This window comes from Pseudophryne corroboree, chromosome 8 (assembly GCF_028390025.1).
Source record: "Pseudophryne corroboree isolate aPseCor3 chromosome 8, aPseCor3.hap2, whole genome shotgun sequence".
Taxonomy (NCBI): Eukaryota; Metazoa; Chordata; class Amphibia; order Anura; family Myobatrachidae; genus Pseudophryne; species Pseudophryne corroboree.
The window spans coordinates 162,525,306-162,597,394 of record NC_086451.1 but is presented as its reverse complement, the minus strand read 5'-3'; the positions used below and the strand labels follow the sequence as shown (position 1 = coordinate 162,597,394).

Below are 72,089 nucleotides of genomic sequence, written 5' to 3'. Positions count from 1 at the left end.
TCAGTTATATTAAATATTAATTGTAGGACGTTCGGGGGTGCTACCAGAGACAAGTAATGTTATGCAGGAAAGGAGAAGAGAAAAGAATGTCTCTTTTGCTGGCGCACAAATGATGATTTAAAAATTAACTTTTAATAAATTCGTTAAAATTGTCTAAACACAAAATAAAGTACAATAAGTTTGTATAATGTAATTACCATATATAATAAATGGAAATACATTTATTAATATCAAGGTTCGCTACCTGTGTTGTGTCTTTATTATTGATCCAAATTGACTATATCAATTAGTCTGATACTGAATTACTGGACACTATGTAATATTAGTTGAATGTATATTAGTAATTCACTTGACAAATGTCAGAACCTGGCAATAGTTCTACATATCATACACTTACAGCACTCTTTCCACAATATTTTCCCTTTATTCCAGATCAAATGGTATAATCCCCCACAGTAATTATTCCTGTTGTAGTATAGTACAGTATGGTTGCTGGGGACGTCTTTAATGAAAAGAGAGGGAACATCTAATGTGTCTCCTTATGGGTAAAATACTTGCAAGCTAAGTGCTATGAATAGCATCAGCATGTAGATAAATGCTGAGTGTTAGGTGAGTAATGCAGATAAATAGGGATATCTAATAATTCTATAGAATAGTGGGTGAATTATTAGATATCCCTATTTATCTGCACCTCTAAGCACACTATTTGACTGTCCACACCCTGCTGTGCCTATTACCCATCTCCTCCACCACCCTCAACACTGACCCACACATCATTCACCCACAAAGATACAATAAAGGTAGTTTGGATAAATTAGCTAAATGAAATGGATTTAACCAATTTATCTAAATGACAATTTTTGGATGTTTTCCAGTGTTTGGGAGCAAATGGTCAATTGTCATTTGCTGCCACATATTAGCATAATTTTGTTTCAACAAGAAAAAAAAATTGGACAGATAATCTAAGTGTGGATCCAGTTTAATGCTGATTTCAGAGCCAACTATAGACTTGATTGAGGTACTGTGTCCCCGGTACCAAATACCAATTAAAATAATATTGTGAGGTGTTCAAAAAAGACTGAAAATGAGTGGAAATTATGGTTATTGAGGTTAATAATACTATGGGATCAAAATGACCCCCAAATTCTATGATTTAAGCTGTTTTTTAGGGTTTTTTGAAAAAAACACCCGAATCCAAAACACACCCGAATCCGACAAAAAAATTTCGGTGAGGTTTTGCCAAAACGCGTCCGAACCCAAAACACGGCCGCGGAACCGAACCCAAAACCCGAAAAATTTCCGGTGCACATCACTACTTAATTAGAACTTCGGTCAATGTGAATTCATTATTGGACTCAACCATGGTTATACTTAAAACCCAGGGGTCTATTTAAGATCGATCTTAATCGATGTTGGGCTTCCAGGTTGAAAAAAACACACATTTACTAACATTTTAAAATTTATATAAAAAATCATCTGTTCGTAAATGCAGTGCACATGGTTTTGCCCAACTGCTAACAAAATTCCTGCTGCGATCAACTTGGAATTACCCCCATCGATTGATGTTTTCACACTGCTCGTTCCAACCCCAAAAACTATGAAGAGGATGGGGGCATATACGCAGGGTCCATCCTGTGCATGTGCCTACATTTTCTCCGGGTGCCCCGCAGAAAATGCGAATGCCTCTGCCTGTCAATCAATAGAGGGCGTACCTTCGCAGGTATATCGCGATCATGAGCCATGTCTCCCATTTTTGTCATTATAGGTGCTCTGTGAGCTGCTGACCATGCCCCAGCCCCTCTGTCTCCCGTGAATAGACATTGGGGCTTATTCAGACCAGATCGCTTCAATTTATTTTCACCCAGCGGGCAATCAGGTCTGCACTGCACATGCGTATGCACAACAATGCGTAGGTGCGACGGTCCGGAGATCACAAGAAGATTGACAAGAAGAGGGTGTTTGTGTGGGTGGCAACTGAATGTTTCTAGGGAGTGTCCGGAAAAACATTGGAGGGACCCGGCGTTTTGTGGGAGGATTTGTGACGTCACCTCAATGGCTGAGTAAGTGCTGAGCTGTGCAGCTCTTGTGCACATGTGATCACACACCTGCACAGCAAATTTTCCCTTCCGCTGTAGGCGGCAACCACCTGATCACAGGGATGCAAAAAACACACCCTAGCGATCAGGTCTGAATTACCCACAATGTGCATATTTGCAGAGCAACAAGCTACAGGGAGCCTTCCACCCCCCCCCTTCCCCATGACTATGGGACACTGGGGGGGGGGTTATTTGGGTTAGCTGGACATTCCCAAAAAAGTGACTGTCCTGCAAAAATTGGGTTAGTTGGGAGGTATGTGCAAATACATTTATTGTTTTGCATGCAGGGTAAATACTGGCTTCTTTGACATTTAGCCACAAATGCTGCACAGTTGAATTACAGTATTACACTGCAATTAACAGTTATGCTAGGACATTCCTTCTCCCAAAATCTACCTCTCTCTGCATGTTACATCTGTCCCACAGTGGCGTGCGGTGAGGTCAGTGGCTAGTGAGGCACTACAGCCATAATGTCCGCCGAATCCTGCCGATGACCCTTAGCCAATGCCCGCTACTGCCGCTGAGCCGATACCCACTGCCACCGCCAATGGCTTAATAAACTCTCCCACAATCAACTGACCCAGCCCTCCACCACTAATTTCTATCTCAGTCCGATGCCGCCAATGCCCGCTGCCTGCCTGCTCATTGTTCTTGTGATATATTATAAATTTTTAAAGAAAAAAAATGAGTGTTTGGGACTGGGAAGGGTGAGGGAGGAGGACATGAATGCAATTTTGTTGTCCAGGGCTTCCATTAACTTAAAGGAGAAGGGTCTGAATGGGTTAAAAAAAATGTGTGAGGTCCCCCCTCCTTAGTATAACCAGCCTCTTTGAGCCGGTCCTGGTTATTTAAATACTGGGGGAAAAATTGGACAGAGGTTCCCCGTATTTAGACAACCAGCACCGGGCTCTTAGACGGGTCCTGGTTCCAAAAATACGTGGGACAAAAGATGTAGGGGTCCCCCATATTTTTAAAACCAGCACCGGGCTCCACTAGCCAGAGAGATAATGCCACAGCCAGGGGACACTTTTATGTAGGTCCCTGCGGCCCTGGCATTACCCCTCCAACTAGTCACCCCTGGCCGGGGTTCCCTGGAGAAGTGGGGATCCCTTAAATCAAGAGGTTCCTCCCCTCGAGGCACCCAAGGGCCAGGGGTGAAGCCCGAGGCTATCCCCAGCACCCCTGGGTGGTGGGTGCCGGGCTGATAGCCATATGTGTAAAAAAAGAATATTGTTTTTTTTGTTGTGGAACTAAAAGGCCCAGCAAGCCTCCCCCACTTGCTGGTACTTGGAGAACCTCAAGTACCAGCAGGCGGGGAAATAACGGGCTCGCTGGTACCTGTAGTTCTACAACAACAAAAAATACCCAAATAAAAACACAAACACACACACCGTGACAGTAAAATTATTGAGACAGGCTGTAGCATGTGGATGCATGTAACCCTATAAAAGTGATGGATTGGGTGACTATTACAATACCCACTGTTGCTGTCTGAAAAATGATGGATATATAGATTGCTCTGCCGAGATGTTTTTTTTCTAAAATGCACCACAGGTATGGATGGATAGTATACTTGACGACACAGAGGTAGGTAGAGCAGTGGCCTACTGTACCGTACTGCTATATATTATATTATTTATTATTATTATCCTTTATTTATATGGCGCCACAAGGGTTCAGCAGCACCAAATTACAGAGTACATAAACAAATAATCAAACAGGAAAACAGCAACTTACAGTTGATGACAATATAGGACAAGTACAGGGTAAATAAACATAGCTACATCAGCAGATGACACTGGAATAAGTATCAGGTGGCAGAAGACTGCTGGATTTGGTGCAGCTGAAGATTATTAAAGTAAGAAAAGAGTAAGCACATGAGGGAAGAGGGCCCTGCTCATGAGAGCTTACATTCTAAAGGGGAGGGGTAGACAGACAGGGGTGAGACAGATGGGGTACATAGAGAGCGTGGAACAGAGGTTTAGGATGAGATTTGGCTGGGTTTGGTGAAGAAGTGGGTCTTGAGAGCCCATTTGAAGTTTTGTAGAGAGGTGGAGAGTCTGAGGGGGAGAGGTAGGGAATTCCAGAGAAGTGGTGCAGCACGTGAAAAATCTTGGAGGTAGGAGTGGGAGGAAGTAATCCGTAGGCAGGAGAGACGGCGTGCATTAGCAGAGCGAAGAGGACGGGTGGGAGTGTAAAGCGAGATAAGATCAGAGATGTAGATGGGAGAGGAGTGGGTGAGGGTTTTGTAAGCAAGTGTGAGAAGCTTGAAATGGATTCTGAAAGGGAAGGGGAGCCAGTGAAGGACTAGTAAGAGAGGAGAGGTGGACGTAGTGCATTTGGTGAGGAAAATGAGCCGGGCAGCAGCATTGAGGATAGATTGGAGTGGAGAGAGGTATTTGTCAGGAATTCCAGTCAGGAGGAGATTACAGTAGTCCAGTCTGGAGATGACCAGTGAGTGGATAAGAGTCTTAGTAGCATCCTGGGTCAGAAAGGGTCTGATCCTGGAAATATTTTTTAGATGAAAACGGCAGGTTTGTGAGAGGTGCTAAATGTGTGGTTTGAAGGAGAGGGAGGAGTCAAGGATTACTCCAAGACAGCGCACTTGGGGGGTAGAGGAGATAGTAGTGCCATCAATAGATAATGAGATTGTAGGAGGTGAGGTTATGCGGGAGGGAGGGAAGATGATCAGCTCGGTCTTAGACATGTTAAGTTTAAGAAAGCGCTGGGACATCCAGGAAGAGATAGCAGAGAGACAGTTGGAGATACGAGTGAGGAGAGTAGGGGAGAGGTCTGGAGAGGAAAGATAGATTTGAGTGTCATCAGCATAGAGATGATATTGGAAACCAAAAGAACTAATGAGCTTACCTAGTGAGGACGTATAGAGAGAGAAGAGGACCAAGGACAGAACCTTGGGGTACCCCTACAGTTAGTGGAAGTGAGGGGGAGGTGGAGTCATGAGAGGAGACAGAGAATGAACGGTCAGAAAGGTAGGACGACAACCAAGAGAGGGCAGTGTTACGCAGACCAATGGAGTGAAGGATTTGCAGTAGGAGAGGATGGTCCACAGTGTCAAAAGCAGCAGAGAGATCAAGTAGAATAAGTAGAGAGTAGTGTCCCTTAGATTTAGCAGCATGGAGGTCATTGCATACTTTTGTAAGGGCAGTTTCAGTGGAGTGGAGAGGACGGAAGCCAGACTGGAATGGGTCAAGCAGTGAGTGTGAGGAAAGAAAGGAAGTAAGGCGGTTGTAGACAATACGCTCAAGGAGTTTGGAGGCAAAAGGGAGAAGAGAGATGGGTCGGTAGTTGGAGAGAGTGTTTGGATCAAGGGTAGGTTTTTTAAGAATAGGAGAGATGAGAGCGTGCTTGAAGGCAGAGGGGACAGTGCCTGATGAGAGGGAGAGATTGAGAAGGTGGGAAAGATGGGAACAAGCAGAAGAAGAGATGTGGCAGAGGAGGCGGGAGGGGATAGGGTCAAGTGGGGAGGTGGTGAGGGGACAGGAACGAATGAGGGCCATGACTTCCTCTCCAGATGCATGGGAGAAAGATGACAGAGTTGGTGCGAGGGATGGGGAGGGTTGGTAAGGGATGGGAGAAGGCTGGTTACTGATAGTCTGGTGTGATGTGATGTCCTGACGTATGGAGTCAATTTTGGATGTGAAGTAAGTGGCAAATTCAAGAGCAGAGAGTGAGGAAGGGAGACGAGGTGGAGGTGGGCAGAGGAGTGAGTTGAGAGTGGCAAAGAGGCGCCGGGGGTTGGAAGACTGGGAGGAGATGAGGTTCTTGAAGTATGACTGTTTAGCAAGAGAAAGGGCAGCACTGAAGGATGAGAGCATAAGTTTGAAATGGAGGAAGTCTGCCTTAGAGCGTGATTTCCTCCAGTGTCGCTCAGCAGTACGTGAGCATTTTTGCAGATATCTGGTGCATTTGGTGTGCCAGGGTTGAGGTGTTAATTTGCGAGGGTGAACAGTGGTTGGTGGAGCAACAGAGTCAAGAGCAGAAGTAAGGGAAGCATTGTATGTGGAAGTGGCTTGTTCAGGGCATGAGAGAGAAAGAGAGAATAGGAGAGAGAAGTGAGTCAAACAGGGAGGAAAGGAATGTGGTGTCAATAGCTTCAATGTTACGCTTAGTGATGGTAGCCTTAGGAGGTTGAGATGGGGAAGTCGAGAGAGATAGGTTGAAGGAGAGCAGGTGGTGGTCAGAGAGGGGAAATGGGGAGTTGGAAAAATCAGAAATATCACAGCGGTGAGTGAAGACCAGATCCAGTGAGCTCCCATTCACATGGGAGGGTGAGGAGGTCCACTGGGAGAGACCAAGTGAAGAGGTGAGGTTAAGGAGTTTAGAGGCAGGGGATTGTGTGGGGATGTCAATAGGGATGTTGAAATCGCCTAGGATAATAGTGGGAATGTCAGAAGAGAGGAAGTGAGGAAGCCAGGAAGCAAAGTTGTCGATGAATTTGGAAGCAGTGCCAGGGGGGCGGTAAATGACAGCTACTCTAAGATGGACTGGTTGGAAGAGACATATGGAGTGGACCTCAAATGTAGATAATATAAGGGATGGTTCTGGTGGTATGAGTTGGTAGGAGTAACTAGAAGGTAAAAGGACCCCAACACCACCCCCATGGCGACCCCCAGGTCGGGGGGTGTGTGTGAATGTAAGGCCCCCAGCAGAGAGAGCAGCAGCAGAAGTAGTGTCAGAGGGCGTAATCCAAGTTTCAGTAATGGCTAGTAGGTGTAGGGAGTTGGAAATGAAAAGGTCATGAGTGGGGACCAGTTTGTTACAAACGGATCTGGCATTCCAGAGGGCACAGGATAGGGGGTATGAGTTTGTGGGAGAGATGTGAATTAGATTTTCAGGGTTGCTGTAGCGATGAGGTGGGATTAACTTTGAGGGCAGGGATGAGAGAGTAGTGATGGTACGGGTGCCTGAGATAGGAGGGGAAACTGCAGGAGGTGGGCAGGGAGGGAGGTCAGTGTGATGTGGATGGGGGTGTGGGGAGGTGACAGGGAAGGGAGAGAGGGAGCAGGGCTGAGTTGTGGGGTAGCAGGACCATGGGGCAGAGGTGAATGAAAGTGGGGTAACAGGAAAGGTGGGGGAAGGAAACAGAGGGATGGAGGGGAGACAGAGGAGGAGGTGGAGGAGACTAGGGGGGGGGGAAGGATAAAGATACATTATTAGGTAGACACTGAGTGATGTGGGGAGTATAAGAAAGCATTCACATAGTGTTAAGTAGGTAAATAGGTTGAGGGAAAGTGGAAGTAGGAGAGGAGACTGTAAGGGAATCCGAGCAGAAGAATTGTAGAAATGCAGGTGAGAAAAGCAGTGTAGGCTCAAGGGGTGTAGATTTAGTATGAAATGAGTCAAAAGCGTAGATAAAGTGGGTGCAGAAATGTATTTGGAGTGTAAGAAATGAAAGGATTGTGAGAGGTTTAAGAAGCAATGGTAATTATGTTAGATGTTTTAAGTGTTTGCAGGTAAAATTGCATTGGTGCAGCTGTGCTTAAAAAACAAAATTACAATAATACAGATACAGGCATTTGTAGGTGAAATGGATGGTTTATGAAATGTCCAAGTAAGGTAGTTCTGTGCTATGTAATCAGATGCAACAATCAGGAGGTGAGTGATCTGAGGAGTAAGTGACTCACATTTGTTATTAGTTCTTCAGTTTTCTTTGTTTTGTTAGATTGGTGTGCTTCTGTTTTCCTTCTTTTTCACTTCGATTGAACGCTAATTGAACACTGCTGTTATGTGTCAATTTTATCACGCTTTTATAAAAATGCACGCTTAGATCAATAAATGCACAGCCAAATGGCTTTGCACAGCCTACACCATTGGACTTAAGTAGAAGACTATTACAAGTGAAACCAATAATTGAAATCTGTAACCACACCCCACCCCCTCAAATGCCAGGCAATAAATTACCTTAAAAACAACAACCAGGCATTCCACAAAGATTAAACTGGGTCTATATCATTCAAAACTTTAAAAAAGTACTTCAAAATCACATACTATGCAATAATGTTTCAATTTGCATTACCCAGCAGAATTAGCTTTGCATATATAGATATAGTGCAGCAGAATAGATTGGTGGTTGTAGTCAATTGTAATTACCTGTAGGTGACAAGAAGAGAAGAAACGTCAATTCACAATCGATATCAGCTGAAGATAAATTAACGCTGATTGAACGCTGCGTTATGTGTCAATTTTATCACGCTTTGATAAAAATGCATGCTTAGATCAATAAATGCACAGCCAAACAGCTTTGCACATCCTACACCATTGGACTTAAGTAGAAGTCTGGTGGTCAGCAAAATTTTGCACTGTCCTCCTACTATATATAGTGCGCACAACTACTAAAATACACCACAGGTATGGATGGATAGTATACTTGACGACACAGAGGTAGGTAGAGCAGTGGCCTACTGTACCGTATTGCTATATATTATATACTGGTGGTCAGCAAAATTCTGCCCTGTCCTCATACTATATAATACAATGCAGCACAGATATGGAGCATTTTTCAGGCAGAGAACGTAGATATTTTCAGCACACTGAGCACAGATATTTGCAAGCACACTGAGCACAGATATTTGCAGCACACTGAACACAGAAACTGAGAAAACGCTGCACGTCCTCTCCCTATCATCTCCAATGCACAAGTGAAAATGGCGGCGACTCGTGGCTCCTTATATAGAATAGAATAGCTGCTGACGGGCACGATTGAGGGAGGAAAGGGACATTTGAATCCAGCCCATAGATGCAATGTGAATATGTAATTTGTACCTTCCTATCTTAAAATGTATATACAGTGTATATGTCACAACTGAGGGCCTGAGCTGACTGGAGGCAGCCTCAGTTGTAGGGGCTGAGGTGTAGTGGAACCTGGGAGGTTGTATCAGACCCCTGGACATGTAAGTTAAATGTAGAAGAATTGCCCGAAGGCGTGCCCACGACAACCAGGATAAAAGTCAATGATGTTTATTTTGACAAACTCCATGCATCACAGCAGTAATAAAAGAGAAACATAAAATCAGCAGAGAAATAATACAGTTCCTGTGTACTACAGGAGGACAAGGACCAAAGGGCTCTGGTAGTATGAGACAGTTCTTATTATCTTCTAGTTGGAAAGTCCTTACCAGGCTCGACTGTAGCAATGGAGATAGCCCAGGATCATACTAGCTAGTGTTCCAGGAAAAGCTGGGCTGCTGTGGATAAAATGGCTGCTGTGGGTACTGGCTGAAACCAGACTGATGTAAGCACGGAGTGGATTGCTGGATGGAACCAGCCAAATAATAAATGAAGCTTGAGAGCGATGAAATATGATTGATATATGGAGTTTGAGAGCGGTGAAATAATAGTGCCGGTGGTGAGTGGTAATCTGCGGAAATGATACCGGCACTTTAAGAAGAGCTGATCTCTGCTGGAAGCTAGGCTGGAAGCAGGTAAATCTGTAACTGGAAACAGATGAGTCCCAGAGGACTGGAGAGTCAGGCTGCACCGCAGGTGGTAGACTAGAGCGGGTCTCTTTAGTGGAGGTTTGGAGATGGTAACTGGAACCTGGAAAACAACCACGGGAGAGAGACAAACTGGAACTAGGTTTGACAACCAAATCACTGACGCCTTCCTTGCTCAGGCACAGAATACTTATACCTGCAGCAAGGAAGGGATTGGCTAGGCAATTATGCAGATTACAATGGAAACAGCGGATTGGTGGAAATGAACAGGTGACAGAATCCAACATGGCTGCGCCCATGCAGACACTTGGAGGGAAGATTGGTTTGAAAATCCATGTGGGAACTTTAACAGCAATGGCGGCGCCGGCCACAGTAAACAGGAGACGCCAGACTGATGAGTGCACATTTGAACCACGCGGGCAACAGCGGAGGCCGCGGCTGACATAAGCGCCACTCTGACATCCTGCATGCAGAAACTCAGGGACGGCGGCGGAGGCCGCGGGAGATGCCATTCAAGATGTAACATGGCGCCGCTGTGACAGCGTCTCAGAGTGACAGGAGAGGAGGCAGGAATGGGGACATCAGAATAACAGATGGGATCCGGTCCTGGAGCGCTGAGCCAGCCTTAGGAGGCATCTGAAAGGTAAGTTATGGCGTCCAGATACCCGGATCGTGACAGTATACACTAGAGGTCTTTCCGAACCCCCTAATCCTAACATTGTAATTTGCTTTAGGGCGCACCTCCAATTAGTCTAGTGTTTCTTGCTGCCTTTCCAATGAAGCAAGTTTAATTTAGTAATAGGTGAAAAACCATCCCTACAAAGGTGTTAATCAGAGACTTGGCTTTGTGGACACTTTTCAGAGAACAACTTTGTTAGCATAAAAGTAAAGCCAGAAAATGAAGAGCTGTTTAATCACTCAATTGGATTTTTTTGCCAGCATATTTCTTTTTCTCTGCAACCCACTGCTAAATTGTGCTTCCTAGCTGTTTTTATAAAATCACTGAATCAAATCTAACTCTGATTACATCAGAGAAGGCCAGGTACCCTACACCATAACAGGGGGTTTGAAATTTTGACTTGTCTACTTAAAGATCACCAAAATCTGATCACAAGGTCAATTACGTCCCTGGGTGGGATTGAACCACCAACCTTTTGGTTAATAGCTAAACACACTAACCGATTGCGCCACAGAGACACTTTGCGAAAAGTACATACTGACAAAGGCTAATAAGCATTTATCTAGAACGTTTCCTAGAAAAACTTTAAAAAGTCAATAATCTGGAGAGTTTTTGTAAAATGTTTCTTCCATCAACCAACGAAGAAACACATTGGTACTTTTCCATGATGAGTGAGTGCTTCAGGTTCTCTTGCACTTACATGTGCAGCAGAGTACTGCAATGGAAGCATGCTGGGCCCATAACCCAGAGGTAGGCAGATTGAAACTATCCTCTGCTATATGCATTTTTTTTTTGTTAATTAAAGTAATCCAAAACTGGGATTGATATTTTGGTTCTTTTATTTTTACTTAAAGTACAATAACTTTTACCATTTTAATTTGTTTTAATAGTATATTGACAGTATTGTTTTCTTTCAAATATCCACTTAATTTTCTTTACCCTATTATTAAAATGGTAATTGACAAAAACAAACTACATTGTCACCAGAAGAGCAATACAAAATGTACAAGTGATATATTAAAATCATCTTTCCAGCTTGAATTTCAATGATGCATTGGGGCAACAATTTTTTTAGCAACATCTTCACCCTTAAATAAAGATTTTCTTAATTCCTTACCTGTGTGCTAATTAGATATCACCTTGTTTTCACATTAAACAGACTTCCACATGAGAAAGCAGCAAGGATGCAGTGGCGTTAATGTTTCCTGGTGTCAACCCGTATTATTTCAGTAGACATTGAAATGAGGATGCATCTTGCTGCCTTTCCAATGAAGCAAGTTTAATTTAGTAATAGGTGAAAAACCATCCCTACAAAGGTGTTAATCAGAGACTTGGCTTTGTGGTCACTTTTCAGAGAACAAATTTGTTAGCATAAAAATAAAGCCAGAAAATGAAGAGCTGTTTAATCACTCAATTGGATTTTTTTTGCCAGCATATTTCTTTTTCTCTGCAACCCACTGCTAAATTGTGCTTCCTAGCTGTTTTTATAAAATCAATGAATCAAATCTAACTCTGATTACATCAGAGAAGGCCAGGTACCCTACACCAGAACAGGGGGTTTGAAATTTTGACTTGTCTACTTAAAGATCACCAAAATCTGATAACAAGGTCAATTACGTCCCTGGGTGGTATTGAACCACCAACCATTTGGTTAGTAGCCGGACGCACTAACCGATTGCGCCACAGAGACACTTTGCAAAAAGCACATACTGACAAAGGCTAATAAGCATACATCTAGAACGTTTCCTAGAAAAACTTTAAAAAGTCAATAATCTGGAGAGTTTTTGTAAGATGTTTCTTCCATCAACCAACGAAGAAACACATTGGTACTTTCCCATGATGACTGAGTGCTTCAGGATCTCTTGCACTTACATGTGCAGCAGAGTACTGCAATGGAAGCATGCTGGGCCCATAACCCAGAGGTAGGCAGATTGAAACTATCCTTTGCTATATGCATTTTTTTTTGTTAATTTAAGTAATCAAAACTGGGATTGATATTTTTGCTCTTTTATTTTTACTTAAAGTACAATAACTTTTACCATTTTAATTTGTTTTAATAGTACATTGACAGTATTGTTTTCTTTCAAATATCCACTTAATTTTCTTTACCCTATTATTAAAATGGTAATTGACAAAAACAAACTACATTGTCACCAGAAGAGAAATACAAAATGTACAAGTGATATATTAAAATCATCTTTCCAGCTTGAATTTCAATGATGCATTGGGGCAACAATTTTTTTAGCAACATCTTCACCCTTAAATAAAGATTTTCTTAATTCCTTACCTGTGTGCTAATTAGATATCACCTTGTTTTCACATTAAACAGACTTCCACATGAGAAAGCAGCAAGGATGCTGTGGCGTTAATGTTTCCTGGTGTCAACCCGTATTATTTCAGTAGACATTGAAATGGATGCATCTTGCTGCCTTTCCAATGAAGCAAATTTAATTTAGTAATAGGTGAAAAACCATCCCTACAAAGGTGTTAATCAGAGACTTGGCTTTGTGGACACTTTTCAGAGAACAAATTTGTTAGCATAAAAATGAAGCCAGAAAATTAAGAGCTGTTTAATCACTCAATTGGATTTTTTTGCCAGCATATTTCTTTTTCTCTGCAACCCACTGCTAAATTGTGCTTCCTAGCTGTTTTTATAAAATCACTGAATCAAATCTAACTCTGATTACATCAGAGAAGGCCAGGTACCCTACACCATAAGAGGGGGTTTGAAATTTTGACTTGTCTACTTAAAGATCACCAAAATCTGATAACAAGGTCAATTACGTCCCTGGGTGGGATTGAACCACCAACCTTTTGGTTTATAGCCGTACACACTAACTGTTTGCGCCACAGAGACACTTTGCAAAAGTACATACTGACAAAGGCTAATAAGCATTCATCTAAAACGTTTCCTAGAAAAACTTTAAAAAGTCAATAATCTGGAGAGTTTTTGTAAGATGTTTCTTCCATCCACCAACGAAGAAACACATTGGTACTTTCCCATGATGAGTGAGTGCTTCAGGATCTCTTGCACTTACATGTGCAGCAGAGTACTGCAATGGAAGCATGCTGGGCCCATAACCCAGAGGTAGGCAGATTAAAACTATCCTCTGCTATATGCATTTTTTTTGTTAATTAAAGTAATCCAAAACTGGGATTGATATTTTTGCTCTTTTATTTTTCATTAAAGTACAATAACTTTTACCATTTTAATTTGTTTTAATAGTATATTGAAAGTATTGTTTTCTTTTAAAAATCCACTTAATTTTCTTTACCCTATTATTAAAATGGTAATTGACAAAAACAAACTACATTGTCACCAGAAGAGCAATACAAAATGTACAAGTGATATATTAAAATCATCTTTCCAGCTTGAATTTCAATGATGCATTGGGGCAACGATTTTGTGAGAAACATTTTCACCCTTAAATAAAGATTTTCTTAATTCCTTACCTGTGTGCTAATTAGATATCACCTTGTTTTCACATTAAACAGACTTCCACATGAGAAAGCAGCAAGGATGCAGTGGCGTTAATGTTTCCTGGTGTCAACCTGTATTATTTCAGTAGACATTGAAATGAGGATGCATCTTGCTGCCTTTCCAATGAAGCAAGTTAAATTTAGTAATAGGTTAAAAACCATCCTTACAAAGGTGTTAATCAGAGACTTGGCTTTGTGGACACTTTTCAGAGAACAAATTTGTTAGCATAAAAATAAAGCCAGAAAATGAAGAGCTGTTTAATCACTCAATTGGATTTTTTTTGCCAGCATATTTCTTTTTCTCTGCAACCCACTGCTAAATTGTGCTTCCTAGCTGTTTTTATAAAATCAATGAATCAAATCTAACTCTGATTACATCAGAGAAGGCCAGGTACCCTACACCAGAACAGGGGGATTTGAAATTTTGACTTGTCTACTTAAAGATCACCAAAATCTGATAACAAGGTCAATTACGTCCCTGGGTGGGATTGAACCACCAACCTTTTGGTTAATAGCCGTGCACACTAACTGATTGCGCCACAAAGACACTTTGCAAAAGTGTATACTGACAAAGGCTAATAAGCATTCATCTAAAACGTTTCCTAGAAAAACTTTAAAAAGTCAATAATCTGGAGAGTTTTTGTAAAATGTTTCTTCCATCAACCAACGAAGAAACACATTGGTACTTTCCCATGATGAGTGAGTGCTTCAGGATCTCTTGCACTTACATGTGCAGCAGAGTACAGCAATGGAAGCATGCTGGGCCCATAACCCAGCGGTAGGCAGATTGAAACTATCCTCTGCTATATGCATTTTTTTTTGTTAATTAAAGTAATCCAAAACTGGGATTGATATTTTGGCTCTTTTATTTTTACTTAAAGTACAATAACTTTTACCATTTTAATTTGTTTTAATAGTATATTGACAGTATTGTTTTCTTTCAAAAATCCACTTAATTTTCTTTACCCTATTATTAAAATGGTAATTGACAAAAACAAACTACATTGTCACCAGAAGAGCAATACAAAATGTACAAGTGATATATTAAAATCATCTTTCCAGCTTGAATTTCAATGATGCATTGGGGCAACGATTTTGTGAGAAACATCTTCACCCTTAAATAAAGATTTTCTTAATTCCTTACCTGTGTGCTAATTAGATATCACCTTGTTTTCACATTAAACAGACTTCCACATGAGAAAGCAGCAAGGATACAGTGGCGTTAATGTTTCCTGGTGTCAACCTGTATTATTTCAGTAGACATTGAAATGAGGATGCATCTTGCTGCCTTTCCAATGAAGCAAGTTTAATTTAGTAATAGGTGAAAAACCATCCCTACAAAGGTGTTAATCAGAGACTTGGCTTTGTGGACACTTTTCAAAGAACAAATTTGTTAGCATAAAAATAAAGCCAGAAAATGAAGAGCTGTTTAATCACTCAATTGGATTTTTTTTGCCAGCATATTTCTTTTTCTCTGCAACCCACTGCTAAATTGTGCTTCCTAGCTGTTTTTATAAAATCACTGAATCAAATCTAACTCTGATTACATCAGAGAAGGCCAGGTACCCTACACCATAACAGGGGGTTTGAAATTTTGACTTGTCTACTTAAAGATCACCAAAATCTGATAACAAGGTCAATTACATCCCTGGTTGGGATCGAACCACCAACCTTTTGGTTAGTAGCCGGACACACTAACCGATTGCGCCACAGAGACACTTTGCAAAAAGTACATACTGACAAAGTCTAATAAGTATACATCTAGAACGTTTCCTAGAAAAACTTTAAAAAATCAATAATCTGGAGAGTTTTTGTAAGATGTTTCTTCCATCAACCAATGAAGAAACACATTGGTACTTTCCCATGATGAGTGAGTGCTTCAGGATCTCTTGCACTTACATGTGCAGCAGAGTACTGCAATGGAAGCATGCTGGGCCCATAACCCAGAGGTAGGCAGATTGAAACTATCCTTTGCTATATGCATTTTTTTTGTTAATTTAAGTAATCAAAACTGGGATTGATATTTTTGCTCTTTTATTTTTACTTAAAGTACAATAACTTTTACCATTTTAATTTGTTTTAATAGTATATTGACAGTATAGTTTTCTTTAAAAAATCCACTTAATTTTCTTTACCCTATTATTAAAAGGGTAATTGACAAAAACAAACTACATTGTCACCAGAAGAGCAATACAAAATGTACAAGTGATATATTAAAATCATCTTTCCAGCTTGAATTTCAATGATGCATTGGGGCAACGATTTTGTGAGAAACATCTTCACCCTTAAATAAAGATTTTCTTAATTCCTTACCTGTGTGCTAATTAGATATCACCTTGTTTTCACATTAAACAGACTTCTACATGAGAAAGCAGCAAGGATGCAGTGGCGTTAATGTTTCCTGGTGTCAACCTGTATTATTTCAGTAGACATTGAAATGAGGATGCATCTTGCTGCCTTTCCAATGAAGCAAGTTTAATTTAGTAATAGGTGAAAAACCATCCCAACAAAGGTGTTAATCAGAGACTTGGCTTTGTGGACACTTTTCAGAGAACAAATTTGTTAGCATAAAAATAAAGCCAGAAAATGAAGAGCTGTTTAATCACTCAATTGGATTTTTTTTGCCAGCATATTTCTTTTTCTCTGCAACCCACTGCTAAATTGTGCTTCCTAGCTGTTTTTATAAAATCAATGAATCAAATCTAACTGATTACATCAGAGAAGGCCAGGTACCCTACACCATAACAGGGGGTTTGAAATTTTGACTTGTCTACTTAAAGATCACCAAAATCTGATAACAAGGTCAATTACGTCCCTGGTTGGGATTGAACCACCAACCATTTGGTTAGTAGCCAGACACACAAACCAATTGCGCCACAGAGACACGTTGCAAAAAGCACATACTGACAAAGGCTAATAAGCATACATCTAGAACGTTTCCTAGAAAGACTTTAAAAAGTCAATAATCTGGAGAGTTTTTGTAAAATGTTTCTTCCATCAACCAACGAAGAAACACATTGGTACTTTCCCATGATGAGTGAGTGCTTCAGGATCTCTTGCACTTACATGTGCAGCAGAGTACTGCAATGGAAGCATGCTGGGCCCATAACCCAGAGGTAGGCAGATTGAAACTATCCTTTGCTATATGCATTTTTTTTGTTAATTTAAGTAATCAAAACTGGGATTGATATTTTTGCTCTTTTATTTTTACTTGAAGTACAATAACTTTTACCATTTTAATTTGTTTGAATAGTATATTGACAGTATAGTTTTCTTTAAAAAATCCACTTAATTTTCTTTACCCTATTATTAAAAGGGTAATTGACAAAAACAAACTACATTGTCACCAGAAGAGCAATACAAAATGTACAAGTGTCATATTAAAATCATCTTTCCAGCTTGAATTTCAATGATGCATTGGGGCAACGATTTTGTGAGAAACATCTTCACCCTTAAATAAAGATTTTCTTAATTCCTTACCTGTGTGCTAATTAGATATCACCTTGTTTTCACATTAAACAGACTTCCACATGAGAAAGCAGCAAGGATGCAGTGGCGTTAATGTTTCCTGGTGTCAACCTGTATTATTTCAGTAGAAATTGAAATGAGGATGCATCTTGCTGCCTTTCCAATGAAGCAAGTTTAATTTAGTAATAGGTGAAAAACCATCCCTACAAAGGTGTTAATCAGAGACTTGGCTTTGTGGACACTTTTCAGAGAACAAATTTGTTAGGATAAAAATAAAGCCAGAAAATGAAGATCTGTTTAATCACTCAATTGGATTTTTTTTGCCAGCATATTTCTTTTTCTCTGCAACCCACTGCTAAATTGTGCTTCCTAGCTGTTTTTATAAAATCAATGAATCAAATCTAACTCTGATTACATCAGAGAAGGCCAGGTACCCTACACCATAACAGGGGGTTTGAAATTTTGACTTGTCTACTTAAAGATCACCAAAATCTGATAACAAGGTCAATTACGTCCCTGAGTGGGATTGAACCACCAACCTTTTGGTTAGTAGCCAGACACACTAACCAATTGCGCCACAGAGACACTTTGTAAAAATTATATACTGACAAAGACTAATAAGCATACATCTAGAACGTTTCCTAGAAAAACTTTAAAAAGTCAATAATCTGGAGAGTTTTTGTAAGATGTTTCTTCCATCAACCAACGAAGAAACACATTGGTACTTTCCCATGATGAGTGAGTGCTTCAGGATCTCTTGCACTTATATGTGCAGCAGAGTACAGCAATGGAAGCATGCTGGGCCCATAACCCAGAGGTAGGCAGATTGAAACTATCCTTTGCTATATGCATTTTTTTTTGTTAATTTAAGTAATCAAAACTGGGATTGATATTTTTGCTCTTTTATTTTTACTTAAAGTACAATAACTTTTACCATTTTAATTTGTTTTAATAGTATATTGACAGTATAGTTTTCTTTAAAAAATCCACTTAATTTTCTTTACCCTATTATTAAAAGGGTAATTGACAAAAACAAACTACATTGTCACCAGAAGAGCAATACAAAATGTACAAGTGATATATTAAAATCATCTTTCCAGCTTGAATTTCAATGATGCATTGGGGCAACGATTTTGTGAGAAACATCTTCACCCTTAAATAAAGATTTTCTTAATTCCTTACCTGTGTGCTAAATAGATATCACCTTGTTTTCACATTAAACAGACTTCTACATGAGAAAGCAGCAAGGATGCAGTGGCGTTAATGTTTCCTGGTGTCAACCTGTATTATTTCAGTAGACATTGAAATGAGGATGCATCTTGCTGCCTTTCCAATGAAGCAAGTTTAATTTAGTAATAGGTGAAAAACCATCCCTACAAAGGTGTTAATCAGAGACTTGGCTTTGTGGACACTTTTCAGAGAACAAATTTGTTAGCATAAAAATAAAGCCAGAAAATGAAGAGCTGTTTAATCACTCAATTGGATTTTTTTTGCCAGCATATTTCTTTTTCTCTGCAACCCACTGCTAAATTGTGCTTCCTAGCTGTTTTTATAAAATCAATAAATCAAATCTAACTCTGATTACATCAGAGAAGGCCAGGTACCCTACACCAGAACAGGGGGTTTGAAATTTTGACTTGTCTACTTAAAGATCACCAAAATCTGATAACAAGGTCAATTACGTCCCTGGGTGGGATTGAACCACCAACCATTTGGTTAGTAGCCAGACACACTAACCAATTGCGCCACAGAGACACTTTGCAAAAAGCACATACTGACAAAGGCTAATAAGCATACATCTAGAACGTTTCCTAGAAAAACTTTAAAAAGTCAATAATCTGGAGAGTTTTTGTAAGATGTTTCTTTCATCAACCAACGAAGAAACACATTGGTACTTTCCCATGATGACTGAGTGCTTCAGGATCTCTTGCACTTACATGTGCAGCAGAGTACTGCAATGGAAGCATGCTGGGCCCATAACCCAGAGGTAGGCAGATTGAAACTATCCTTTGCTATATGCATTTTTTTTGTTAATTTAAGTAATCAAAACTGGGATTGATATTTTTGCTCTTTTATTTTTACTTACCATTTTAATTTGTTTTAATAGTATATTGACAGTATAGTTTTCTTTAAAAAATCCACTTAATTTTCTTTACCCTATTATTAAAAGGGTAATTGACAAAAACAAACTACATTGTCACCAGAAGAGCAATACAAAATGTACAAGTGATATATTAAAATCATCTTTCCAGCTTGAATTTCAATGATGCATTGGGGCAACGATTTTGTGAGAAACATCTTCACCCTTAAATAAAGATTTTCTTAATTCCTTACCTGTGTGCTAATTAGATATCACCTTGTTTTCACATTAAACAGACTTCCACATGAGAAAGCAGCAAGGATGCAGTGGCGTTAATGTTTCCTGGTGTCAACCCGTATTATTTCAGTAGACATTGAAATGAGGATGCATCTTGCTGCCTTTCCAATGAAGCAAATTAAATTTAGTAATAGGTGAAAAACCATCCCTACAAAGGTGTTAATCAGAGACTTGGCTTTGTGGACACTTTTCAGAGAACAAATTTGTTAGCATAAAAATAAAGCCAGAAAATGAAGAGCTGTTTAATCACTCAATTGGATTTTTTTGCCAGCATATTTCTTTTTCTCTGCAACCCACTGCTAAATTGTGCTTCCTAGCTGTTTTTATAAAATCACTGAATCAAATCTAACTCTGATTACATCAGAGAAGGCCAGGTACCCTACACCATAAGAGGGGGTTTGAAATTTTGACTTGTCTACTTAAAGATCACCAAAATCTGATAACAAGGTCAATTACGTCCCTGGGTGGGATTGAACCACCAACCTTTTGGTTTTTAGCCGTACACACTAACTGATTGCGCCACAGAGAGACTTTGCAAAATTATATACTGACAAAGGCTAATAAGCATTCATCTAAAACGTTTCCTAGAAAAACTTTAAAAAGTCAATAATCTGGAGAGTTTTTGTAAGATGTTTCTTCCATCCACCAACGAAGAAACACATTGGTACTTTCCCATGATGAGTGAGTGCTTCAGGATCTCTTGCACTTGCATGTGCAGCAGAGTACTGCAATGGAAGCATGCTGGGCCCATAACCCAGAGGTAGGCAGATTAAAACTATCCTCTGCTATATGCATTTTTTTTGTTAATTAAAGTAATCCAAAACTGGGATTGATATTTTTGCTCTTTTATTTTTCATTAAAGTACAATAACTTTTACAATTTTAATTTGTTTTAATAGTATATTGAAAGTATTGTTTTCTTTTAAAAATCCACTTAATTTTCTTTACCCTATTATTAAAATGGTAATTGACAAAAACAAACTACATTGTCACCAGAAGAGCAATACAAAATGTACAAGTGATATATTAAAATCATCTTTCCAGCTTGAATTTCAATGATGCATTGGGGCAACGATTTTGTGAGAAACATTTTCACCCTTAAATAAAGATTTTCTTAATTCCTTACCTGTGTGCTAATTAGATATCACCTTGTTTTCACATTAAACAGACTTCCACATGAGAAAGCAGCAAGGATGCAGTGGCGTTAATGTTTCCTGGTGTCAACCTGTATTATTTCAGTAGACATTGAAATGAGGATGCATCTTGCTGCCTTTCCAATGAAGCAAGTTTAATTTAGTAATAGGTGAAAAACCATCCTTACAAAGGTGTTAATCAGAGACTTGGCTTTGTGGACACTTTTCAGAGAACAAATTTGTTAGCATAAAAATAAAGCCAGAAAATGAAGAGCTGTTTAATCACTCAATTGGATTTTTTTGCCAGCATATTTCTTTTTCTCTGCAACCCACTGCTAAATTGTGCTTCCTAGCTGTTTTTATAAAATCACTGAATCAAATCTAACTCTGATTACATCAGAGAAGGCCAGGTACCCTACACCATAAGAGGGGGTTTGAAATTTTGACTTGTCTACTTAAAGATCACCAAAATCTGATAACAAGGTCAATTACGTCACTGGGTGGGATTGAGCCACCAACCTTTTAATTAATAGCCATACACACTAACTGATTGCGCCACAGAGACACTTTGCAAAAAGTACATACTGACAAAGTCTAATAAGCATACATCTAGAACGTTTCCTAGAAAAACTTTAAAAAGTCAATAATCTGGAGAGTTTTTGTAAGATGTTTCTTCCATCAACCAATGAAGAAACACATTGGTACTTTCCCATGATGAGTGAGTGCTTCAGGATCTCTTGCACTTACATGTGCAGCAAAGTACTGCAATGGAAGCATGCTGGGCCCATTACCCAGAGGTAGTCAGATTGAAACTATCCTCTGCTATATGCATTTTTTTTTGTTAATTAAAGTAATCAAAACTGGGATTGATATTTTTGCTCTTTTATTTTTACTTAAAGTACAATAACTTTTACCATTTTAATTTGTTTTAATAGTATATTGACAGTATAGTTTTCTTTAAAAAATCCACTTAATTTTCTTTACCCTATTATTAAAAGGGTAATTGACAAAAACAAACTACATTGTCACCAGAAGAGCAATACAAAATGTACAAGTGATATATTAAAATCATCTTTCCAGCTTGAATTTCAATGATGCATTGGGGCAACGATTTTGTGAGAAACATCTTCACCCTTAAATAAAGATTTTCTTAATTCCTTACCTGTGTGCTAATTAGATATCACCTTGTTTTCACATTAAACAGTCTTCTACATGAGAAAGCAGCAAGGATGCAGTGGCGTTAATGTTTCCTGGTGTCAACCTGTATTATTTCAGTAGACATTGAAATGAGGATGCATCTTGCTGCCTTTCCAATGAAGCAAGTTTAATTTAGTAATAGGTGAAAAACCATCCCTACAAAGGTGTTAATCAGAGACTTGGCTTTGTGGACACTTTTCAGAGAACAAATTTGTTAGCATAAAAATAAAGCCAGAAAATGAAGAGCTGTTTAATCACTCAATTGGATTTTTTTTGCCAGCATATTTCTTTTTCTCTGCAACCCACTGCTAAATTGTGCTTCCTAGCTGTTTTTATAAAATCAATGAATCAAATCTAACTACATCAGAGAAGGCCAGGTACCCTACACCATAACAAGGGGTTTGAAATTTTGACTTGTCTACTTAAAGATCACCAAAATCTGATAACAAGGTCAATTACATCCCTGGTTGGGATTGAACCACCAACCTTTTGGTTAGTAGCTGGACACACTAACCGATTGCGCCACAGAGACACTTTGCAAAAATTACATACTGACAAAGGCTAATAAGCATACATCTAGAACGTTTCCTAGAAAAACTTTAAAAAGTCTATAATCTGGAGAGTTTTTGTAAGATGTTTCTTCCATCAACCAATGAAAAAACACATTGGTACTTTCCCATGATGAGTGAGTGCTTCAGGATCTCTTGCACTTACATGTGCAGCAGAGTACTGCAATGGAAGCATGCTGGGCCCATAACCCAGAGGTAGGCAGATTGAAACTATCCTTTACTATATGCATTTTTTTTTGTTAATTTAAGTAATCAAAACTGGGATTGATATTTTTGCTCTTTTATTTTTACTTAAAGTACAATAACTTTTACTATTTTAATTTGTTTTAATAGTATATTGACAGTATAGTTTTCTTTAAAAAATCCACTTAATTTTCTTTACCCTATTATTAAAAGGGTAATTGACAAAAACAAACTACATTGTCACCAGAAGAGCAATACAAAATGTACAAGTGATATATTAAAATCATCTTTCCAGCTTGAATTTCAATGATGCATTGGGGCAACGATTTTGTGAGAAACATCTTCACCCTTAAATAAAGATTTTCTTAATTCCTTACCTGTGTGCTAATTACATGTCACCTTGTTTTCACATAAAACAGACTTCTACATGAGAAAGCAGCAAGGATGCAGTGGCGTTAATGTTTCCTGGTGTCAACCTGTATTATTTCAGTAGACATTGAAATGAGGATGCATCTTGCTGCCTTTCCAATGAAGCAAGTTTAATTTAGTAATAGGTGAAAAACCATCCTTACAAAGGTGTTAATCAGAGACTTGGCTTTGTGGACACTTTTCAGAGAACAAATTTGTTAGCATAAAAATAAAGGCAGAAAATGAAGAGCTGTTTAATCACTCAATTGGATTTTTCTACCAGCATATTTTTTTCTCTGCAACCCATTGCTAAATTGTGCTTCCTAGCTGTTTTTTATAAAATCACTGAATCAAATCTAACTCCGATTACATCAGAGAAGGCCAGGTACCCTACACCAAAAGAGGGGGTTTGAAATTTTGACTTGTCTACTTAAATATCACCAAAACCTTATCACAAGGTCAATCATGTCCCTGGGTGGGATTGAACCACCAACCTTTTGGTTAATAGCCAGACACACTAACCGATTGCGCCACAGAGACACTTTGCAAAAAGTACATACTGACAAAGGCTAATAAGCATTAATCTAGAACGTTTCCTAGAAAAACTTTAAAAAGTCAATAATCTGGAGAGTTTTTGTAAGAATTTTCTTAAATCAACCAACGAAGAAACACATTGGTACTTTCCCATGATGAGTGAGTGCTTCAGGTTCTCTTGCACTTACATGTGCAGCAGAGTACTGCAATGGAAGCATGCTGGGCCCATAACCCAGAGGTAGGCAGATTGAAACTATCCTCTGCTATATGCATTTTTTTTGTTAAAGTAATCCAAAACTGGGATTGATATGTTAGCTATTTTTTATTTAATTAAAGTACAATAACTTTTACCATTTTAATTTGTTTTAATAGTATATTGACAGTATTGTTTTCTTTCAAAAATCCACTTAATTGTCTTTACCCTATTATTAAAATGGTAATTGACAAAAACAAACTACATTGTCACCAGAAGAGCAATACAAAATGTACAAGTGATATATTAAAATCATCTTTCCAGCTTGAATTTCAATGATGCATTGGGGCAACGATTTTGTGAGAAACATCTTCACCCTTAAATAAAGATTTTCTTAATTCCTTACCTGTGTGCTAATTAGATATCACCTTGTTTTCACATTAAACAGTCTTCCACATGAGAAAGCAGCAAGGATGCATTGGCGTTAATGTTTCCTGGTGTCAACCTGTATTATTTCAGTAGACATTGAAATGAGGATGCATCTTGCTGCCTTTCCAATGAAGCAAGTTTAATTTAGTAATAGGTGAAAAACCATCCTTACAAAGGTGTTAATCAGAGACTTGGCTTTGTGGACACTTTTCAGAGAACAAATTTGTTAGCATAAAAATAAAGGCAGAAAATGAAGAGCTGTTTAATCACTCAATTGGATTTTTCTACCAGCATATTTTTTTCTCTGCAACCCATTGCTAAATTGTGCTTCCTAGCTGTTTTTTATAAAATCACTGAATCAAATCTAACTCCGATTACATCAGAGAAGGCCAGGTACCCTACACCAAAAGAGGGGGTTTGAAATTTTGACTTGTCTACTTAAATATCACCAAAACCTTATCACAAGGTCAATCATGTCCCTGGGTGGGATTGAACCACCAACCTTTTGGTTAATAGCCAGACACACTAACCGATTGCGCCACAGAGACACTTTGCAAAAAGTACATACTGACAAAGGCTAATAAGCATTAATCTAGAACGTTTCCTAGAAAAACTTTAAAAAGTCAATAATCTGGAGAGTTTTTGTAAGAATTTTCTTAAATCAACCAACGAAGAAACACATTGGTACTTTCCCATGATGAGTGAGTGCTTCAGGTTCTCTTGCACTTACATGTGCAGCAGAGTACTGCAATGGAAGCATGCTGGGCCCATAACCCAGAGGTAGGCAGATTGAAACTATCCTCTGCTATATGCATTTTTTTTGTTAAAGTAATCCAAAACTGGGATTGATATGTTAGCTATTTTTTATTTAATTAAAGTACAATAACTTTTACCATTTTAATTTGTTTTAATAGTATATTGACAGTATTGTTTTCTTTCAAAAATCCACTTAATTGTCTTTACCCTATTATTAAAATGGTAATTGACAAAAACAAACTACATTGTCACCAGAAGAGCAATACAAAATGTACAAGTGATATATTAAAATCATCTTTCCAGCTTGAATTTCAATGATGCATTGGGGCAACGATTTTGTGAGAAACATCTTCACCCTTAAATAAAGATTTTCTTAATTCCTTACCTGTGTGCTAATTAGATATCACCTTGTTTTCACATTAAACAGTCTTCCACATGAGAAAGCAGCAAGGATGCATTGGCGTTAATGTTTCCTGGTGTCAACCTGTATTATTTCAGTAGACATTGAAATGAGGATGCATCTTGCTGCCTTTCCAATGAAGCAAGTTTAATTTAGTAATAGGTGAAAAACCATCCTTACAAAGGTGTTCATCAGAGACTTGGCTTTGTGGACACTTTTCAGAGAACATATTTGTTAGCATAAAAATAAAGCCAGAAAATGAAGAGCTGTTTAATCACTCAATTGGATTTTTTTGCCAGCATATTTCTTTGTCTCTGCAACCCACTGCTAAATTGTGCTTCCTAGCTGTTTTTATAAAATCACTGAATCAAATCTAACTCTGATTACATCAGAGAAGGCCAGGTACCCTACACCATAAGAGGGGATTTGAAATTTTGACTTGTCTACTTAAAGATCACCAAAATCTGATAACAAGGTCAATTACGTCCCTGGGTGGGATTGAACCACCAACCTTTTGGTTAATAGCCGTGCACACTAACTGAATGCGCCACAAAGACACTTTGCAAAAGTCCTTACTGACAAAGGCTAATAAGCATTCATCTAAAACGTTTCCTAGAAAAACTTTAAAAAGTCAATAATCTGGAGAGTTTTTGTAAAATGTTTCTTCCATCAACCAACGAAGAAACACATTGGTACTTTCCCATGATGAGTGAGTGCTTCAGGATCTCTTGCACTTACATGTGCAGCAGAGTACAGCAATGGAAGCATGCTGGGCCCATAACCCAGCGGTAGGCAGATTGAAACTATCCTCTGCTATATGCATTTTTTTTTGTTAATTAAAGTAATCCAAAACTGGGATTGATATTTTGGCTCTTTTATTTTTACTTAAAGTACAATAACTTTTACCATTTTAATTTGTTTTAATAGTATATTGACAGTATTGTTTTCTTTCAAAAATCCACTTAATTTTCTTTACCCTATTATTAAAATGGTAATTGACAAAAACAAACTACATTGTCACCAGAAGAGCAATACAAAATGTACAAGTGATATATTAAAATCATCTTTCCAGCTTGAATTTCAATGATGCATTGGGGCAACGATTTTGTGAGAAACATCTTCACCCTTAAATAAAGATTTTCTTAATTCCTTACCTGTGTGCTAATTAGATATCACCTTGTTTTCACATTAAACAGACTTCCACATGAGAAAGCAGCAAGGATACAGTGGCGTTAATGTTTCCTGGTGTCAACCTGTATTATTTCAGTAGACATTGAATTGAGGATGCATCTTGCTGCCTTTCCAATGAAGCAAGTTTAATTTAGTAATAGGTGAAAAACCATCCCTACAAAGGTGTTAATCAGAGACTTGGCTTTGTGGACACTTTTCAAAGAACAAATTTGTTAGCATAAAAATAAAGCCAGAAAATGAAGAGCTGTTTAATCACTCAATTGGATTTTTTTTGCCAGCATATTTCTTTTTCTCTGCAACCCACTGCTAAATTGTGCTTCCTAGCTGTTTTTATAAAATCACTGAATCAAATCTAACTACATCAGAGAAGGCCAGGTACCCTACACCATAAGAGGGGGTTTGAAATTTTGACTTGTCTACTTAAAGATCACCAAAATCTGATAACAAGGTCAATTACGTCCCTGGTTGGGATTAAACCACCAACCTTTTGGTTAGTAGCCGGACACACTAACCGATTGCGCCACAGAGACACTTTGCAAAAAGTACATACTGACAAAGTCTAATAAGCATACATCTAGAACGTTTCCTAGAAAAACTTTAAAAAGTCAATAATCTGGAGAGTTTTTGTAAGATGTTTCTTCCATCAACCAATGAAGAAACACATTGGTACTTTCCCATGATGAGTGAGTGCTTCAGGATCTCTTGCACTTACATGTGCAGCAGAGTACTGCAATGGAAGCATGCTGGGCCCATAACCCAGAGGTAGGCAGATTGAAACTATCCTTTGCTATATGCATTTTTTTTTTGTTAATTTAAGTAATCAAAACTGGGATTGATATTTTTGCTCTTTTATTTTTACTTAAAGTACAATAACTTTTACCATTTTAATTTGTTTTAATAGTATATTGACAGTATAGTTTTCTTTAAAAAATCCACTTAATTTTCTTTACCCTATTATTAAAAGGGTAATTGACAAAAACAAACTACATTGTCACCAGAAGAGCAATACAAAATGTACAAGTGATATATTAAAATCATCTTTCCAGCTTGAATTTCAATGATGCATTGGGGCAACGATTTTGTGAGAAACATCTTCACCCTTAAATAAAGATTTTCTTAATTCCTTACATGTGTGCTAATTAGATATCACCTTGTTTTCACATTAAACAGACTTCTACATGAGAAAGCAGCAAGGATGCAGTGGCGTTAATGTTTCCTGGTGTCAACCTGTATTATTTCAGTAGACATTGAAATGAGGATGCATCTTGCTGCCTTTCCAATGAAGCAAGTTTAATTTAGTAATAGGTGAAAAACCATCCCTACAAAGGTGTTAATCAGAGACTTGGCTTTGTGGACACCTTTCAGAGAACAAATTTGTTAGCATAAAAATAAAGCCAGAAAATGAAGAGCTGTTTAATCACTCAATTGGATTTTTTTTGCCAGCATATTTCTTTTTCTCTGCAACCCACTGCTAAATTGTGCTTCCTAGCTGTTTTTATAAAATCAATGAATCAAATCTAACTCTGATTACATCAGAGAAGGCCAGGTACCCTACACCAGAACAGGGGGATTTGAAATTTTGACTTGTGTACTTAAAGATCACCAAAATCTGATAACAAGGTCAATTACGTCCCTGGGTGGGATTGAACCACCAACCTTTTGGTTTATAGCCGTACACACTAACTGATTGCGCCACAGAGACACTTTGCAAAAGTACTTACTGACATAGGCTAATAAGCATTCATCTAAAACGTTTCCTAGAAAATCTTTAAAAAGTCAATAATCTGGAGAGTTTTTGTAAGATGTTTCTTCCATCCACCAACAAAGAAACACATTGGTACTTTCCCATGATGAGTGAGTGCTTCAGGATCTCTTGCACTTACATGTGCAGCAGAGTACTGCAATGGAAGCATGCTGGGCCCATAACCCAGAGGTAGGCAGATTAAAACTATCCTCTGCTATATGCATTTTTTTTGTTAATTAAAGTAATCCAAAACTGGGATTGATATTTTTGCTCTTTTATTTTTCATTAAAGTACAATAACTTTTACCATTTTAATTTGTTTTAATAGTATATTGAAAGTATTGTTTTCTTTTAAAAATCCTCTTAATTTTCTTTACCCTATTATTAAAATGGTAATTGACAAAAACAAACTACATTGTCACCAGAAGAGCAATACAAAATGTACAAGTGATATATTAAAATCATCTTTCCAGCTTGAATTTCAATGATGCATTGGGGCAACGATTTTGTGAGAAACATTTTCACCCTTAAATAAAGATTTTCTTAATTCCTTACCTGTGTGCTAATTAGATATCACCTTGTTTTCACATTAAACAGACTTCCACATGAGAAAGCAGCAAGGATGCAGTGGCGTTAATGTTTCCTGGTGTCAACCTGTATTATTTCAGTAGACATTGAAATGAGGATGCATCTTGCTGCCTTTCCAATGAAGCAAGTTTAATTTAGTAATAGGTGAAAAACCATCCTTACAAAGGTGTTAATCAGAGACTTGGCTTTGTGGAAACTTTTCAGAGAACAAATTTGTTAGCATAAAAATAAAGCCAGAAAATGAAGAGCTGTTTAATCACTCAATTGGATTTTTTTGCCAGCATATTTCTTTTTCTCTGCAACCCACTGCTAAATTGTGCTTCCTAGCTGTTTTTATAAAATCACTGAATCAAATCTAACTCTGATTACATCAGAGAAGGCCAGGTACCCTACACCATAAGAGGGGGTTTGAAATTTTGACTTGTCTACTTAAAGATCACCAAAATCTGATAACAAGGTCAATTACGTCCCTGGGTGGGATTGAACCACCAACCTTCTGGTTAATAGCCATACACACTAACTGATTGCGCCACAGAGACACTTTGCAAAAGTACATACTGACAAAGGCTAATAAGCATTCATCTAAAACGTTTCCTTGAAAAATTTTAAAAAGTCAATAATCTGGAGAGTTTTTGTAAGATGTTTCTTCCATCAACCAACGAAGAAACACATTGGTACTTTCCCATGATGAGTGAGTGCTTCAGGATCTCTTGCACTTACATGTGCAGCAGAGTACAGCAATGGAAGCATGCTGGGTCCATAACCCAGCGGTAGGCAGATTGAAACTATCCTTTGCTATATGCATTTTTTTTGTTAATTTAAGTAATCAAAACTGGGATTGATATTTTTGCTCTTTTATTTTTACTTGAAGTACAATAACTTTTACCATTTTAATTTGTTTGAATAGTATATTGACAGTATAGTTTTCTTTAAAAAATCCACTTAATTTTCTTTACCCTATTATTAAAAGGGTAATTGACAAAAACAAACTACATTGTCACCAGAAGAGCAATACAAAATGTACAAGTGATATATTAAAATCATCTTTCCAGCTTGAATTTCAATGATGCATTGGGGCAACGATTTTGTGAGAAACATCTTCACCCTTAAATAAAGATTTTCTTAATTCCTTACCTGTGTGCTAATTAGATATCACCTTGTTTTCACATTAAACAGACTTCCACATGAGAAAGCAGCAAGGATGCAGTGGCGTTAATGTTTCCTGGTGTCAACCTGTATTATTTCAGTAGAAATTGAAATGAGGATGCATCTTGCTGCCTTTCCAATGAAGCAAGTTTAATTTAGTAATAGGTGAAAAACCATCCCTACAAAGGTGTTAATCAGAGACTTGGCTTTGTGGACACTTTTCAGAGAACAAATTTGTTAGCATAAAAATAAAGCCAGAAAATGAAGAGCTGTTTAATCACTTAATTGGATTTTTTTTGCCAGCTTATTTCTTTTTCTCTGCAACCCACTGCTAAATTGTGCTTCCTATCTGTTTTTATAAAATCACTGAATCAAATCTAACTCTGATTACATCAGAGAAGGCCAGGTACCCTACACCATAACAGGGGGTTTGAAATTTTGACTTGTCTACTTAAAGATCACCAAAATCTGATAACAAGGTCAATTACGTCCCTGGGTGGGATTGAACCACCAACCTTTTGGTTAGTAGCCAGACACACTAACCAATTGCGCCACAGAGACACTTTGTAAAAATTACATACTGACAAAGGCTAATAAGCATACATCTAGAACGTTTCCTAGAAAAACTTTAAAAAGTCAATAATCTGGAGAGTTTTTGTAAGATGTTTCTTCCATCAACCAACGAAGAAACACATTGGTACTTTCCCATGATGAGTGAGTGCTTCAGGATCTCTTGCACTTATATGTGCAGCAGAGTACTGCAATGGAAGCATGCTGGGCCCATAACCCAGAGGTAGGCAGATTGAAACTATCCTCTGCTATATGCATTTTTTTTTGTTAATTAAAGTAATCCAAAACTGGGATTGATATTTTGGTTCTTTTATTTTTACTTAAAGTACAATAACTTTTACCATTTTAATTTGTTTTAATAGTATATTGACAGTATTGTTTTCTTTCAAAAATCCACTTAATTTTCTTTACCCTATTATTAAAATGGTAATTGACAAAAACAAACTACATTGTCACCAGAAGAGCAATACAAAATGTACAAGTGATATATTAAAATCATCTTTCTAGCTTGAATTTCAATGATGCATTGGGGCAACGATTTTGTGAGAAACATCTACACCCTTAAATAAAGATTTTCTTAATTCCTTACCTGTGTGCTAATTAGATATCACCTTGTTTTCACATTAAACAGACTTCCACATGAGAAAGCAGCAAGGATGCAGTGGCGTTAATGTTTCCTGGTGTCAACCCGTATTATTTCAGTAGACATTGAAATGAGGATGCATCTTGCTGCCTTTCCAATGAAGCAAATTTAATTTAGTAATAGGTGAAAAACCATCCCTACAAATGTGTTAATCAGAGACTTGGCTTTGTGGACACTTTTCAGAGAACAAATTTGTTAGCATAAAAATAAAGCCAGAAAATTAAGAGCTGTTTAATCACTCAATTGGATTTTTTTGCCAGCATATTTCTTTTTCTCTGCAACCCACTGCTAAATTGTGCTTCCTAGCTGTTTTTATAAAATCACTGAATCAAATCTAACTCTGATTACATCAGAGAAGGCCAGGTACCCTACACCATAAGAGGGGGTTTGAAATTTTGACTTGTCTACTTAAAGATCACCAAAATCTGATAACAAGGTCAATTACGTGCCTGGGTGGGATTGAACCACCAACCTTTTGGTTTATAGCCGTACACACTAACTGATTGCGCCACAGAGACACTTTGCAAAAGTACTTACTGACATAGGCTAATAAGCATTCATCTAAAACGTTTCCTAGAAAAACTTTAAAAAGTCAATAATCTGGAGAGTTTTTGTAAGATGTTTCTTCCATCCACCAACAAAGAAACACATTGGTACTTTCCCATGATGAGTGAGTGCTTCAGGATCTCTTGCACTTACATGTGCAGCAGAGTACTGCAATGGAAGCATGCTGGGCCCATAACCCAGAGGTAGGCAGATTAAAACTATCCTCTGCTATATGCATTTTTTTTGTTAATTAAAGTAATCCAAAACTGGGATTGATATTTTTGCTCTTTTATTTTTCATTAAAGTACAATAACTTTTACCATTTTAATTTGTTTTAATAGTATATTGAAAGTATTGTTTTCTTTTAAAAATCCACTTAATTTTCTTTACCCTATTATTAAAATGGTAATTGACAAAAACAAACTACATTGTCACCAGAAGAGCAATACAAAATGTACAAGTGATATATTAAAATCATCTTTCCAGCTTGAATTTCAATGATGCATTGGGGCAACGATTTTGTGAGAAACATTTTCACCCTTAAATAAAGATTTTCTTAATTCCTTACCTGTGTGCTAATTAGATATCACCTTGTTTTCACATTAAACAGACTTCCACATGAGAAAGCAGCAAGGATGCAGTGGCGTTAATGTTTCCTGGTGTCAACCTGTATTATTTCAGTAGACATTGAAATGAGGATGCATCTTGCTGCCTTTCCAATGAAGCAAGTTTAATTTAGTAATAGGTGAAAAACCATCCTTACAAAGGTGTTAATCAGAGACTTGGCTTTGTGGAAACTTTTCAGAGAACAAATTTGTTAGCATAAAAATAAAGCCAGAAAATGAAGAGCTGTTTAATCACTCAATTGGATTTTTTTGCCAGCATATTTCTTTTTCTCTGCAACCCACTGCTAAATTGTGCTTCCTAGCTGTTTTTATAAAATCACTGAATCAAATCTAACTCTGATTACATCAGAGAAGGCCAGGTACCCTACACCATAAGAGGGGGTTTGAAATTTTGACTTGTCTACTTAAAGATCACCAAAATCTGATAACAAGGGCAATTACGTCCCTGGGTGGGATTGAACCACCAACCTTTTAGTTAATAGCCATACACACTAACTGATTGCGCCACAGAGACACTTTGCAAAAGTCAATACTGACAAAGGCTAATAAGCATTCATCTAAAACGTTTCCTTGAAAAACTTTAAAAAGTCAATAATCTGGAGAGTTTTTGTAAGATGTTTCTTCCATCAACCAACGAAGAAACACATTGGTACTTTCCCATGATGAGTGAGTGCTTCAGGATCTCTTGCACTTACATGTGCAGCAGAGTACAGCAATGGAAGCATGCTGGGCCCATAACCCAGCGGTAGGCAGATTGAAACTATCCTTTGCTATATGCATTTTTTTTGTTAATTTAAGTAATCAAAACTGGGATTGATATTTTTGCTCTTTTATTTTTACTTGAAGTACAATAACTTTTACCATTTTAATTTGTTTGAATAGTATATTGACAGTATAGTTTTCTTTCAAAAATCCACTTAATTTTCTTTACCCTATTATTAAAAGGGTAATTGACAAAAACAAACTACATTGTCACCAGAAGAGCAATACAAAATGTACAAGTGATATATTAAAATCATCTTTCCAGCTTGAATTTCAATGATGCATTGGGGCAACGATTTTGTGAGAAACATCTTCACCCTTAAATAAAGATTTTCTTAATTCCTTACCTGTGTGCTAATTAGATATCACCTTGTTTTCACATTAAACAGACTTCTACATGAGAAAGCAGCAAGGATGCAGTGGCGTTAATGTTTCCTGGTGTCAACCTGTATTATTTCAGTAGACATTGAAATGAGGATGCATCTTGCTGCCTTTCCAATGAAGCAAGTTTAATTTAGTAATAGGTGAAAAACCATCCCTACAAAGGTGTTAATCAGAGACTTGGCTTTGTGGACACTTTTCAGAGAACAAATTTGTTAGCATAAAAATAAAGCCAGAAAATGAAGAGCTGTTTAATCACTCAATTGGATTTTTTTTGCCAGCATATTTCTTTTTCTCTGCAACCCACTGCTAAATTGTGCTTCCTAGCTGTTTTTATAAAATCAATGAATCAAATCTAACTCTGATTACATCAGAGAAGGCGAGGTACCCTACACCAGAACAGGGGGTTTGAAATTTTGACTTGTCTACTTAAAGATCACCAAAATTTGATAACAAGGTCAATTACGTCCATGGGTGGGATTGAACCACCAACCATTTGGTTAGTAGCCGGACACACTAACCAATTGCGCCACAGAGACACTTTGCAAAAAGCACATACTGACAAAGGCTAATAAGCATACATCTAGAACGTTTCCTAGAAAAACTTTAAAAAGTCAATAATCTGGAGAGTTTTTGTAAGATGTTTCTTCCATCAACCAACGAAGAAACACATTGGTACTTTCCCATGATGAGTGAGTGCTTCAGGATCTCTTGCACTTATATGTGCAGCAGAGTACTGCAATGGAAGCATGCTGGGCCCATAACCCAGAGGTAGGCAGATTGAAACTATCCTTTGCTATATGCATTTTTTTTTGTTAATTTAAGTAATCAAAACTGGGATTGATATTTTTGCTCTTTTATTTTTACTTAAAGTACAATAACTTTTACCATTTTAATTTGTTTTAATAGTATATTGACAGTATAGTTTTCTTTAAAAAATCCACTTAATTTTCTTTACCCTATTATTAAAAGGGTAATTGACAAAAACAAACTACGTTGTCACCAGAAGAGCAATACAAAATGTACAAGTGATATATTAAAATCATCTTTCCAGCTTGAATTTCAATGATGCATTGGGGCAACGATTTTGTGAGAAACATCTTCACCCTTAAATAAAGATTTTCTTAATTCCTTACCTGTGTGCTAATTAGATATCACCTTGTTTTCACATTAAACAGACTTCTACATGAGAAAGCAGCAAGGATGCAGTGGCGTTAATGTTTCCTGGTGTCAACCTGTATTATTTCAGTAGACATTGAAATGAGGATGCATCTTGCTGCCTTTCCAATGAAGCAAGTTTAATTTAGTAATAGGTGAAAAACCATCCCTACAAAGGTGTTAATCAGAGACTTGGCTTTGTGGACACTTTTCAGAGAACAAATTTGTTAGCATAAAAATAAAGCCAGAAAATGAAGAGCTGTTTAATCACTCAATTGAATTTTTTTTGCCAGCATATTTCTTTTTCTCTGCAACCCACTGCTAAATTGTGCTTCCTAGCTGTTTTTATAAAATCAATGAATCAAATCTAACTCTGATTACATCAGAGAAGGCCAGGTACCCTACACCAGAACAGGGGGTTTGAAATTTTGACTTGTCTACTTAAAGATCACCAAAATCTGATAACAAGGTCAATTACGTCCCTGGTTGGGATTGAACCACCAACCATTTGGTTAGTAGCCGGACACACTAACCGATTGCGCCACTGAGACACTTTGCAAAATGCACATACTGACAAAGGCTAATAAGCATACATCTAGAACGTTTCCTAGAAAGACTTTAAAAAGTCAATAATCTGGAGAGTTTTTGTAAAATGTTTCTTCCATCAACCAACGAAGAAACACATTGGTACTTTCCCATGATGAGTGAGTGCTTCAGGATCTCTTGCACTTACATGTGCAGCAGAGTACTGCAATGGAAGCATGCTGGGCCCATAACCCAGAGGTAGGCAGATTGAAACTATCCTTTGCTATATGCATTTTTTTTGTTAATTTAAGTAATCAAAACTGGGATTGATATTTTGCTCTTTTATTTTTACTTGAAGTACAATAACTTTTACCATTTTAATTTGTTTGAATAGTATATTGACAGTATAGTTTTCTTTAAAAAAATCCACTTAATTTTCTTTACCCTATTATTAAAAGGGTAATTGACAAAAACAAACTACATTGTCACCAGAAGAGCAATACAAAATGTACAAGTGATATATTAAAATCATCTTTCCAGCTTGAATTTCAATGATGCATTGGGGCAACGATTTTGTGAGAAACATCTTCACCCTTAAATAAAGATTTTCTTAATTCCTTACCTGTGTGCTAATTAGATATCACCTTGTTTTCACATTAAACAGACTTCTACATGAGAAAGCAGCAAGGATGCAGTGGCGTTAATGTTTCCTGGTGTCAACCTGTATTATTTCAGTAGACATTGAAATGAGGATGCATCTGGCTGCCTTTCCAATGAAGCAAGTTTAATTTAGTAATAGGTGAAAAACCATCCTTACAAAGGTGTTAATCAGAGACTTGGCTTTGTGGACACTTTTCAGAGAACAAATTTGTTAGCATAAAAATAAAGCCAGAAAATGAAGAGCTGTTTAATCACTCAATTGAATTTTTTTTGCCAGCATATTTCTTTTTCTCTGCAACCCACTGCTAAATTGTGCTTCCTAGCTGTTTTTATAAAATCAATGAATCAAATCTAACTCTGATTACATCAGAGAAGGCCAGGTACCCTACACCAGAACAGGGGGTTTGAAATTTTGACTTGTCTACTTAAAGATCACCAAAATCCGATAACAAGGTCAATTACATACCTGGTTGGGATTGAACCACCAACCATTTGGTTAGTAGCCGGACACACTAACCGATTGCACCACAGAGACACTTTGCAAAATGCACATACTGACAAAGGCTAATAAGCATACATCTAGAACGTTTCCTAGAAAGACTTTAAAATGTCAATAATCTGGAGAGTTTTTGTAAAATGTTTCTTCCATCAACCAACGAAGAAACACATTGGTACTTTCCCATGATGAGTGAGTGCTTCAGGATCTCTTGCACTTACATGTGCAGCAGAGTACTGCAATGGAAGCATGCTGGGCCCATAACCCAGAGGTAGGCAGATTGAAACTATCCTTTGCTATATGCATTTTTTTGTTAATTTAAGTAATCAAAACTGGGATTGATATTTTGCTCTTTTATTTTTACTTGAAGTACAATAACTTTTACCATTTTAATTTGTTTGAATAGTATATTGACAGTATAGTTTTCTTTAAAAAAATCCACTTAATTTTCTTTACCCTATTATTAAAAGGGTAATTGACAAAAACAAACTACATTGTCACCAGAAGAGCAATACAAAATGTACAAGTGATATATTAAAATCATCTTTCCAGCTTGAATTTCAATGATGCATTGGGGCAACGATTTTGTGAGAAACATCTTCACCCTTAAATAAAGATTTTCTTAATTCCTTACCTGTGTGCTAATTAGATATCACCTTGTTTTCACATTAAACAGACTTCTACATGAGAAAGCAGCAAGGATGCAGTGGCGTTAATGTTTCCTGGTGTCAACCTGTATTATTTCAGTAGACATTGAAATGAGGATGCATCTTGCTGCCTTTCCAATGAAGCAAGTTTAATTTAGTAATAGGTGAAAAACCATCCCTACAAAGGTGTTAATCAGAGACTTGGCTTTGTGGACACTTTTCAGAGAACAAATTTGTTAGCATAAAAATAAAGCCAGAAAATGAAGAGCTGTTTAATCACTCAATTGGATTTTTTTTGCCAGCATATTTCTTTTTCTCTGCAACCCACTGCTAAATTGTGCTTCCTAGCTGTTTTTATAAAATCAATGAATCAAATCTAACTCTGATTACATCAGAGAAGGCCAGGTACCCTACACCAGAACAGGGGGTTTGAAATTTTGACTTGTCTACTTAAAGATCACCAAAATCTGATAACAAGGTCAATTACGTCCCTGGTTGGGATTGAACCACCAACCATTTGGTTAGTAGCCAGACACACTAACCAATTGCGCCACAGAGACACGTTGCAAAAAGCACATACTGACAAAGGCTAATAAGCATACATCTAGAACGTTTCCTAGAAAAACTTTAAAAAGTCAATAATCTGGAGAGTTTTTGTAAGATGTTTCTTCCATCAACCAACGAAGAAACACATTGGTACTTTCCCATGATGAGTGAGTGCTTCAGGATCTCTTGCACTTATATGTGCAGCAGAGTACTGCAATGGAAGCATGCTGGGCCCATAACCCAGAGGTAGGCAGATTGAAACTATCCTTTGCTATATGCATTTTTTTTTGTTAATTTAAGTAATCAAAACTGGGATTGATATTTTTGCTCTTTTATTTTTACTTAAAGTACAATAACTTTTACCATTTTAATTTGTTTTAATAGTATATTGACAGTATAGTTTTCTTTAAAAAATCCACTTAATTTTCTTTACCCTATTATTAAAAGGGTAATTGACAAAAACAAACTACGTTGTCACCAGAAGAGCAATACAAAATGTACAAGTGATATATTAAAATCATCTTTCCAGCTTGAATTTCAATGATGCATTGGGGCAACGATTTTGTGAGAAACATCTTCACCCTTAAATAAAGATTTTCTTAATTCCTTACCTGTGTGCTAATTAGATATCACCTTGTTTTCACATTAAACAGACTTCTACATGAGAAAGCAGCAAGGATGCAGTGGCGTTAATGTTTCCTGGTGTCAACCTGTATTATTTCAGTAGACATTGAAATGAGGATGCATCTTGCTGCCTTTCCAATGAAGCAAGTTTAATTTAGTAATAGGTGAAAAACCATCCCTACAAAGGTGTTAATCAGAGACTTGGCTTTGTGGACACTTTTCAGAGAACAAATTTGTTAGCATAAAAATAAAGCCAGAAAATGAAGAGCTGTTTAATCACTCAATTGAATTTTTTTTGCCAGCATATTTCTTTTTCTCTGCAACACACTGCTAAATTGTGCTTCCTAGCTGTTTTTATAAAATCAATGAATCAAATCTAACTCTGATTACATCAGAGAAGGCCAGGTACCCTACACCAGAACAGGGGGTTTGAAATTTTGACTTGTCTACTTAAAGATCACCAAAATCTGATAACAAGGTCAATTACGTCCCTGGTTGGGATTGAACCACCAACCATTTGGTTAGTAGCCGAACACACTAACCGATTGTGCCACAGAGACACTTTGCAAAATACACATACTGACAAAGGCTAATAAGCATACATCTAGAACGTTTCCTAGAAAGACTTTAAAAAGTCAATAATCTGGAGAGTTTTTGTAAATGTTTCTTCCATCAACCAACGAAGAAACACATTGGTACTTTCCCATGATGAGTGAGTGCTTCAGGATCTCTTGCACTTACATGTGCAGCAGAGTACTGCAATGGAAGCATGCTGGGACCATAACCCAGAGGTAGGCAGATTGAAACTATCCTTTGCTATATGCATTTTTTTTGTTAATTTAAGTAATCAAAACTGGGATTGATATTTTGCTCTTTTATTTTTACTTGAAGTACAATAACTTTTACCATTTTAATTTGTTTGAATAGTATATTGACAGTATAGTTTTCTTTAAAAAAATCCACTTAATTTTCTTTACCCTATTATTAAAAGGGTAATTGACAAAAACAAACTGCATTGTCACCAGAAGAGCAATACAAAATGTACAAGTGATATATTAAAATCATCTTTCCAGCTTGAATTTCAATGATGCATTGGGGCAACGATTTTGTGAGAAACATCTTCACCCTTAAATAAAGATTTTCTTAATTCCTTACCTGTGTGCTAATTAGATATCACCTTGTTTTCACATTAAACAGACTTCTACATGAGAAAGCAGCAAGGATGCAGTGGCGTTAATGTTTCCTGGTGTCAACCTGTATTATTTCAGTAGACATTGAAATGAGGATGCATCTGGCTGCCTTTCCAATGAAGCAAGTTTAATTTAGTAATAGGTGAAAAACCATCCTTACAAAGGTGTTAATCAGAGACTTGGCTTTGTGGACACTTTTCAGAGAACAAATTTGTTAGCATAAAAATAAAGCCAGAAAATGAAGAGCTGTTTAATCACTCAATTGAATTTTTTTTGCCAGCATATTTCTTTTTCTCTGCAACCCACTGCTAAATTGTGCTTCCTAGCTGTTTTTATAAAATCAATGAATCAAATCTAACTCTGATTACATCAGAGAAGGCCAGGTACCCTACACCAGAACAGGGGGTTTGAAATTTTGACTTGTCTACTTAAAGATCACCAAAATCTGATAACAAGGTCAATTACATCCCTGGTTGGGATTGAACCACCAACCATTTGGTTAGTAGCCGGACACACTAACCGATTGCGCCACAGAGACACTTTGCAAAATGCGCATACTGACAAAGGCTAATAAGCATACATCTAGAACGTTTCCTAGAAAGACTTTAAAATGTCAATAATCTGGAGAGTTTTTGTAAAATGTTTCTTCCATCAACCAACGAAGAAACACATTGGTACTTTCCCATGATGAGTGAGTGCTTCAGGATCTCTTGCACTTACATGTGCAGCAGAGTACTGCAATGGAAGCATGCTGGGCCCATAACCCAGAGGTAGGCAGATTGAAACTATCCTTTGCTATATGCATTTTTTTTGTTAATTTAAGTAATCAAAACTGGGATTGATATTTTGCTCTTTTATTTTTACTTGAAGTACAATAACTTTTACCATTTTAATTTGTTTGAATAGTATATTGACAGTATAGTTTTCTTTAAAAAAATCCACTTAATTTTCTTTACCCTATTATTAAAAGGGTAATTGACAAAAACAAACTACATTGTCACCAGAAGAGCAATACAAAATGTACAAGTGATATATTAAAATCATCTTTCCAGCTTGAATTTCAATGATGCATTGGGGCAACGATTTTGTGAGAAACATCTTCACCCTTAAATAAAGATTTTCTTAATTCCTTACCTGTGTGCTAATTAGATATCACCTTGTTTTCACATTAAACAGACTTCTACATGAGAAAGCAGCAAGGATGCAGTGGCGTTAATGTTTCCTGGTGTCAACCTGTATTATTTCAGTAGACATTGAAATGAGGATGCATCTTGCTGCCTTTCCAATGAAGCAAGTTTAATTTAGTAATAGGTGAAAAACCATCCCTACAAAGGTGTTAATCAGAGACTTGGCTTTGTGGACACTTTTCAGAGAACAAATTTGTTAGCATAAAAATAAAGCCAGAAAATGAAGAGCTGTTTAATCACTCAATTGGATTTTTTTTGCCAGCATATTTCTTTTTCTCTGCAACCCACTGCTAAATTGTGCTTCCTAGCTGTTTTTATAAAATCAATGAATCAAATCTAACTCTGATTACATCAGAGAAGGCCAGGTACCCTACACCAGAACAGGGGGTTTGAAATTTTGACTTGTCTACTTAAAGATCACCAAAATCTGATAACAAGGTCAATTACGTCCCTGGTTGGGATTGAACCACCAACCATTTGGTTAGTAGCCGGACACACTAACCAATTGCGCCACAGAGACACGTTGCAAAAAGCACATACTGACAAAGGCTAATAAGCATACATCTAGAACGTTTCCTAGAAAAACTTTAAAAAGTCAATAATCTGGAGAGTTTTTGTAAGATGTTTCTTCCATCAACCAACGAAGAAACACATTGGTACTTTCCCATGATGAGTGAGTGCTTCAGGATCTCTTGCACTTACATGTGCAGCAGAGTACTGCAATGGAAGCATGCTGGGCCCATAACCCAGAGGTAGGCAGATTGAAACTATCCTTTGCTATATGCATTTTTTTTTTGTTAATTTAAGTAATCAAAACTGGGATTGATATTTTTGCTCTTTTATTTTTACTTAAAGTACAATAACTTTTACCATTTTAATTTGTTTTAATAGTATATTGACAGTATAGTTTTCTTTAAAAAATCCACTTAATTTTCTTTACCCTATTATTAAAAGGGTAATTGACAAAAACAAACTACATTGTCACCAGAAGAGCAATACAAAATGTACAAGTGATATATTAAAATCATCTTTCCAGCTTGAATTTCAATGATGCATTGGGGCAACGATTTTGTGAGAAACATCTTCACCCTTAAATAAAGATTTTCTTAATTCCTTACCTGTGTGCTAATTAGATATCACCTTGTTTTCACATTAAACAGACTTCTACATGAGAAAGCAGCAAGGATGCAGTGGCGTTAATGTTTCCTGGTGTCAACCTGTATTATTTCAGTAGACATTGAAATGAGGATGCATCTTGCTGCCTTTCCAATGAAGCAAGTTTAATTTAGTAATAGGTGAAAAACCATCCCTACAAAGGTGTTAATCAGAGACTTGGCTTTGTGGACACTTTTCAGAGAACAAATTTGTTAGCATAAAAATAAAGCCAGAAAATGAAGAGCTGTTTAATCACTCAATTGGATTTTTTTTGCCAGCATATTTCTTTTTCTCTGCAACCCACTGCTAAATTGTGCTTCCTAGCTGTTTTTATAAAATCAATGAATCAAATCTAACTCTGATTACATCAGAGAAGGCGAGGTACCCTACACCAGAACAGGGGGTTTGAAATTTTGACTTGTCTACTTAAAGATCACCAAAATCTGATAACAAGGTCAATTACGTCCCTGGGTGGGATTGAGCCACCAACCATTTGGTTAGTAGCCGGACACACTAACCAATTGCGCCACAGAGACACTTTGCGAAAAGCACATACTGACAAAGGCTAATAAGCATACATCTAGAACGTTTCCTAGAAAAACTTTAAAAAGTCAATAATCTGGAGAGTTTTTGTAAGATGTTTCTTCCATCAACCAACGAAGAAACACATTGGTACTTTCCCATGATGACTGAGTGCTTCAGGATCTCTTGCACTTACATGTGCAGCAGAGTACTGCAATGGAAGCATGCTGGGCCCATAACCCAGAGGTAGGCAGATTGAAACTATCCTTTGCTATATGCATTTTTTTTTTGTTAATTTAGGTAATCAAAACTGGGATTGATATTTTTGCTCTTTTATTTTTACTTACCATTTTAATTTGTTTTAATAGTATATTGACAGTATAGTTTTCTTTAAAAAATCCACTTACTTTTCTTTACCCTATTATTAAAAGGGTAATTGACAAAAACAAACTACATTGTCACCAGAAGAGCAATACAAAATGTACAAGTGATATATTAAAATCATCTTTCCAGCTTGAATTTCAATGATGCATTGGGGCAACGATTTTGTGAGAAACATCTTCACCCTTAAATAAAGATTTTCTTAATTCCTTACCTGTGTGCTAATTAGATATCACCTTGTTTTCACATTAAACAGACTTCCACATGAGAAAGCAGCAAGGATGCTGTGGCGTTAATGTTTCCTGGTGTCAACCCGTATTATTTCAGTAGACATTGAAATGAGGATGCATCTTGCTGCCTTTCCAATGAAGCAAATTAAATTTAGTAATAGGTGAAAAACCATCCCTACAAAGGTGTTAATCAGAGACTTGGCTTTGTGGACACTTTTCAGAGAACAAATTTGTTAGCATAAAAATAAAGCCAGAAAATGAAGAGCTGTTTAATCACTCAATTGGATTTTTTTTGCCAGCATATTTCTTTTTCTCTGCAACCCACTGCTAAATTGTGCTTCCTATCTGTTTTTATAAAATCACTGAATCAAATCTAACTCTGATTACATCAGAGAAGGCCAGGTACCCTACACCATAACAGGGGGTTTGAAATTTTGACTTGTCTACTTAAAGATCACCAAAATCTGATAACAAGGTCAATTACATCCCTGGGTGGGATTGAACCACCAACCTTTTGGTTAGTAGCCAGACACACTAACCAATTGCGCCACAGAGACACTTTGTAAAAATTATATACTGACAAAGGCTAATAAGCATACATCTAGAACGTTTCCTAGAAAAACTTTAAAAAGTCAATAATCTGGAGAGTTTTTGTAAGATGTTTCTTCCATCAACCAACGAAGAAACACATTGGTACTTTCCCATGATGAGTGAGTGCTTCAGGATCTCTTGCACTTACATGTGCAGCAGAGTACTGCAATGGAAGCATGCTGGGCCCATAACCCAGAGGTAGGCAGATTGAAACTATCCTTTGCTATATGCATTTTTTTTGTTAATTTAAGTAATCAAAACTGGGATTGATATTTTGCTCTTTTATTTTTACTTGAAGTACAATAACTTTTACCATTTTAATTTGTTTGAATAGTATATTGACAGTATAGTTTTCTTTAAAAAAATCCACTTAATTTTCTTTACCCTATTATTAAAAGGGTAATTGACAAAAACAAACTACATTGTCACCAGAAGAGCAATACAAAATGTACAAGTGATATATTAAAATCATCTTTCCAGCTTGAATTTCAATGATGCATTGGGGCAACGATTTTGTGAGAAACATCTTCACCCTTAAATAAAGATTTTCTTAATTCCTTACCTGTGTGCTAATTAGATATCACCTTGTGTTCACATTAAACAGACTTCTACATGAGAAAGCAGCAAGGATGCAGTGGCGTTAATGTTTCCTGGTGTCAACCTGTATTATTTCAGTAGACATTGAAATGAGGATGCATCTTGCTGCCTTTCCAATGAAGCAAGTTTAATTTAGTAATAGGTGAAAAACCATCCCTACAATGGTGTTAATCAGAGACTTGGCTTTGTGGACACTTTTCAGAGAACAAATTTGTTAGCATAAAAATAAAGCCAGAAAATGAAGAGCTGTTTAATCACTCAATTGAATTTTTTTTGCCAGCATATTTCTTTTTCTCTGCAACCCACTGCTAAATTGTGCTTCCTAGCTGTTTTTATAAAATCAATGAATCAAATCTAACTCTGATTACATCAGAGAAGGCCAGGTACCCTACACCAGAACAGGGGGTTTGAAATTTTGACTTGTCTACTTAAAGATCACCAAAATCTGATAACAAGGTCAAATACGTCCCTGGTTGGGATTGAACCACCAACCATTTGGTTAGTAGCCGGACACACTAACCAATTGCGCCACAGAGACACGTTGCAAAAAGCACATACTGACAAAGGCTAATAAGCATACATCTAGAACGTTTCCTAGAAAAACTTTAAAAAGTCAATAATCTGGAGAGTTTTTGTAAGATGTTTCTTCCATCAACCAACGAAGAAACACATTGGTACTTTCCCATGATGAGTGAGTGCTTCAGGATCTCTTGCACTTACATGTGCAGCAGAGTACTGCAATGGAAGCATGCTGGGCCCATAACCCAGAGGTAGGCAGATTGAAACTATCCTTTGCTATATGCATTTTTTTTTGTTAATTTAAGTAATCAAAACTGGGATTGATATTTTTGCTCTTTTATTTTTACTTAAAGTACAATAACTTTTACCATTTTAATTTGTTTTAATAGTATATTGACAGTATAGTTTTCTTTAAAAAATCCACTTAATTTTCTTTACCCTATTATTAAAAGGGTAATTGACAAAAACAAACTACATTGTCACCAGAAGAGCAATACAAAATGTACAAGTGATATATTAAAATCATCTTTCCAGCTTGAATTTCAATGATGCATTGGGGCAACGATTTTGTGAGAAACATCTTCACCCTTAAATAAAGATTTTCTTAATTCCTTACCTGTGTGCTAATTAGATATCACCTTGTTTTCACATTAAACAGACTTCTACATGAGAAAGCAGCAAGGATGCAGTGGCGTTAATGTTTCCTGGTGTCAACCTGTATTATTTCAGTAGACATTGAAATGAGGATGCATCTTGCTGCCTTTCCAATGAAGCAAGTTTAATTTAGTAATAGGTGAAAAACCATCCCTACAAAGGTGTTAATCAGAGACTTGGCTTTGTGGACACTTTTCAGAGAACAAATTTGTTAGCATAAAAATAAAGCCAGAAAATGAAGAGCTGTTTAATCACTCAATTGGATTTTTTTTGCCAGCATATTTCTTTTTCTCTGCAACCCACTGCTAAATTGTGCTTCCTAGCTGTTTTTATAAAATCAATGAATCAAATCTAACTCTGATTACATCAGAGAAGGCGAGGTACCCTACACCAGAACAGGGGGTTTGAAATTTTGACTTGTCTACTTAAAGATCACCAAAATCTGATAACAAGGTCAATTACGTCCCTGGGTGGGATTGAACCACCAACCATTTGGTTAGTAGCCGGACACACTAACCAATTGCGCCACAGAGACACGTTGCAAAAAGCACATACTGACAAAGGCTAATAAGCATACATCTAGAACGTTTCCTAGAAAAACTTTAAAAAGTCAATAATCTGGAGAGTTTTTGTAAGATGTTTCTTCCATCAACCAACGAAGAAACACATTGGTACTTTCCCATGATGAGTGAGTGCTTCAGGATCTCTTGCACTTACATGTGCAGCAGAGTACTGCAATGGAAGCATGCTGGGCCCATAACCCAGAGGTAGGCAGATTGAAACTATCCTTTGCTATATGCATTTTTTTTTGTTAATTTAAGTAATCAAAACTGGGATTGATATTTTTGCTCTTTTATTTTTACTTAAAGTACAATAACTTTTACCATTTTAATTTGTTTTAATAGTATATTGACAGTATAGTTTTCTTTAAAAAATCCACTTAATTTTCTTTACCCTATTATTAAAAGGGTAATTGACAAAAACAAACTACATTGTCACCAGAAGAGCAATACAAAATGTACAAGTGATATATTAAAATCATCTTTCCAGCTTGAATTTCAATGATGCATTGGGGCAACGATTTTGTGAGAAACATCTTCACCCTTAAATAAAGATTTTCTTAATTCCTTACCTGTGTGCTAATTAGATATCACCTTGTTTTCACATAAAACAGACTTCTACATGAGAAAGCAGCAAGGATGCAGTGGCGTTAATGTTTCCTGGTGTCAACCTGTATTATTTCAGTAGACATTGAAATGAGGATGCATCTTGCTGCCTTTCCAATGAAGCAAGTTTAATTTAGTAATAGGTGAAAAACCATCCCTACAAAGGTGTTAATCAGAGACTTGGCTTTGTGGACACTTTTCAGAGAACAAATTTGTTAGCATAAAAATAAAGCCAGAAAATGAAGAGCTGTTTAATCACTCAATTGGATTTTTTTGCCAGCATATTTCTTTTTCTCTGCAACCCACTGCTAAATTGTGCTTCCTAGCTGTTTTTATAAAATCACTGAATCAAATCTAACTCTGATTACATCAGAGAAGGCCAGGTACCCTACACCATAAGAGGGGGTTTGAAATTTTGACTTGTCTACTTAAAGATCACCAAAATCTGATAACAAGGTCAATTACGTCCCTGGGTGGGATTGAACCACCAACCTTTTGGTTTTTAGCCGTACACACTTACTGATTGCGCCACAGAGAGACTTTGCAAAAGTACATACTGACAAAGGCTAATAAGCATTCATCTAAAACGTTTCCTAGAAAAACTTTAAAAAGTCAATAATCTGGAGAGTTTTTGTAAGATGTTTCTTCCATCCACCAACGAAGAAACACATTGGTACTTTCCCATGATGAGTGAGTGCTTCAGGATCTCTTGCACTTACATATGCAGCAGAGTACTGCAATGGAAGCATGCTGGGCCCATAACCCAGAGGTAGGCAGATTAAAACTATCCTCTGCTATATGCATTTTTTTTGTTAATTAAAGTAATCCAAAACTGGGATTGATATTTTTGCTCTTTTATTTTTCATTAAAGTACAATAACTTTTACCATTTTAATTTGTTTTAATAGTATATTGAAAGTATTGTTTTCTTTTAAAAATCCACTTAATTTTCTTTACCCTATTATTAAAATGGTAATTGACAAAAACAAACTACATTGTCACCAGAAGAGCAATACAAAATGTACAAGTGATATATTAAAATCATCTTTCCAGCTTGAATTTCAATGATGCATTGGGGCAACGATTTTGTGAGAAACATCTTCACCCTTAAATAAAGATTTTCTTAATTCCTTACCTGTGTGCTAATTACATGTCACCTTGTTTTCACATAAAACAGACTTCTACATGAGAAAGCAGCAAGGATGCAGTGGCGTTAATGTTTCCTGGTGTCAACCTGTATTATTTCAGTAGACATTGAAATGAGGATGCATCTTGCTGCCTTTCCAATGAAGCAAGTTTAATTTAGTAATAGGTGAAAAACCATCCCTACAAAGGTGTTAATCAGAGACTTGGCTTTGTGGACACTTTTCAGAGAACAAATTTGTTAGCATAAAAATAAAGCCAGAAAATGAAGAGCTGTTTAATCACTCAATTGGATTTTTTTTCCAGCATATTTCTTTTTCTCTGCAACCCACTGCTAAATTGTGCTTCCTAGCTGTTTTTATAAAATCAATGAATCAAATCTAACTCTGATTACATCAGAGAAGGCCAGGTACCCTACACCATAACAGGGGGTTTGAAATTTTGACTTGTCTACTTAAAGATCACCAAAATCTGATAACAAGGTCAATTACGTCCCTGGGTGGGATTGAACCACCAACCTTTTGGTTAGTAGCCGGACACACTAACCGATTGCGCCACAGAGACACTTTGCAAAAATTACATACTGACAAAGGCTAATAAGCATACATCTAGAACGTTTCCTAGAAAAACTTTAAAAAGTCTATAATCTGGAGAGTTTTTGTAAGATGTTTCTTCCATCAACCAACGAAGAAACACATTGGTACTTTCCCATGATGAGTGAGTGCTTCAGGATCTCTTGCACTTACATGTGCAGCAGAGTACTGCAATGGAAGCATGCTGGGCCCATAACCCAGAGGTAGGCAGATTGAAACTATCCTTTGCTATATGCATTTTTTTTGTTAATTTAAGTAATCAAAACTGGGATTGATATTTTTGCTCTTTTATTTTTACTTAAAGTACAATAACTTTTACCATTTTAATTTGTTTTAATAGTATATTGACAGTATAGTTTTCTTTAAAAAATCCACTTAATTTTCTTTACCCTATTATTAAAAGGGTAATTGACAAAAACAAACTACATTGTCACCAGAAGAGCAATACAAAATGTACAAGTGATATATTAAAATCATCTTTCCAGCTTGAATTTCAATGATGCATTGGGGCAACGATTTTGTGAGAAACATCTTCACCCTTAAATAAAGATTTTCTTAATTCCTTACCTGTGTGCTAATTACATGTCACCTTGTTTTCACATAAAACAGACTTCTACATGAGAAAGCAGCAAGGATGCAGTGGCGTTAATGTTTCCTGGTGTCAACCTGTATTATTTCAGTAGACATTGAAATGAGGATGCATCTTGCTGCCTTTCCAATGAAGCAAGTTTAATTTAGTAATAGGTGAAAAACCATCCTTACAAAGGTGTTAATCAGAGACTTGGCTTTGTGGACACTTTTCAGAGAACAAATTTGTTAGCATAAAAATAAAGGCAGAAAATGAAGAGCTGTTTAATCACTCAATTGGATTTTTCTACCAGCATATTTTTTTCTCTGCAACCCATTGCTAAATTGTGCTTCCTAGCTGTTTTTTATAAAATCACTGAATCAAATCTAACTCCGATTACATCAGAGAAGGCCAGGTACCCTACACCAAAAGAGGGGGTTTGAAATTTTGACTTGTCTACTTAAATATCACCAAAACCTGATGACAAGGTCAATCATGTCCCTGGGTGGGATTGAACCACCAACCTTTTGGTTAGTACCCAGACACACTAACCGATTGCGCCACAGAGACACTTTGCAAAAAGTACATACTGACAAAGGCTAATAAGCATTAATCTAGAACGTTTCCTAGAAAAACTTTAAAAAGTCAATAATCTGGAGAGTTTTTGTAAGAATTTTCTTAAATCAACCAACGAAGAAACACATTGGTACTTTCCCATGATGAGTGAGTGCTTCAGGATCTCTTGCACTTACATGTGCAGCAGAGTACTGCAATGGAAGCATGCTGGGCCCATTACCCAGAGATAGGCAGATTGAAACTATCCTCTGCTATATGCATTTTTTTTGTTAAAGTAATCCAAAACTGGGATTGATATGTTAGCTATTTTTTATTTAATTAAAGTACAATAACTTTTACCATTTTAATTTGTTTTAATAGTATATTGACAGTATTGTTTTCTTTCAAAAATCCACTTAATTTTCTTTACCCTATTATTAAAATGGTAATTGACAAAAACAAACTACATTGTCACCAGAAGAGCAATACAAAATGTACAAGTGATATATTAAAATCATCTTTCCAGCTTGAATTTCAATGATGCATTGGGGCAACGATTTTGTGAGAAACATCTTCACCCTTAAATAAAGATTTTCTTAATTCCTTACCTGTGTGCTAATTAGATATCACCTTGTTTTCACATTAAACAGTCTTCCACATGAGAAAGCAGCAAGGATGCATTGGCGTTAATGTTTCCTGGTGTCAACCTGTATTATTTCAGTAGACATTGAAATGAGGATGCATCTTGCTGCCTTTCCAATGAAGCAAGTTTAATTTAGTAATAGGTGAAAAACCATCCCTACAAAGGTGTTAATCAGAGACTTGGCTTTGTGGACACTTTTCAGAGAACAAATTTGTTAGCATAAAAATAAAGCCAGAAAATGAAGAGCTGTTTAATCACTCAATTGGATTTTTTTGCCAGCATATTTCTTTTTCTCTGCAACCCACTGCTAAATTGTGCTTCCTAGCTGTTTTTATAAAATCACTGAATCAAATCTAACTCTGATTACATCAGAGAAGGCCAGGTACCCTACACCATAAGAGGGGATTTGAAATTTTGACTTGTCTACTTAAAGATCACCAAAATCTGATAACAAGGTCAATTACGTCCCTGGGTGGGATTGAACCACCAACCTTTTGGTTTATAGCCGTACACACTAACTGATTGCGCCACAGAGACACTTTGCAAAAGTACATACTGACAAAGGCTAATAAGCATTCATCTAAAACGTTTCCTAGAAAAACTTTAAAAAGTCAATAATCTGGAGAGTTTTTGTAAGATGTTTCTTCCATCCACCAACGAAGAAACACATTGGTACTTTCCCATGATGAGTGAGTGCTTCAGGATCTCTTGCACTTACATGTGCAGCAGAGTACTGCAATGGAAGCATGCTGGGCCCATAACCCAGAGGTAGGCAGATTAAAACTATCCTCTGCTATATGCATTTTTTTTTGTTAATTAAAGTAATCCAAAACTGGGATTGATATTTTTGCTCTTTTATTTTTCATTAAAGTACAATAACTTTTACCATTTTAATTTGTTTTAATAGTATATTGAAAGTATTGTTTTCTTTTAAAAATCCACTTAATTTTCTTTACCCTATTATTAAAATGGTAATTGACAAAAACAAACTACATTGTCACCAGAAGAGCAATACAAAATGTACAAGTGATATATTAAAATCATCTTTCCAGCTTGAATTTCAATGATGCATTGGGGCAACGATTTTGTGAGAAACATTTTCACCCTTAAATAAAGATTTTCTTAATTCCTTACCTGTGTGCTAATTAGATATCACCTTGTTTTCACATTAAACAGACTTCCACGTGGCGTTAATGTTTCCTGGTGTCAACCTGTATTATTTCAGTAGACATTGAAATGAGGATGCATCTTGCTGCCTTTCCAATGAAGCAAGTTTAATTTAGTAATAGGTGAAAAACCATCCTTACAAAGGTGTTAATCAGAGACTTGGCTTTGTGGACACTTTTCAGAGAACAAATTTGTTAGCATAAAAATAAAGCCAGAAAATGAAGAGCTGTTTAATCACTCAATTGGATTTTTTTGCCAGCATATTTCTTTTTCTCTGTAACCCACTGCTAAATTGTGCTTCCTAGCTGTTTTTATAAAATCACTGAATCAAATCTAACTCTGATTACATCAGAGAAGGCCAGGTACCCTACACCATAAGAGGGGGGTTGAAATTTTGACTTGTCTACTTAAAGATCACCAAAATCTGATAACAAGGTCAATTACGTCCCTGGGTGGGATTGAGCCACCAACCTTTTGGTTTATAGCCATACACACTAACTGATTGCGCCACAGAGACACTTTGCAAAAGTACATACTGACAAAGGCTAATAAGCATTCATCTAAAACGTTTCCTAGAAAAACTTTAAAAAGTCAATAATCTGGAGAGTTTTTGTAAGATGTTTCTTCCATCAACCAACGAAGAAACACATTGGTACTTTCCCATGATGAGTGAGTGCTTCAGGATCTATTGCACTTACATGTGCAGCAGAGTACAGCAATGGAAGCATGCTGGGCACATAACCCAGAGGTAGGCAGATTGAAACTATCCTCTGCTATATGCATTTTTTTTTGTTAATTAAAGTAATCCAAAACTGGGATTGATATGTTGGCTCTTTTATTTTTACTTACAGTACAATAACTTTTACCATTTTAATTTGTTTTAATAGTATATTGACAGTATTGTTTTCTTTCAAAAATCCACTTAATTTTCTTTACCCTATTATTAAAATGGTAATTGACAAAAACAAACTACATTGTCACCAGAAGAGCAATACAAAATGTACAAGTGATATATTAAAATCATCTTTCCAGCTTGAATTTCAATGATGCATTGGGGCAACGATTTTGTGAGAAACATTTTCACCCTTAAATAAAGATTTTCTTAATTCCTTACCTGTGTGCTAATTAGATATCACCTTGTTTTCACATTAAACAGACTTCCACATGAGAAAGCAGCAAGGATGCAGTGGCGTTAATGTTTCCTGGTGTCAACCTGTATTATTTCAGTAGACATTGAAATGAGGATGCATCTTGCTGCCTTTCCAATGAAGCAAGTTTAATTTAGTAATAGGTTAAAAACCATCCTTACAAAGGTGTTAATCAGAGACTTGGCTTTGTGGACACTTTTCAGAGAACAAATTTGTTAGCATAAAAATAAAGCCAGAAAATTAAGAGCTGTTTAATCACTCAATTGGATTTTTTTTGCCAGCATATTTCTTTTTCTCTGCAACCCACTGCTAAATTGTGCTTCCTAGCTGTTTTTATAAAAGAAAAGAAAGAGAGGCGCCCGTGACTTACAACCTAGATGAACTTCCTGATGCCGCACAATATGGAAAAATGGGGAAGCTGTCAACCCCCAAAAAATAGCAATAACAAGAAAAAAGAACCAAAACGTGCGCAAAAGGAAGAGCCAATCAAAAATTATTTGGATTAATTATTTTTATTTTCTTATTTTTGTTTTTATTAAATATTATTTAATTGTAGTTAATACCAAATAAATTAATTATAAATATATTCCTTAGAGTGACCACAATAGGATATTGAAAATAATAAATTAATAATAATGTTATTGAAAAGTCTCGATAAAGGCACCTATCCTTAAGCAGCCGTTAGTATGGGCAGCCAATGCCGTAGAATTACAGTTACACTTCCTCTGATGAAACGACCAGTGCCTACGGTCGAGAAACGCGTTAGGTTGAACGGCTTTGGAGTGATCCACGGATATACACCATCTCTCTGCTATTTGGAGACGAACGGATATCACCGACAGCCCTAATCCGCCCTAAACCGCCACAGATATTTCCATCTCCTACATCCCAGCCTAAGGATTACCCAGCTGCGCTGTCGGAGGAGCATCCAGGCAGCGCAGCACAGAACGGCTTGTGGATTGGAAACGGCGGAGGTCCGGTGAACATCCGGCCGGTCGGACGGCTATAGCATTCACTGGCACGGGTGAGATTGCTACGAGTGAGACAGCTACTGCATTCACTGGCACGGGTGAGATTGCTACGAGTGAGACGACTACTGCATTCACTGGCACGGGTGAGATTGCTACGAGTGAGACGGGGTTTTATTTATTTATACATTATCCCGTCATTTTAGCCACCCACACCTATGGCCTCACTAGGCTAGGGGCTATTTGAGCCATTCGGGACTTTGTTTTAGTATTTTATTTATTCATATTAATCATCTTAAATACGGGACTGTAATTCTACGGCATTGGCTGCCCATACTAACGGCTGCTTAAGGATAGGTGCCTTTATCGAGACTTTTCAATAACATTGGTCAAAAGGACGGGACTGGTTTCTATTCATTTGCTCAAACATTTAGCATTCACATCAGCAGCCGTACGAGGTTAAGAGCTAATGAGCCGTACGAGACTTTTGGATACATATATAACGGCTAACCACTACCAGTTTAAATCGTTATTGGAAGAACTCTGAGTTTTTATTTTATATGCAATTTTATGATATCCTACAGGCAATACATCTTCCATGTGTATACTCCATTGATTTTTGATACATTTTGTTTGTGCACAATTTATTAATTATTAATTAAGGCTGGCCTGCCAGTGTTCTTCAGGATTCTATATATTTGTATCCATTATTGGTTTTCTGGAATACTAACCATATATGAGTAATTAACTAGATGGTTATATATTTCATGATTGTGTTATTTTATTCATTTTAATATTATTTTCAATATCCTATTGTGGTCACTCTAAGGAATATATTTATAATTAATTTATTTGGTATTAACTACAATTAAATAATATTTAATAAAAACAAAAATAAGAAAATAAAAATAATTAATCCAAATAATTTTTGATTGGCTCTTCCTTTTGCGCACGTTTTGGTTCTTTTTTCTTGTTTTTATAAAATCACTGAGTCAAATCTAACTACATCAGAGAAGGCCAGGTACCCTACAGCATAACAGGGGGTTTGAAATTTTGACTTGTCTACTTAAAGATCACCAAAATCTGATAACAAGGTCAATTACGTCCCTGGTTGGGATTGAATCACCAACCTTTTGGTTAGTAGCCGGACACACTAACCGATTGCGCCACAGAGACACTTTGCAAAAAGTACATACTGACAAAGTCTAATAAGCATACATCTAGAACGTTTCCTAGAAAAACTTTAAAAAGTCAATAATCTGGAGAGTTTTTGTAAGATGTTTCTTCCATCAACCAATGAAGAAACACATTGGTACTTTCCCATGATGAGTGAGTGCTTCAGGATCTCTTGCACTTACATGTGCAGCAGAGTACTGCAATGGAAGCATGCTGGGCCCATAACCCAGAGGTAGGCAGATTGAAACTATCCTTTGCTATATGCATTTTTTTTGTTAATTTAAGTAATCAAAACTGGGATTGATATTTTTGCTCTTTTATTTTTACTTGAAGTACAATAACTTTTACCATTTTAATTTGTTTGAATAGTATATTGACAGTATAGTTTTCTTTAAAAAATCCACTTAATTTTCTTTACCCTATTATTAAAAGGGTAATTGACAAAAACAAACTACATTGTCACCAGAAGAGCAATACAAAATGTACAAGTGATATATTAAAATCATCTTTCCAGCTTGAATTTCAATGATGCATTGGGGCAACGATTTTGTGAGAAACATCTAACATCTTCACCCTTAAATAAAGGTTTTCTTAATTCCTTACCTGTGTGCTAATTAGATATCACCTTGTTTTCACATTAAACAAACTTCCACATGAGAAAGCAGCAAGGATGCAGTGGCGTTAATGTTTCCTGGTGTCAACCTGTATTATTTCAGTAGAAATTGAAATGAGGATGCATCTTGCTGCCTTTCCAATGAAGCAAGTTTAATTTAGTAATAGGTGAAAAACCATCCCTACAAAGGTGTTAATCAGAGACTTGGCTTTGTGGACACTTTTCAGAGAACAAATTTGTTAGCATAAAAATAAAGCCAGAAAATGAAGAGCTGTTTAATCACTCAATTGGATTTTTTTTGCCAGCATATTTCTTTTTCTCTGCAACCCACTGCTAAATTGTGCTTCCTAGCTGTTTTTATAAAATCACTGAATCAAATCTAACTCTGATTACATCAGAGAAGGCCAGGTACCCTACACCATAACAGGGGGTTTGAAATTTTGACTTGTCTACTTAAAGATCACCAAAATCTGATAACAAGGTCAATTACGTCCCTGGGTGGGATTGAACCACCAACCTTTTGGTTAGTAGCCAGACACACTAACCGATTGCGCCACAGAGACACTTTGTAAAAAGTACATACTGACAAAGGCTAATAAGCATACATCTAGAACGTTTCCTAGAAAAACTTTAAAAAGTCAATAATCTGGAGAGTTTTTGTAAAATGTTTCTTCCATCAACCAACGAAGAAACACATTGGTACTTTCCTATGATGACTGAGTGCTTCAGGATCTCTTGCACTTACATGTGCAGCAGAGTACTGCAATGGAAGCATGCTGGGCCCATAACCCAGAGGTAGGCAGATTGAAACTATCCTTTGCTATATGCATTTTTTTTTGTTAATTTAAGTAATCAAAACTGGGATTGATATTTTTGCTCTTTTATTTTTACTTAAAGTACAATAACTTTTACCATTTTAATTTGTTTTAATAGTATATTGACAGTATAGTTTTCTTTAAAAAATCCACTTAATTTTCTTTACCCTATTATTAAAAGGGTAATTGACAAAAACAAACTACATTGTCACCAGAAGAGCAATACAAAATGTACAAGTGATATATTAAAATCATCTTTCCAGCTTGAATTTCAATGATGCATTGGGGCAACGGTTTTGTGAGAAACATCTTCACCCTTAAATAAAGATTTTCTTAATTCCTTACCTGTGTGCTAATTAGATATCACCTTGTTTTCACATTAAACAGACTTCCACGTGGCGTTAATGTTTCCTGGTGTCAACCTGTATTATTTCAGTAGACATTGAAATGAGGATGCATCTTGCTGCCTTTCCAATGAAGCAAGTTTAATTTAGTAATAGGTGAAAAACCATCCTTACAAAGGTGTTAATCAGAGACTTGGCTTTGTGGACACTTTTCAGAGAACAAATTTGTTAGCATAAAAATAAAGCCAGAAAATGAAGAGCTGTTTAATCACTCAATTGGATTTTTTTGCCAGCATATTTCTTTTTCTCTGTAACCCACTGCTAAATTGTGCTTCCTAGCTGTTTTTATAAAATCACTGAATCAAATCTAACTCTGATTACATCAGAGAAGGCCAGGTACCCTACACCATAAGAGGGGGGTTGAAATTTTGACTTGTCTACTTAAAGATCACCAAAATCTGATAACAAGGTCAATTACGTCCCTGGGTGGGATTGAGCCACCAACCTTTTGGTTTATAGCCATACACACTAACTGATTGCGCCACAGAGACACTTTGCAAAAGTACATACTGACAAAGGCTAATAAGCATTCATCTAAAACGTTTCCTAGAAAAACTTTAAAAAGTCAATAATCTGGAGAGTTTTTGTAAGATGTTTCTTCCATCAACCAACGAAGAAACACATTGGTACTTTCCCATGATGAGTGAGTGCTTCAGGATCTATTGCACTTACATGTGCAGCAGAGTACAGCAATGGAAGCATGCTGGGCACATAACCCAGAGGTAGGCAGATTGAAACTATCCTCTGCTATATGCATTTTTTTTTGTTAATTAAAGTAATCCAAAACTGGGATTGATATGTTGGCTCTTTTATTTTTACTTACAGTACAATAACTTTTACCATTTTAATTTGTTTTAATAGTATATTGACAGTATTGTTTTCTTTCAAAAATCCACTTAATTTTCTTTACCCTATTATTAAAATGGTAATTGACAAAAACAAACTACATTGTCACCAGAAGAGCAATACAAAATGTACAAGTGATATATTAAAATCATCTTTCCAGCTTGAATTTCAATGATGCATTGGGGCAACGATTTTGTGAGAAACATTTTCACCCTTAAATAAAGATTTTCTTAATTCCTTACCTGTGTGCTAATTAGATATCACCTTGTTTTCACATTAAACAGACTTCCACATGAGAAAGCAGCAAGGATGCAGTGGCGTTAATGTTTCCTGGTGTCAACCTGTATTATTTCAGTAGACATTGAAATGAGGATGCATCTTGCTGCCTTTCCAATGAAGCAAGTTTAATTTAGTAATAGGTTAAAAACCATCCTTACAAAGGTGTTAATCAGAGACTTGGCTTTGTGGACACTTTTCAGAGAACAAATTTGTTAGCATAAAAATAAAGCCAGAAAATTAAGAGCTGTTTAATCACTCAATTGGATTTTTTTTGCCAGCATATTTCTTTTTCTCTGCAACCCACTGCTAAATTGTGCTTCCTAGCTGTTTTTATAAAAGAAAAGAAAGAGAGGCGCCCGTGACTTACAACCTAGATGAACTTCCTGATGCCGCACAATATGGAAAAATGGGGAAGCTGTCAACCCCCAAAAAATAGCAATAACAAGAAAAAAGAACCAAAACGTGCGCAAAAGGAAGAGCCAATCAAAAATTATTTGGATTAATTATTTTTATTTTCTTATTTTTGTTTTTATTAAATATTATTTAATTGTAGTTAATACCAAATAAATTAATTATAAATATATTCCTTAGAGTGACCACAATAGGATATTGAAAATAATAAATTAATAATAATGTTATTGAAAAGTCTCGATAAAGGCACCTATCCTTAAGCAGCCGTTAGTATGGGCAGCCAATGCCGTAGAATTACAGTTACACTTCCTCTGATGAAACGACCAGTGCCTACGGTCGAGAAACGCGTTAGGTTGAACGGCTTTGGAGTGATCCACGGATATACACCATCTCTCTGCTATTTGGAGACGAACGGATATCACCGACAGCCCTAATCCGCCCTAAACCGCCACAGATATTTCCATCTCCTACATCCCAGCCTAAGGATTACCCAGCTGCGCTGTCGGAGGAGCATCCAGGCAGCGCAGCACAGAACGGCTTGTGGATTGGAAACGGCGGAGGTCCGGTGAACATCCGGCCGGTCGGACGGCTATAGCATTCACTGGCACGGGTGAGATTGCTACGAGTGAGACAGCTACTGCATTCACTGGCACGGGTGAGATTGCTACGAGTGAGACGACTACTGCATTCACTGGCACGGGTGAGATTGCTACGAGTGAGACGGGGTTTTATTTATTTATACATTATCCCGTCATTTTAGCCACCCACACCTATGGCCTCACTAGGCTAGGGGCTATTTGAGCCATTCGGGACTTTGTTTTAGTATTTTATTTATTCATATTAATCATCTTAAATACGGGACTGTAATTCTACGGCATTGGCTGCCCATACTAACGGCTGCTTAAGGATAGGTGCCTTTATCGAGACTTTTCAATAACATTGGTCAAAAGGACGGGACTGGTTTCTATTCATTTGCTCAAACATTTAGCATTCACATCAGCAGCCGTACGAGGTTAAGAGCTAATGAGCCGTACGAGACTTTTGGATACATATATAACGGCTAACCACTACCAGTTTAAATCGTTATTGGAAGAACTCTGAGTTTTTATTTTATATGCAATTTTATGATATCCTACAGGCAATACATCTTCCATGTGTATACTCCATTGATTTTTGATACATTTTGTTTGTGCACAATTTATTAATTATTAATTAAGGCTGGCCTGCCAGTGTTCTTCAGGATTCTATATATTTGTATCCATTATTGGTTTTCTGGAATACTAACCATATATGAGTAATTAACTAGATGGTTATATATTTCATGATTGTGTTATTTTATTCATTTTAATATTATTTTCAATATCCTATTGTGGTCACTCTAAGGAATATATTTATAATTAATTTATTTGGTATTAACTACAATTAAATAATATTTAATAAAAACAAAAATAAGAAAATAAAAATAATTAATCCAAATAATTTTTGATTGGCTCTTCCTTTTGCGCACGTTTTGGTTCTTTTTTCTTGTTTTTATAAAATCACTGAGTCAAATCTAACTACATCAGAGAAGGCCAGGTACCCTACAGCATAACAGGGGGTTTGAAATTTTGACTTGTCTACTTAAAGATCACCAAAATCTGATAACAAGGTCAATTACGTCCCTGGTTGGGATTGAATCACCAACCTTTTGGTTAGTAGCCGGACACACTAACCGATTGCGCCACAGAGACACTTTGCAAAAAGTACATACTGACAAAGTCTAATAAGCATACATCTAGAACGTTTCCTAGAAAAACTTTAAAAAGTCAATAATCTGGAGAGTTTTTGTAAGATGTTTCTTCCATCAACCAATGAAGAAACACATTGGTACTTTCCCATGATGAGTGAGTGCTTCAGGATCTCTTGCACTTACATGTGCAGCAGAGTACTGCAATGGAAGCATGCTGGGCCCATAACCCAGAGGTAGGCAGATTGAAACTATCCTTTGCTATATGCATTTTTTTTGTTAATTTAAGTAATCAAAACTGGGATTGATATTTTTGCTCTTTTATTTTTACTTGAAGTACAATAACTTTTACCATTTTAATTTGTTTGAATAGTATATTGACAGTATAGTTTTCTTTAAAAAATCCACTTAATTTTCTTTACCCTATTATTAAAAGGGTAATTGACAAAAACAAACTACATTGTCACCAGAAGAGCAATACAAAATGTACAAGTGATATATTAAAATCATCTTTCCAGCTTGAATTTCAATGATGCATTGGGGCAACGATTTTGTGAGAAACATCTAACATCTTCACCCTTAAATAAAGGTTTTCTTAATTCCTTACCTGTGTGCTAATTAGATATCACCTTGTTTTCACATTAAACAAACTTCCACATGAGAAAGCAGCAAGGATGCAGTGGCGTTAATGTTTCCTGGTGTCAACCTGTATTATTTCAGTAGAAATTGAAATGAGGATGCATCTTGCTGCCTTTCCAATGAAGCAAGTTTAATTTAGTAATAGGTGAAAAACCATCCCTACAAAGGTGTTAATCAGAGACTTGGCTTTGTGGACACTTTTCAGAGAACAAATTTGTTAGCATAAAAATAAAGCCAGAAAATGAAGAGCTGTTTAATCACTCAATTGGATTTTTTTTGCCAGCATATTTCTTTTTCTCTGCAACCCACTGCTAAATTGTGCTTCCTAGCTGTTTTTATAAAATCACTGAATCAAATCTAACTCTGATTACATCAGAGAAGGCCAGGTACCCTACACCATAACAGGGGGTTTGAAATTTTGACTTGTCTACTTAAAGATCACCAAAATCTGATAACAAGGTCAATTACGTCCCTGGGTGGGATTGAACCACCAACCTTTTGGTTAGTAGCCAGACACACTAACCGATTGCGCCACAGAGACACTTTGTAAAAAGTACATACTGACAAAGGCTAATAAGCATACATCTAGAACGTTTCCTAGAAAAACTTTAAAAAGTCAATAATCTGGAGAGTTTTTGTAAAATGTTTCTTCCATCAACCAACGAAGAAACACATTGGTACTTTCCCATGATGACTGAGTGCTTCAGGATCTCTTGCACTTACATGTGCAGCAGAGTACTGCAATGGAAGCATGCTGGGCCCATAACCCAGAGGTAGGCAGATTGAAACTATCCTTTGCTATATGCATTTTTTTTTGTTAATTTAAGTAATCAAAACTGGGATTGATATTTTTGCTCTTTTATTTTTACTTAAAGTACAATAACTTTTACCATTTTAATTTGTTTTAATAGTATATTGACAGTATAGTTTTCTTTAAAAAATCCACTTAATTTTCTTTACCCTATTATTAAAAGGGTAATTGACAAAAACAAACTACATTGTCACCAGAAGAGCAATACAAAATGTACAAGTGATATATTAAAATCATCTTTCCAGCTTGAATTTCAATGATGCATTGGGGCAACGGTTTTGTGAGAAACATCTTCACCCTTAAATAAAGATTTTCTTAATTCCTTACCTGTGTGCTAATTAGATATCACCTTGTTTTCACATTAAACAGACTTCTACATGAGAAAGCAGCAAGGATGCAGTGGCGTTAATGTTTCCTGGTGTCAACCTGTATTATTTCAGTAGACATTGAAATGAGGATGCATCTTGCTGCCTTTCCAATGAAGCAAGTTTAATTTAGTAATAGGTGAAAAACCATCCCTACAAAGGTGTTAATCAGAGACTTGGCTTTGTGGACACTTTTCAGAGAACAAATTTGTTAGCATAAAAATAAAGCCAGAAAATGAAGAGCTGTTTAATCACTCAATTGGATTTTTTTTTGCCAGCATATTTCTTTTTCTCTGCAACCCACTGCTAAATTGTGCTTCCTAGTTGTTTTTATAAAATCAATGAATCAAATCTAACTCTGATTACATCAGAGAAGGCCAGGTACCCTACACCATAACAGGGGATTTGAAATTTTGACTTGTCTACTTAAAGATCACCAAAATCTGATAACAAGGTCAATTACGTCCCTGGTTGGGATTGAACCACCAACCTTTTGGTTAGTAGCCGGACACACTAGCTGATTGCGCCACAGAGACTCTTTGCAAAAAGTACATACTGACAAAGGCTAATAAGCATACATCTAGAACGTTTCCTAGAAAAACTTTAAAAAGTCAATAATCTGGAGAGTTTTTGTAAGATGTTGCTTCCATCAACCAACGAAGAAACACATTGGTACTTTCCCATGATGACTGAGTGCTTCAGGATCTCTTGCACTTACATGTGCAGCAGAGTACTGCAATGGAAGCATGCTGGGCCCATAACCCAGAGGTAGGCAGATTGAAACTATCCTTTGCTATATGCATTTTTTTTTGTTAATTTAAGTAATCAAAACTGGGATTGATATTTTTGCTCTTTTATTTTTACTTAAAGTACAATAACTTTTACCATTTTAATTTGTTTTAATAGTATATTGACAGTATAGTTTTCTTTAAAAAAGCCACTTAATTTTCTTTACCCTATTATTAAAAGGGTAATTGACAAAAACAAACTACATTGTCACCAGAAGAGCAATACAAAATGTACAAGTGATATATTAAAATCATCTTTCCAGCTTGAATTTCAATGATGCATTGGGGCAACGATTTTGTGAGAAACATTTTCACCCTTAAATAAAGATTTTCTTAATTCCTTACCTGTGTGATAATTAGATATCACCTTGTTTTCACATTAAACAGACTTCCACATGAGAAAGCAGCAAGGATGCAGTGGCGTTAATGTTTCCTGGTGTCAACCTGTATTATTTCAGTAGACATTGAAATGAGGATGCATCTTGCTGCCTTTCCAATGAAGCAAGTTTAATTTAGTAATAGGTTAAAAACCATCCTTACAAAGGTGTTAATCAGAGACTTGGCTTTGTGGACACTTTTCAGAGAACAAATTTGTTAGCATAAAAATAAAGCCAGAAAATTAAGAGCTGTTTAATCACTCAATTGGATTTTTTTTGCCAGCATATTTCTTTTTCTCTGCAACCCACTGCTAAATTGTGCTTCCTAGCTGTTTTTATAAAATCACTGAATCAAATCTAACTCTGATTACATCAGAGAAGGCCAGGTACCCTACACCAGAACAGGGGGATTTGAAATTTTGACTTGTCTACTTAAAGATCACCAAAATCTGATAACAAGGTCAAATACATCCCTGGGTGGGATTGAACCACCAACCTTTTGGTTAATAGCCGTGCACACTAACTGATTGCGCCACAAAGACACTTTGCAAAAGTACATACGGACAAAGGCTAATAAGCATTCATCTAAAACGTTTCCTAGAAAAACTTTAAAAAGTCAATAATCTGGAGAGTTTTTGTAAAATGTTTCTTCCATCAACCAACGAAGAAACACATTGGTACTTTCCCATGATGAGTGAGTGCTTCAGGATCTCTTGCACTTACATGTGCAGCAGAGTACAGCAATGGAAGCATGCTGGGCCCATAACCCAGCGGTAGGCAGATTGAAACTATCCTTTGCTATATGCATTTTTTTTGTTCATTTAAGTAATCAAAACTGGGATTGATATTTTTGCTCTTTTATTTTTACTTAAAGTACAATAACTTTTACCATTTTAATTTGTTTTAATAGTATATTGACAGTATTGTTTTCTTTCAAAAATCCACTTAATTTTCTTTACCCTATTATTAAAATGGTAATTGACAAAAACAAACTACATTGTCACCAGAAGAGCAATACAAAATGTACAAGTGATATATTAAAATCATCTTTCCAGCTTGAATTTCAATGATGCATTGGGGCAACGATTTTGTGAGCAACATCTTCACCCTTAAATAAAGATTTTCTTAATTCCTTACCTGTGTGCTAATTAGATATCACCTTGTTTTCACATTAAACAGACTTCCACATGAGAAAGCAGCAAGGATACAGTGGCGTTAATGTTTCCTGGTGTCAACCTGTATTATTTCAGTAGACATTGAATTGAGGATGCATCTTGCTGCCTTTCCAATGAAGCAAGTTTAATTTAGTAATAGGTGAAAAACCATCCCTACAAAGGTGTTAATCAGAGACTTGGCTTTGTGGACACTTTTCAAAGAACAAATTTGTTAGCATAAAAATAAAGCCAGAAAATGAAGAGCTGTTTAATCACTCAATTGGATTTTTTTTGCCAGCATATTTCTTTTTCTCTGCAACCCACTGCTAAATTGTGCTTCCTAGCTGTTTTTATAAAATCACTGAGTCAAATCTAACTACATCAGAGAAGGCCAGGTACCCTACAGCATAACAGGGGGTTTGAAATTTTGACTTGTCTACTTAAAGATCACCAAAATCTGATAACAAGGTCAATTACGTCCCTGGTTGGGATTGAACCACCAACCTTTTGGTTAGTAGCCAGACACACTAACCGATTGCGCCACAGAGACACTTTGCAAAAAGTACATACTGACAAAGTCTAATAAGCATACATCTAGAACGTTTCCTAGAAAAACTTTAAAAAGTCAATAATCTGGAGAGTTTTTGTAAGATGTTTCTTCCATCAACCAATGAAGAAACACATTGGTACTTTCCCATGATGAGTGAGTGCTTCAGGATCTCTTGCACTTACATGTGCAGCAGAGTACTGCAATGGAAGCATGCTGGGCCCATAACCCAGAGGTAGGCAGATTGAAACTATCCTTTGCTATATGCATTTTTTTTGTTCATTTAAGTAATCAAAACTGGGATTGATATTTTTGCTCTTTTATTTTTACTTAAAGTACAATAACTTTTACCATTTTAATTTGTTTTAATAGTATATTGACAGTATTGTTTTCTTTCAAAAATCCACTTAATTTTCTTTACCCTATTATTAAAATGGTAATTGACAAAAACAAACTACATTGTCACCAGAAGAGCAATACAAAATGTACAAGTGATATATTAAAATCATCTTTCCAGCTTGAATTTCAATGATGCATTGGGGCAACGATTTTGTGAGCAACATCTTCACCCTTAAATAAAGATTTTCTTAATTCCTTACCTGTGTGCTAATTAGATATCACCTTGTTTTCACATTAAACAGACTTCCACATGAGAAAGCAGCAAGGATACAGTGGCGTTAATGTTTCCTGGTGTCAACCTGTATTATTTCAGTAGACATTGAATTGAGGATGCATCTTGCTGCCTTTCCAATGAAGCAAGTTTAATTTAGTAATAGGTGAAAAACCATCCCTACAAAGGTGTTAATCAGAGACTTGGCTTTGTGGACACTTTTCAAAGAACAAATTTGTTAGCATAAAAATAAAGCCAGAAAATGAAGAGCTGTTTAATCACTCAATTGGATTTTTTTTGCCAGCATATTTCTTTTTCTCTGCAACCCACTGCTAAATTGTGCTTCCTAGCTGTTTTTATAAAATCACTGAGTCAAATCTAACTACATCAGAGAAGGCCAGGTACCCTACAGCATAACAGGGGGTTTGAAATTTTGACTTGTCTACTTAAAGATCACCAAAATCTGATAACAAGGTCAATTACGTCCCTGGTTGGGATTGAACCACCAACCTTTTGGTTAGTAGCCGGACACACTAACCGATTGCGCCACAGAGACACTTTGCAAAAAGTACATACTGACAAAGTCTAATAAGCATACATCTAGAACGTTTCCTAGAAAAACTTTAAAAAGTCAATAATCTGGAGAGTTTTTGTAAGATGTTTCTTCCATCAACCAATGAAGAAACACATTGGTACTTTCCCATGATGAGTGAGTGCTTCAGGATCTCTTGCACTTACATGTGCAGCAGAGTACTGCAATGGAAGCATGCTGGGCCCATAACCCAGAGGTAGGCAGATTGAAACTATCCTTTGCTATATGCATTTTTTTTGTTAATTTAAGTAATCAAAACTGGGATTGATATTTTTGCTCTTTTATTTTTACTTGAAGTACAATAACTTTTACCATTTTAATTTGTTTGAATAGTATATTGACAGTATAGTTTTCTTTAAAAAATCCACTTAATTTTCTTTACCCTATTATTAAAAGGGTAATTGACAAAAACAAACTACATTGTCACCAGAAGAGCAATACAAAATGTACAAGTGATATATTAAAATCATCTTTCCAGCTTGAATTTCAATGATGCATTGGGGCAACGATTTTGTGAGAAACATCTTCACCCTTAAATAAAGGTTTTCTTAATTCCTTACCTGTGTGCTAATTAGATATCACCTTGTTTTCACATTAAACAAACTTCCACATGAGAAAGCAGCAAGGATGCAGTGGCGTTAATGTTTCCTGGTGTCAACCTGTATTATTTCAGTAGAAATTGAAATGAGGATGCATCTTGCTGCCTTTCCAATGAAGCAAGTTTAATTTAGTAATAGGTGAAAAACCATCCCTACAAAGGTGTTAATCAGAGACTTGGCTTTGTGGACACTTTTCAGAGAACAAATTTGTTAGCATAAAAATAAAGCCAGAAAATGAAGAGCTGTTTAATCACTCAATTGGATTTTTTTTGCCAGCATATTTCTTTTTCTCTGCAACCCACTGCTAAATTGTGCTTCCTAGCTGTTTTTATAAAATCACTGAATCAAATCTAACTCTGATTACATCAGAGAAGGCCAGGTACCCTACACCATAACAGGGGGTTTGAAATTTTGACTTGTCTACTTAAAGATCACCAAAATCTGATAACAAGGTCAATTACGTCCCTGGGTGAGATTGAACCACCAACCTTTTGGTTAGTAGCCAGACACACTAACCGATTGCGCCACAGAGACACTTTGTAAAAAGTACATACTGACAAAGGCTAATAAGCATACATCTAGAACGTTTCCTAGAAAAACTTTAAAAAGTCAATAATCTGGAGAGTTTTTGTAAGATGTTTCTTCCATCAACCAACGAAGAAACACATTGGTACTTTCCCATGATGACTGAGTGCTTCAGGATCTCTTGCACTTACATGTGCAGCAGAGTACTGCAATGGAAGCATGCTGGGCCCATAACCCAGAGGTAGGCAGATTGAAACTATCCTTTGCTATATGCATTTTTTTTTGTTAATTTAAGTAATCAAAACTGGGATTGATATTTTTGCTCTTTTATTTTTACTTAAAGTACAATAACTTTTACCATTTTAATTTGTTTTAATAGTATATTGACAGTATAGTTTTCTTTAAAAAATCCACTTAATTTTCTTTACCCTATTATTAAAAGGGTAATTGACAAAAACAAACTACATTGTCACCAGAAGAGCAATACAAAATGTACAAGTGATATATTAAAATCATCTTTCCAGCTTGAATTTCAATGATGCATTGGGGCAACGATTTTGTGAGAAACATCTTCACCCTTAAATAAAGATTTTCTTAATTCCTTACCTGTGTGCTAATTAGATATCACCTTGTTTTCACATTAAACAAACTTCTACATGAGAAAGCAGCAAGGATGCAGTGGCGTTAATGTTTCCTGGTGTCAACCTGTATTATTTCAGTAGACATTGAAATGAGGATGCATCTTGCTGCCTTTCCAATGAAGCAAGTTTAATTTAGTAATAGGTGAAAAACCATCCCTACAAAGGTGTTAATCAGAGACTTGGCTTTGTGGACACTTTTCAGAGAACAAATTTGTTAGCATAAAAATAAAGCCAGAAAATGAAGAGCTGTTTAATCACTCAATTGGATTTTTTTTTGCCAGCATATTTCTTTTTCTCTGCAACCCACTGCTAAATTGTGCTTCCTAGTTGTTTTTATAAAATCAATGAATCAAATCTAACTCTGATTACATCAGAGAAGGCCAGGTACCCTACACCATAATAGGGGGTTTGAAATTTTGACTTGTCTACTTAAAGATCACCAAAATCTGATAACAAGGTCAATTACGTCCCTGGTTGGGATTGAACCACCAACCTTTTGGTTAGTAGCCGGACACACTAGCTGATTGCGCCACAGAGACTCTTTGCAAAAAGTACATACTGACAAAGGCTAATAAGCATACATCTAGAACGTTTCCTAGAAAAACTTTAAAAAGTCAATAATCTGGAGAGTTTTTGTAAGATGTTTCTTCCATCAACCAACGAAGAAACACATTGGTACTTTCCCATGACGACTGAGTGCTTCAGGATCTCTTGCACTTACATGTGCAGCAGAGTACTGCAATGGAAGCATGCTGGGCCCATAACCCAGAGGTAGGCAGATTGAAACTATCCTTTGCTATATGCATTTTTTTTTGTTAATTTAAGTAATCAAAACTGGGATTGATATTTTTGCTCTTTTATTTTTACTTAAAGTACAATAACTTTTACCATTTTAATTTGTTTTAATAGTATATTGACAGTATAGTTTTATTTAAAAAATCCACTTAATTTTCTTTACCCTATTATTAAAAGGGTAATTGACAAAAACAAACTACATTGTCACCAGAAGAGCAATACAAAATGTTCAAGTGATATATTAAAATCATCTTTCCAGCTTGAATTTCAATGATGCATTGGGGCAACGATTTTGTGAGAAACATCTTCACCCTTAAATAAAGATTTTCTTAATTCCTTACCTGTGTGCTAATTAGATATCACCTTGTTTTCACATTAAACAGACTTCTACATGAGAAAGCAGCAAGGATGCAGTGGCGTTAATGTTTCCTGGTGTCAACCTGTATTATTTCAGTAGACATTGAAATGAGGATGCATCTTGCTGCCTTTCCAATGAAGCAAGTTTAATTTAGTAATAGGTGAAAAACCATCCCTACAAAAGTGTTAATCAGAGACTTGGCTTTGTGGACACTTTTCAGAGAACAAATTTGTTAGCATAAAAATAAAGCCAGAAAATGAAGAGCTGTTTAATCACTCAATTGGATTTTTTTTTGCCAGCATATTTCTTTTTCTCTGCAACCCACTGCTAAATTGTGCTTCCTAGCTGTTTTTATAAAATCAATGAATCAAATCTAACTCTGATTACATCAGGGAAGGCCAGGTACCCTACACCATAACAGGGGGTTTGAAATTTTGACTTGTCTACTTAAAGATCACCAAAATCTGATAACAAGGTCAATTACGTCCCTGGGTTGGATTGAACCACCAACCTTTTGGTTAGTAGCCGGACACACTAGCTGATTGCGCCACAGAGACTCTTTGCAAAAAGTACATACTGACAAAGGCTAATAAGCATACATCTAGAACGTTTCCTAGAAAAACTTTAAAAAGTCAATAATCTGGAGAGTTTTTGTAAGATGTTTCTTCCATCAACCAACGAAGAAACACATTGGTACTTTCCCATGATGACTGAGTGCTTCAGGATCTCTTGCACTTACATGTGCAGCAGAGTACTGCAATGGAAGCATGCTGGGCCCATAACCCAGAGGTAGGCAGATTGAAACTATCCTTTGCTATATACATTTTTTTGGTTAATTTAAGTAATCAAAACTGGGATTGATATTTTTGCTCTTTTATTTTTTCTTAAAGTACAATAACTTTTACCATTTTAATTTGTTTTAATAGTATATTGACAGTATAGTTTTCTTTAAAAAATCCACTTAATTTTCTTTACCCTATTATTAAAAGGGTAATTGACAAAAACAAACTACATTGTCACCAGAAGAGCAATACAAAATGTACAAGTGATATATTAAAATCATCTTTCCAGCTTGAATTTCAATGATGCATTGGGGCAACGATTTTGTGAGAAACATCTTCACCCTTAAATAAAGATTTTCTTAATTCCTTACCTGTGTGCTAATTAGATATCACCTTGTTTTCACATTAAACAGACTTCTACATGAGAAAGCAGCAAGGATGCAGTGGCGTTAATGTTTCCTGGTGTCAACCTGTATTATTTCAGTAGACATTGAAATGAGGATGCATCTTGCTGCCTTTCCAATGAAGCAAGTTTAATTTAGTAATAGGTGAAAAACCATCCCTACAAAGGTGTTAATCAGAGACTTGGCTTTGTGGACACTTTTCATAGAACAAATTTGTTAGCATAAAAATAAAGCCAGAAATGAAGAGCTGTTTAATCACTCAATTGGATTTTTTTTGCCAGCATATTTCTTTTTCTCTGCAACCCACTGCTAAATTGTGCTTCCTAGCTGTTTTTATAAAATCAATGAATCAAATCTAACTACATCAGAGAAGGCCAGGTACCCTACACCATAACAGGGGGTTTGAAATTTTGACTTGTCTACTTAAAGATCACCAAAATCTGATAACAAGGTCAATTACGTCCCTGGGTGGGATTGAACCACCAACCTTTTGGTTAGTAACCGGACACACTAACCGATTGCGCCACAGAGACACTTTGCGAAAAGTACGTACTGACAAAGGCTAATAAGCATACATCTAGAACGTTTCCTAGAAAAACTTTAAAAAGTCAATAATCTGGAGAGTTTTTGTAAGATGTTTCTTCCATCAACCAACGAAGAAACACATTGGTACTTTCCCATGATGACTGAGTGCTTCAGGATCTCTTGCACTTACATGTGCAGCAGAGTACTGCAATGGAAGCATGCTGGGCCCATAACCCAGAGGTAGGCAGATTGAAACTATCCTTTGCTATATGCATTTTTTTTGTTAATTTAAGTAATCAAAACTGGGATTGATATTTTTGCTCTTTTATTTTTACTTAAAGTACAATAACTTTTACCATTTTAATTTGTTTTAATAGTATATTGACAGTATAGTTTTCTTTAAAAAATCCACTTAATTTTCTTTACCCTATTATTAAAAGGGTAATTGACAAAAACAAACTACATTGTCACCAGAAGAGCAATACAAAATGTACAAGTGATATATTAAAATCATCTTTCCAGCTTGAATTTCAATGATGCATTGGGGCAACGATTTTGTGAGAAACATCTTCACCCTTAAATAAAGATTTTCTTAATTCCTTACCTCTGTGCTAATTAGATATCACCTTGTTTTCACATTAAACAGACTTCTACATGAGAAAGCAGCAAGGATGCAGTGGCGTTAATGTTTCCTGGTGTCAACCTGTATTATTTCAGTAGACATTGAAATGAGCATGCATCTTGCTGCCTTTCCAATGAAGCAAGTTTAATTTAGTAATAGGTGAAAAACCATCCCTACAAAGGTGTTAATCAGAGACTTGGCTTTGTGGACACTTTTCAGAGAACAAATTTGTTAGCATAAAAATAAAGCCAGAAAATGAAGAGCTGTTTAATCACTCAATTGGATTTTTTTTGCCAGCATATTTCTTTTTCTCTGCAACCCACTGCTAAATTGTGCTTCCTAGCTGTTTTTATAAAATCAATGAATCAAATCTAACTCTGATTACATCAGAGAAGGCCAGGTACCCTACACCATAACAGGGGGTTTGAAATTTTGACTTGTCTACTTAAAGATCACCAAAATCTGATAACAAGGTCAATTACGTCCCTGGGTGGGATTGAACCACCAACCTTTTGGTTAGTAGCCGGACACACTAACCGATTGCACCACAGAGACACTTTGCAAAAAGTACATACTGACAAAGGCTAATAAGCATACATCTAGAACGTTTCCTAGAAAAACTTTAAAAAGTCAATAATCTGGAGAGTTTTTGTAAGATGTTTCTTCCATCAACCAACAAAGAAACACATTGGTACTTTCCCATGATGACTGAGTGCTTCAGGATCTCTTGCACTTACATGTGCAGCAGAGTACTGCAATGGAAGCATGCTGGGCCCATAACCCAGAGGTAGGCAGATTGAAACTATCCTTTGCTATATGCATTTTTTTTTGTTAATTTAAGTAATCAAAACTGGGATTGATATTTTTGCTCTTTTATTTTTACTTAAAGTACAATAACTTTTACCATTTTAATTTGTTTTAATAGTATATTGAAAGTATTATTTTCTTTAAAAAATCCACTTAATTTTCTTTACCCTATTATTAAAATGGTAATTGACAAAAACAAACTACATTGTCACCAGAAGAGCAATACAAAATGTACAAGTGATATATTAAAATCATCTTTCCAGCTTGAATTTCAATGATGCATTGGGGCAACGATTTTGTGAGAAACATCTTCACCCTTAAATAAAGATTTTCTTAATTCCTTACCTGTGTGCTAATTAGATATCACCTTGTTTTCACATTAAACAGACTTCCACATGAGAAAGCAGCAAGGATGCAGTGGCGTTAATGTTTCCTGGTGTCAACCTGTATTATTTCAGTAGATATTGAAATGAGGATGCATCTTGCTGCCTTTCCAATGAAGCAAGTTTAATTTAGTAATAGGTGAAAAACCATCCTTACAAAGGTGTTAATCAGAGACTTGGCTTTGTGGACACTTTTCAGAGAACAAATTTGTTAGCATAAAAATAAAGCCAGAAAATGAAGAGCTGTTTAATCACTCAATTGGATTTTTTTGCCAGCATATTTCTTTTTCTCTGCAACCCACTGCTAAATTG

The 72,089-nt window shown here is 36.4% G+C and overlaps 9 non-coding genes across 9 annotated transcripts; all 9 read right to left on the bottom strand.

Moving 5' to 3' along the window:
• Positions 1-17,688: 17,688 nt before the first annotated feature.
• On the bottom strand, positions 17,689-17,762 carry TRNAS-ACU (transfer RNA serine (anticodon ACU)). The gene has a single exon. It is a non-coding gene; the product is annotated as a tRNA-Ser (tRNA).
• Positions 17,763-18,858: 1,096 nt separating this feature from the next.
• On the bottom strand, positions 18,859-18,932 carry TRNAS-ACU (transfer RNA serine (anticodon ACU)). The gene has a single exon. It is a non-coding gene; the product is annotated as a tRNA-Ser (tRNA).
• Positions 18,933-30,510: 11,578 nt separating this feature from the next.
• On the bottom strand, positions 30,511-30,584 carry TRNAS-ACU (transfer RNA serine (anticodon ACU)). The gene has a single exon. It is a non-coding gene; the product is annotated as a tRNA-Ser (tRNA).
• An 8,109-nt stretch (positions 30,585-38,693) lies between these two features.
• TRNAS-ACU (transfer RNA serine (anticodon ACU)) lies at positions 38,694-38,767 on the bottom strand. The gene has a single exon. It is a non-coding gene; the product is annotated as a tRNA-Ser (tRNA).
• Positions 38,768-43,355: 4,588 nt separating this feature from the next.
• TRNAS-ACU (transfer RNA serine (anticodon ACU)) lies at positions 43,356-43,429 on the bottom strand. The gene has a single exon. It is a non-coding gene; the product is annotated as a tRNA-Ser (tRNA).
• Positions 43,430-48,031: 4,602 nt separating this feature from the next.
• On the bottom strand, positions 48,032-48,105 carry TRNAS-ACU (transfer RNA serine (anticodon ACU)). Its single transcript has one exon. It is a non-coding gene; the product is annotated as a tRNA-Ser (tRNA).
• Positions 48,106-49,198: 1,093 nt separating this feature from the next.
• Positions 49,199-49,272, bottom strand: TRNAS-ACU (transfer RNA serine (anticodon ACU)). Its single transcript has one exon. It is a non-coding gene; the product is annotated as a tRNA-Ser (tRNA).
• A 6,189-nt stretch (positions 49,273-55,461) lies between these two features.
• TRNAS-ACU (transfer RNA serine (anticodon ACU)) lies at positions 55,462-55,535 on the bottom strand. Its single transcript has one exon. It is a non-coding gene; the product is annotated as a tRNA-Ser (tRNA).
• A 5,024-nt stretch (positions 55,536-60,559) lies between these two features.
• TRNAS-ACU (transfer RNA serine (anticodon ACU)) lies at positions 60,560-60,633 on the bottom strand. Its single transcript has one exon. It is a non-coding gene; the product is annotated as a tRNA-Ser (tRNA).
• Positions 60,634-72,089: the final 11,456 nt, after the last annotated feature.